Source organism: Mugil cephalus, chromosome 14 (genome assembly GCF_022458985.1).
Source record: "Mugil cephalus isolate CIBA_MC_2020 chromosome 14, CIBA_Mcephalus_1.1, whole genome shotgun sequence".
Classification (NCBI taxonomy): domain Eukaryota; kingdom Metazoa; phylum Chordata; class Actinopteri; order Mugiliformes; family Mugilidae; genus Mugil; species Mugil cephalus.
The window spans coordinates 3196466-3268554 of NC_061783.1; the positions used below are offsets into that span (position 1 = coordinate 3196466).

Genomic DNA, 72089 nt, shown 5'->3' on the forward strand with positions numbered 1-72089 from the left:
AAGTAGCGCGAACATTACGTACAAGATTAAAAAATGTAGTCTTATCCGTCTGGTTGTTGAAATGATTGAACTCTTGTTTATTATATCACGTAATAGGTCAACCGGAAATCAGGCCGTATTAACGTGGTATTATCCCGCTGAAAAGACACGTATCGTCACCTAGTGTGACAGAGGAGAACAGTTATTCGATTTTCTTGCGCTGCATGTAAACTTGGACAAGGACTGTAGTGAGAAAGTCGAAGTTTGAGCATAGCTCGATTAAGCTCTGCATGTAAACACACTGACTGAAGATTTGATTCAAATGTCTGACATGAAGTGTTAAAATAAAACATTCTACAAAAATTTCATGTCCCATAATGTTGTGCTGTTTTGTCATCAAATTGTATTATTACACTCTTTCATAGCTTGTAAACTGTTCAGTTAAAATAGTTTTAATTTGATGTTGTTGCATTAAACTGCAGTTTCACATTAACTCATAATGAATTATAAGAACTTAAAAAAAATTACAAAGTGCTTTGATTGACAAAGTACAGGCAATAAATGATAAATATAGAGCATAATCAACAAAACAGCTACACATCAGACAAGTTAAAAGAAGAAGACCATAGAATTGTGAAAAAGAACAATAAGACAGAACAGAAATGAAGACTAGATATGAATGAATATATATATTTTTTTCTTCTTGTGATGCCAGCTCCAGTGTGATTTTTGAAATGTGTTGTGTTAAAAGAGATTCTAAAAAGCACACAAGTCTGGTAACCCGGTGATTTAGATACTGCCCTTTTGCCACAAGTTAATTCCCACTCTCACCCCCATCTCCACTGTGACTATTAGAAATGAACAGTAAATAAAATTGAATTAGAAAAACATTGTTTTGTATTACAGACAGAGGGTACTGATGGCTTGAAACAAGGTGATTAAATGAATCGCTGAGAATCCTGCTCATTAAATTAAACTCTAAGAACTGCCAACTGAGTCCAATAAAAGAAAAGAATGAGGTTAAATAAACCAACAGTGGCTTAGAGTAGAAGAGTAGATAACGTTTGATGGTGTCTGTGAAAAAACTCTCCTAGCCATAAATAAAATTCTTTCTTTCTTAACCCAAGACACATCTTTTTTATATTGAAATTTATATTGTGGCTACCTACTGAGTGTCTCGATCCAAAGTACGTGGACCACATGCTGAAGTGTCTTTGAGCAAGACGCGACTCAACCAGTATAAAGACCATTTATTATGTGCTGAATGTAGAATATTCTGAGTGGTCGAAATACTTTTAAGAGGCACCGTTACATATTATGTCCCACAGCATCAGTCAAAATAGATTTTTCTTTCACTTGATTTGATGCTGTGGAGCATCAAATCCACTGGAAATCCAACAAAAGAATAAGTTTTTCCCAACTTCATTCAATAGAAAAAGGTTGACAATTTCACTTCATTCATCTTTTATTGCCCACATGGGGCAAATATGCACAGAAAGAATTCCAGCCAAAGAGAAACAATTGTTATTATTTATTCAATGGATGTTTAGCAGGCTACACTGCTCCATTCAAAGGCCTTCCAATAGGTCTGGTCTGACTGAGGTGGTTACATGGAGACTTCTTGATCTAATGTGTGACTACTAACGTCCAAGTAAACGCAGCAAATATCTCTCTGTACCTTGCGTCAGCCTCTCCTTTCTGTCTCTGCATGAGTGGATACAGGTGTGGTGGAGTCAGAGCAGTTGAAACTAGTACCTTAATCAAGGCTTCTATAAATACTCATCCCTGATGCTTCTCTGACATATCGTAGGCTCCTGACCCTCGTCTGGTTGGCCTTTCCTTGCCGCCCTGGAATCCTGCGCTGTACGGGCTTAGGGAAGCTCTGGATGATAGGCGGCCGTGGTTCTATCTCCAACACATTTTTGACATGTCTAAGTGTCCTTGAACAAAGAACTGGCACTGCTGTCTGCAATTGTGTGAAGGAGTGGATAAATGTGACTGTAAATCACTTTGCTTACCAGTAGGTAGAAAAGAAGTGCAAGGTTACTATGAACGTTACTGGCAGAAGAAGGTGATGCTGCCTTCATTTGGGACTATATTCACCTGTGGGTGAATACACATTCAGGAGACTACAATTACTACCATTGCCTACAATTAATCAATTGTTTGTATATTAAATCACATCAGATTTCTCATTTGTAACAGAATCTCTTGTGAATCCATTCCTTCAATGGAGTGTATGTTTTGAAACTGGTTATTTGACTTAACTCCATTACCTTCACTCTATAAAACCTGATTGGCAGCCGCTCATTTTACATTAACTTTTCCCAGCTGCTGATCATCCGAGCAATTGCAGAGTGTCTGAAATGCAGCCGGCGGGTTAATGAACACTCTGTTACGGAGGCCAAAGACAGGCGCACATCTTCAAGCAGCCGACTATTGATTTAACTGAGGGTAATTTTTTCCACTGGCATTTTAGCAAGTTTAATAAGAACTGAGTTAGGTATGGTACACCTACTGCCTTCAAAAGCTGTCATGTTCACCACATGTCAGCTTTTGAAGGCAGCAGTTTATGAGTAAAGTCCATATGAACAGTGCCCTCTTATTCACAACCAAGTAACTGGACAAAAGGACAGACGTCAATAGTACATTAATATTCATTATTACACAGATAAGGTGTGAGGCAAAATGCATTCCAGTCCAATTGAAAAAAGAAAAAATGACCAGCAGGCTAGTACTCAGTTACTAGCAACCAACAAGAAGACACTAGCTAACTGGCCTAGCTAACAGCAGTAGGCCCACGGAATCCCACCCACCCTGACAGTGGTGTACCAAGATTTACAAGTCCAGATTAGTTTAGCCTTGCCACTCAGCTAGCCTTACCTTTAGCATGCTTCCCAGCTAGCGTGTTTCGTTGTTAGCCACAGCTACTCATATTCTTGCTCTGCTGCCAGGGACATGTTGTTTACTGCGACCCATATTCTAGTTTAGTCATACAGCATTTGTTTTTCTTCATTATTTTGTAATATGTGTAGTAGCTTGCTAAATGTAGCAGCAGTGTACAATCATGATGAATCTGGCCTAGTAAGTGGATAGTGCATCCTTAGTATTGGTCCCTTGGTGTCGTCAGAAGTGTTTTCGCTTGTCATCTGCAACTCCAAACTAAAATTAGATGATTTCTTGATGCCACATCAGTGCTATGTATAAACTTAACACAGAGCGATACGCTCTTAGCTGACAGGTTTTGTTTGCTTAGGTAAACCAAAGGTTTCCAAGTCAAACAAGCAAAACAAACACTAATATTATGAATCACAAGAATGATCTGTCCCTGTTATCACCTTTTTCCTTTCTCTTCTTTTAAGGGGTTGCCATAGCCAATCATCTGCTTCCAACTCACCCTGTCCTCTGTATACTCTTCTCTCACACCAACTACTTTCATGTCCTGCTTCAGTACATCATTCATAAATCTCCACCTATTTGGTATTCCTTGCAGCTCTAGCCTCAGCATCCCTCGACGAATATATCCACAATCCCTCATCTGAACATCTCCAAACCATCTCGACCAGGCCTCTCTAACTTTATCTCAGCTTTCCCTCTAATGTACTCCATTTGGGTTCATCTGACAACCCAAAGCTGCCATCAGCATGGAAATTAGATATGGGAGTTGTGGATGGCGTTTCATTGAGGTAAATGTTTAAGAAACTCTGTGTTTGGGTCATCTGCCAATACACTGTATCTATTTGAGTTCAAGATTCATCATCTTCACGTGCCTGACAGATGAACATTCTCCAAGGATAATCCTCTTCTTTTGTTCTTGTGTCTGAATCCTGAGCTGTTGCAGCCAGAATGGTGTGTAACACCCAACACCCAACACTTTCTAAATCCAGACACACTCGGAATAAACTGATAGAAAAATAACGCTGGCCACTACTGTACAAAAACAATCTCATCTCCTTATTAAACATAAAAACAGTGCAGCACTAAACTGAAAAGTGTTTATTTGAAGAACTCAAAAAAAAAAAAAGGAACAGATTGACACTTCCCTGACTGGTCTCCCACTGCATGGGTCTCTCTGAGTCTGACCAGCATCCCTGCCAAGACAGAGTGAGTCACCCATCTTTTCCCTCCATGGGTGCCACGCTGCTTTGTAGCCAAGCAGAAGGAAAACAACACTATTCATAATCTGTGTCTTTGAGGCAAGTGCTGCTTTCCTCTCCATCTGCCTCTCTCTCTCTCTCTCTCTCTCTCTCTCTCTCTCTCTCTCTCTCACTGTCATAATTTACAGTCTTGTGTTGTGCGGGCCTCATAGATGCTGACTGCAACCCCCACCCCCTACTCAGTCTTCCACCGTAGGTCACATCTGGCTGTAAGACAGCTTATATTGGAGCTTGTATTGGGGCTGTCATGTCCCAAATCCAGTCAATGGAACACAAAACAACTGCTGTTTTCACTCTGTTTCCTTCTTTTTCTCACGCCTTGCATTATTGTCCTCCCATCACGAGGAGAAGCCCTCCAGTCTCTGCACTGCTGAGCACCTGAAATGAAAGAAAATATCCCAACGGTTTCTCATCACTCTTGACTTGAACACCTTCTGGCAGTTATCTAGCAACTGGGGTATCTATACGAGGCAGAATGGCAGGTTGTTATGGTCACTTCACCCTCAGGAACCACCTCAATCAGAGCGCAGAGCCACCCTCTTTCACTCTGCTCCATTCACGCTGATGCTTATTGTCTGTTTATGGATACAGCTGGCAGCCTGCACATGTGTGTCATTATCAGCTATGCAAAGGCTTCCCCAACTGGCCACATTTTATCTATCTGCTCTCCGCAGTTTGCTGCCAACAACATCCTCCCTCTGCTGTATTAGAGCTCATAAAATCCACACCAACGTCAATCTATCAGCGTTTACCAGCATGGCCCGTCCCTGTGGTGTCATTAGCAATGTGGCGCCAGGTAGACCAGCGCTGGATGTGGCTGCTTTCTGGCTTTCATCACCCAGGCTCTTTGGGGAGGAAGATCCAATTCAACTGAGAATGAGAAGACTGGGAATATTAACACATTTATCATGGATATGTGTACGGGGAAGGGAAAGTTTGGGCAGTAATGTGGTCTTGTCAGAGTTGAGATCAATAAAAGAAAAAAATTAATGAATGAGTTTAGATAGGAAGATAAAAACTGACCTTTTTATGAGTTTGAGGAGCTGTTAAATCAATGTCAAGTGATTATTTCCTTCCATTTTCTCTAAATTTATTTTCCTGTGAGTGAAGACCAGGCTCTGTAGGATGCCATTTATCATTCCAATACTGCCACTCAATGGTGAACAAAAGGAGTGCACACAAGAGACTCAGTCCATGAGTTTATGTTCTCATTTTTAATGATTCATCATACAAGTCATTCCATACGTCACTATTTTGCTTAATAAATAAAGAAAGCGATGTGTATTTGCTGTTCAGTGTTCGTCATGAGAGTCCAACATTGCTTACATTGCTTCCACCGATGGACGCCACCCTAAACTGATTAACTCTGTCTTTTTATTATTAAATATATAGCTCAGACATCAAATTAATGTGCCAAAAGCCACGTCAGTTTAATTATGTGTTTTGGCTGTGACGGTAAACCACTGGATTGCTTGTCACTTCCCTGAACCCCGTAGTCCTAACAGGGCTGAGGTTTAATTAAGCATCGCTAAATATTTGGAAGCTGTGACGGACCAATGCTAAGTACACTGACATTTAAAGGCCACTGTGGCCATTTTGTCACATATTTTGGTAAAGTAATTACAGAAATTAGAATTTTATTCATACGTTATAAATTATAAGAATAATAAACTGGTTATTCTGGTTATTAGCTGGGTAATCTATTGTCTTTAACATCGAGTCAAGATAACAGCTTCGATAATATGATACTACAGTTGGCATTTATACAGGGGCTTTAACCTCTTCAGCGACCAGATGGGCTGTTAATCTGGTTAATCTGGAAATTTTAGACCACAGCAGTTTTGGGCAGACATATCCCCAGAAACCTCCTGACGTTTGGAGGAGAACTCTATTCAGGATCAGATTATCCGGTACTGTGACGTGTAACACACTTGAAATTCCGGAACTACTTGCAGACTCCAGGAAGGAACTAACCTGAGTAAAATCAAAAATGTTACTGTGATATTTAGTAGAAAATCTTTCACAGTAGCCAAAGAGAGAAGTTAGTCTACAAGGACATGGAGCAGCTGATGGTGGTGTCAAGCCAACAGTAGACAGTTTAGCTCTTGAGGTGAATGTTAACTTGAAAGTAGTATGCCCTTAGTAAGAGCGTGAAATAATTTTCTAACTAGTTTAATTTGAAAAGCATGCATTTAACCAAAGTTTTAGAGGGTGTGCTAAAATGTAAATGTTCAAGCAACTCTTGAATCATTCACAGTAATCATTCCTTTGCATTTATCATGCCAGTGCATTTATTGAAACACAAAGCCACCCACGGCATCTATGGCTACTATGTTTTGGACAAAAAGCTAAAATAATATGGTTTCTTCTGTACAAGAAAGTTTGAATGGTCATTGTTGGGAATTTTGAATATTTTCTGTGATCTGTTTGGTTTTCCCTTTGTCTCCTGTTTCTGTTCTGTAAAGTTCTCCCTTGGTGTGTCTTGTTGTGTTGCTTCCTGTGTTTTTCCCACTTTGATTGTTGGATTGGCTGTGTGCTCCACCCCTCTACCCATATGTATATATAGCCCTGCCTTTCACTTTCTTCTCTGTCAAGTCATCTGTGATGTTGCCCGTTTGTTGAGCTGTTCATTTTCTCATGTTCTCGTCTTGTCTTTTCATCCTCACCTGTTTTTGTAGTTGTATTTTTGGACACCCTATCTTTCCTGCATTCCCTTTGATTCCTTAGTTTGTTAGTTTTTATTAAAGTAAATTTGCTTCCAACTCCTGCTTTCGCTTAGTGTCTTGCATTTGGTTCCAATTTGATACAGATACTTGATACTTGATACACCTGATACTTGACACGAGGAAATACATTTAACGCATTTTCTGTGGCTGAAATGTCGCCAGATACAACTGATGGTTTCCAGCCAAAAGGCTTTTAAGACAAACATAAAAACACCAAAAATGTTAGATTGAAATTTTAGTTAGAATTGTACTTTAACTACCAAAATTCCTTAGTTGAAGCTTTGAAATCATCAATCAAAAAAAGCAGCAGTCAACCAGCAGAACTACTCACATCCAGGTACTTGTTTGCCCTTTGATGGAGATGGAACTCTGCTACTCCCTAGATGCACTGTTTTGGAAAGAGTAAATGCACACTGGTTTTGTTTTTGCTTTATCAAGCAACACTGGTTGAGGAAATGCGTAACACATACTGTACACCTGTACAACTCATGGCGGGACAGGAAACATCTTGCCACCGGTAGACGTGTTCAGTTATGAATTAGAACTTAAAATGCAGTGCAGTTCCGACATATGAAGTGTCACAAAAAGCCACGGCTAGTATGAAAGTTTGCAATCAAATTTTATGATGGAACTATACTTTTCTATACAAGGAAGCATCTGGAGGGAGGCTGCTATACAGTAGGTAGCCAAGGCTCAACAATGAACTGATTGGTTGATTTAGCTCTTGTCAGGACGAAAGCTAAAGAACGAGGGAGGTGAAAACAAACAGAAACATTGTACATAGAGGTATAAAAGAAACCGCCTGCACGCTCTCGCCTACATTCACCCCAGAGGTGCGTAGTTCTACTCTTAAGGCACCAACTGAAACTTATGGCTTCCTATATGCAATTTGGAGTACAGCAAAGAGCAGGAATATACAACACATTTCGTACACTTGCAAACAACCGATTTAACACTGTTGTGAAGTCAACCTTTAAAAACGATTGACACAGGAACTTTAAATAATAACTCTTGTGCTTCAGTACATCACTATAACCTTTATATGTATAACATCTCTGCATTGTGCTTATGGCTCATTTATTGACAACATACAGTAGTTTACTCCTAAGTAAACCGCTACACACAGGAGTCAGTGAAACTATCTGTTCAGTGCCCTCCAGTGTTGCAGCACTGAAGTAGTGTCTTCTTCACGAAGACAAGTATTGGTGAGAAAAAGTTCACCGTGGCAATCAAGCACCTTATGAAAGTCCCATACGTAGCAAGATTTGATAAAATACACCAGTATTCAGTGGATGGAGGCTTTGAAATGTATAGGTGAGGGAGACATTAGCATTCAGGTCATCTCAGGTTCCAGACCGCTACTTGACCTTTTCCCCCACCCCTATCTAGTCCTAACCCGATAGCATTAAACTGAGACAGTGGACACTGTGATCAAAGAAACTAGCATTTAAGTCGCTGGAGTTTGGAAATGATGCATTTCCAAACGTTCACCTTTCTCCTCCCATACAAGCCTCTTCTCCATCCGATCCCATCCCTCCCCTGCGCCATTATCTGCCGTCTACTTCCCCACGCTGGCTTTGTGTTTGGGGTTGTGTTTCTGCGCAATGCCGTAGGGAACGTGCGCAGCGACGGTTCCCATCTCTGCTGCCCCCTCCACATGAAACATCTGATCATCAAAGTAGATGTGCGGCCTGATCTTCTCCAGCATGGGGCCCTTCGGTGCACCCGCAAGGAACAAGGCCTCGTCGATCTCTAGCCCCCAGGCCCTGAGCGTCTTCAGCGCCCGGATCCCGGAGCTTGCCGCGCTGCGAGCTGTGACCAAGTAGGTGCGGATGGGACAGTCCAGGCGCTGGCCTTTAGCGTAAAACTTCTTCTGGAGCTTCCCCAATGCTTCCAGGAAGCCCTTCAGAGGACCCTGTCAGAGAAGAAGTGCTAGTGAGATTGTGTTTCATCTTGCGTATGCCCATCAGCTAAACAGCAGTTGTGGTCTCATGCCACAATGTTACAAACAGACATTTTATTTTAATGTAGAACAATGTGATGCCTTTCCAGCATAGAGCTTGTTTATTAAATTGCTATCAGTCCAACAGAATGACAATACCAATTGTCAAGTGTCTGGCTTTTGATGCCTATTGAGACCATTTATCACTGATTTTATTATGCATGTATTGATGGAATAATCATTACAGAATCATATGGTAAACATCAATAGTCATTTAAAGGTGACTTGGTTGATGGAAAGGGCAATGTGAGGCCACAAGCAAATTAGTTTTCAAAACATCACTACATTCTGAGTTGGTAAATACCAAGAAAAAGCAGATTGAAAAAATAAAATAATAATAAAGAAAACACGTACATGATCCAGTAGCGTGTCCTCATTCTCCCTCTCGTGTTCGAAGAATTTGTCCAGCCCGTGGGCCTTGAAGATGCGCTCGGACTCATCGGAGAAGAGGACCGCGTCGCCGTCAAACGCCACTCTCAGCTGAGACTCTGACACCTCAGTCAGCTTCTCCGTCATGAACATGGTAGCTGCTGCGATGCCTGAAATAAAATGTAAAAAAATAACGGGTTTTGCTGTCAGTCAGCTTTCCTTTGAAACCCCCACACTTGGTTTTACTTTAATGTACTTAAAATCACTGAATAGCGTTAAACATCACGGCACTCAAATTTGATGCGCTTATTTACTTCCCTGTACTTTACCTGCTTCACCTACGTACACAACTCTCTGACTTCACTTCACTTCATGTCATTGTCATTTCATTTTAAATTAAACTAAACTTAGAATAACTCACTATCTTCATCTTTAAATGAAACTTCTAGATCATTCAACAGGGGGTTCACGAAGGTACTGCAGGGGGGGTCACAAAATCTTTGGTTGATTAGATATTTTATATATATATTTTGTTTAATTTCCCCCCACAATTTCAAATCACGTTAAATACACATTAACATGAAAATAAACATATTAATGTAAAGGGATAAATGGGGGTAGCACAGCATGTTTGAAATAAAGAAAATAATAATATTTGAACCTGGGTATTATTTGAATAGCTTAATATTGAAGGCAAAATTATAATAATAATGTGTGTTTGTAAATTTCAATAGGCCGAGTTTAATATAGAACGCGTATAGTAGGTAGGGGGTTCCTACTTAATCTCTCCAGTTTGGGGGTCCCAGGCCTGAAAAACGTTGAAGACCCCTGCTCTAGATACCTTGAAAGCTGCAGATAATTGCATATATGTTGATCTCCTTAATTGTCTTTGTTGTAAAGGATCCATTAGATACTTAACCTTATCATGGAACTTGATGGATTATAATGAAATAAGAAGAAACACTTCATTGTTTTACATCTAACTTAATTTCCTCTTAAATCAAACAAAGTAGTAACTGCAGACAATCGTGTACCAACAAGATCTAAGAGTTCCCAAACAGATTTTACAGTCCATTTCACCAAAAAACACGCCAAGGCCTGGAGACACTCTCCTGTGGAGTTGCTTCTGAACCTAATGAACGGAAACACTCCTTGCTTGAGTCAAATGAAACCAGCTTCACGTCCCTGTTTTAGCCTCAGAATGGCTTTTATGAAGTCCTCAGTACATGGAGTATTACCGCGCGGCTTTGCAGCTAATGGAGACCTTTCAAGTAAAATGTCAAGGACGCTTCCTTTGCTTGTCTTTGTATGCGAGTGTGTGTGAGGCGGTGGTTCCCACAGAGTCGCTGCTTTATTGACATAAAGCTTCACAAGTCACATGATCAATGTCCCTGAAGTCATTTGGAGAGGTATGCGGTCATGCTGTGATCAATCAGCGCTCCAGTTAATTTCCTCTCTGCACTATATCCTCAAAGACACAGTGTGTGAGGCAGCAAACGCAGTGTGTTGGTTTCTGGTTCTTAAAAATAAATTTTCTCTACGTGGTCTGCTCTATTTCGATATAAGCCCTTTCATAGGCAATAATAATGCCGCCTGTAATGTGCTGTGCTGAATAGATTTAAACCTTCAGAAGCAGTTGTCACCTCAGCTCCCTCAAATTGCGCATCAGTACGTTCTGTTTCTAGCATATTGACAACGTGGGAGCGGACCACAGCCGGAGCAAATGACATGTGGGTATTCCCTATAGTGTACCTCTGGTTTGTCAGGACACACAGGAATCCATCAAGTAAAATGCAAAGGGAGGAATGATCTATATGCTGATTTATGGTAATGTCATGGCAGCGGTGGGGAGGATGTCAGTCACTGCTGCTTATTATGCAAACTGGATCTCCCAGCAAACTGACTGCTGTCTGTGTACAAATGTGACTGTAAGTAGTTTTACACATTTGCAATGAAAGCAAAGTAAATTTGGTGTTTTTTTCTTTTTTTATGCTGGAACGTAAACATTTTTACTTTCTAAGGTTTTATTTGATCAATGACACTTATTTAGAAAATACTTAAACTATAAACAGGTTTATACAGTGTCACAGTCTGTAGAAAAGAGAATAGAGTGACATCACATGGCACCAAGGTGTATCAATGTAAAAAATATATATATACATTACATCGATACATGTATACATATTCTTATTACCTACATTGTTCTTTGTTCTCAACACTGGTACACTTTGAGTAGGATCAGCTGTAACAAAAAGTAATTTTGTTACAGCAGTAATCAGTGATTCTGATTCTGAAAGGTAGATTCCAGCAACATTTCTAATGTTCATTATTAGGCTGACGTGTTTTGGGGTCTTCATCAGGGTCACCACAGTGTCCTGGTCTGACAGAATTAAACTTCTTTCAGGGTACAGGGTGGATTCGTTGCCAGTGTTTGAAACTAGATGCCCATTTGACTCAGCTTGCACCTTGAAAACCATATTTATTTGTCCAGATATTTCTGACCAAAACAACGAGTGAGTGAGGAGTTGCAAATGTTTGAATTTAATTTTACAATGACAACCATTTGTGGAACTGCTACCATATACAGTAGGTATGCCAATGGAATAGAAATTCTGTTATAGTAGTTATAGTAGTTATTTATTTATTCTCTACCTTGTTTTTTCACTGACAAATGTTGATTGTTTTCAAGAATGTCAAGTACCACTCCAGGAAATCTGCTTGTTTCTTTCTGCTGTTTAAATAATGCATGACATGTTAATTAATGAGCTTTACAGGTGCTCGAAGGCACATTGGTTGTAGGACTATCCAATTTTATATTTTTCTCTATATCAGTTGAAACACGCCGCATAATGAAATCCAAATATATCCTGATAACTGAGTCTATTTAGAGTTTATTGTGACGTTAACATCTTTTTTTGCAGCCATATTCTTAGATATTTGAAGTACTGTGTGTCACATCTGTGCGCGTTAGTGTCCTCACCTTCAGACAGTGCCTCCCTGACCTTATCAGCGTCAGCAGACAGGTAGAGGTTGGTTTGCCAGGCCTTCAGGTAACCGATAGGACTGCTTCCCCCCGTCATACAAAACCTCTCAATGAACAAGTCTGAGGGCGAGAGGAAAAAAATAGCAACGAGGTTTTTAGTTTCAGTGCATCATCATGTTGTTCAGTTAAAACATTCAGTACATTAGCGTCATTAGAGATCCGTTTCAATATTGCTACGTGTTTGTCTATTAATGACGTTTTATCAACATCATGATCTATATTTGTTCGAGACGCTGGGCCTCTGAGTCACAGAGATCATGGTAAGTCACTGCTGGGGTAATGGAAGGTGATGTGGGTAAGAGACGTAAGAGGATAAACTTGCAAGTACTTAGTAAAAGGTGGAGTGTGGCCAAAGAGGGAGTTACTAGAAGGGGTTGAGAAGGGGTAAGGTGATTTGAGTTGCAGATGAGAGGAGGGATGAATTAAGACCTGTGGGAAAGTGCATGTTTGCATTTTGGCCAGGGAAGCCTCTTAATCCACTGCTGTGGACTGATTGAAAGGTATGTGGAAAAATGAGACTCAAGCAGTTTTCTACATATGAGCTGGGTTCTGCTCAGGGTTTATGTTAGCTCTCATGTTAGCGGATGGAATTTGCACCAAAACTGTAACACTAAAATACTTTTTTTAGAACAGTTTCTGATTTTAAGTAGTTAACATAATGTTGATCCAAGTTCAAGTGTCAAAGTGTTTAGATAAGCTTTGTTTTACTTGGCGCTACAGAAACAGGATGTGATATAATGACGACTACCAGTTGCCGTGCCAACTGCTCCATAAAGCGGTCCCGTGGGACTGTGAGAGTTGTAAAAAAAAAAAAGTTAAAAAATAAGCACAGTGTATAATTGCATTGCACATTCCTTTTTTACTGGTGGAGGAAGAGCAGAGCGTAGTATTAATCGAACGAAACGTGAGTGAGTCTGGAGGAAGTGTGGTCTGGTCATTGGGTTCCACTCTAGGTCCGTATACTAATCAGAGTCTGACTCCAAAATGCCCATATCCCTGGGAAAATAATGTCAGTTTGGCCAATGCAAGGATGTGGGAATATGTACAGATTTATATACAGTCTATGATGTGTACACACATAACATAGGCTGATATTTATTTGAGAAATAAATGAAACAGATGAAGAGAGACAATTGGAAAAGAATAAAATTAATGCTGGGATTGAGACAGATATAGAGTGAGTTTGAGTACAGTACAATTGAAAATTATAATACACGGAAGTGTAGTAATGAAGAAGTTTTAGTGATGGTGAAGGATTTATAAAAAGTTAGTATTAGGCTTCCACGTGTCAAAATTACATAGAAGACGTTTTTCACCGAAAGTAACTCATATTCCTAATTGTTCCACCGTTCTAAGAGTAGCAGACAGCACACAGCACTCAAACAGCAGACAGCAATGTGGTGAAATAGCACTTGCTTTTTTAAAAATTTCAGGTTGTTGATCAAATGTTTTGTAAAAGGATAGTTCATTAAACCTAAACATTTCCATAATATACTTATGCTTCTTTGCACTAAAACAAAGGAAAACATTTAGAGATGTCATTATTTAGGGATTATTACTACTTGCTGCTTCTATATATTTTTTTATACAGTTTTATATGTTTATTTACTGTATCTTACAATATGTTATATATCTCACTATATACTATATATACCTTCATATCCATGTTATTGCATTATATGTATACTGTATATTGTTTTATTTGTACTTTTATTTTATATTTATAGTTTGTATATTGCGTTTGTATATTTTGTAGATACTTTATATATTGTCAAATGTCTTTTTATAAAATTTGCACACACTTTGTATATTGTTTATATATATACCTAGAATAAAATAGAACAGAATAGAATATAAATGTATTGTCACTGATCTAAAAACCATTGGAAAACAGTTTGGCAACTCCAGTATGTCATACATTCATTCACAAATACAAATATCAATAAAAAGATAATAAAAGTACAACTCATGCACACATTTCAGGTTCAGTGCAATTCAGCTGAGCATTGGATATCAGGGGAGATGACGGTAACAGCTTGTGGGTAGAAGCTGTTTCTCAGGCTATTTGTTTTGTTTGTTTTTTTATTAACCAGTATCTTCTCCCAGAGGGCAGAGGAGAAAACAGAGAATGTCCAGAGTGAAAGATCTTTGGAAATACCACTGGCTCTCTTTTCCAGTCGCCCAGTGTAAATGTCTGTGAGTGGAGGCAATGGTGATCCAATAACATGCTCAGCTGCCCCTATCACATACTGGAGATCCTTCTTGTGCTCTTCTGTGCAGCCTATGCTGCTCTCTATGGCTGACCGGTACGAGTTGGTGAGCATGTGATGAGGGAGGGGAGCGTTTTTTAACTTCCTGGGGAAGCGCAGTCTTTGTTGGGCTTTTCTCACCTGGTGTGAGATGTGCCTGGTCCAGGTGAGGTCGGCTGAGATGTGAAGCTCTCCACCGTCTCGACCTCCTCCCCGTGAATGGAAAGGGATCTTCTGAAGTCCACTATGATTTCCTTGCTTTTAGTGATGCTTAAGTCCAAAAAGTGCTGAACCTCTTCTCTGTAGGCTAACTCGTTGTTGTTTGATATCAAGCCTACTATGGTGGTATCACCAGCAAATTTGCCGAAGGTGTTAGTGGGGTGTATAGGAGAACAGTCATGTGTGAATATGGAGTAGACGACAGGGCTGAGGACACACCCCTGGAGCGTGCCTGTGTAGAGGATGAGGGGAGATGATGTGTATTTCCCTATCCGTACATTTTGTGTTCTGTTGCTGGAAGTCCTGAATGTATGTGCACAGTGAACTGTCCAGGCCGAGGTTGCAGTCTATCATGCTGTTATGTTACCGGTCCAGCCCAGTTGAGATCAAATTGAGCTATGTGGCTGCTGAACTAAAATGAATTGGACACCCCAACCTGACCCTCCCAACCTGGTGAATATCAAACTTCTCACCACCAATGACATCGTGGTTATTTTCTCAGACCTTACAAGGATCCCTGCAGACCTACATTATATTCCTGTTTGGATGGGCTGGCCTGTATTCACCATAACTAAAGGAGTGTGTAGTTGTTTGGAATGACTCCATTTTTATTTTCAGTGTTTTTTCTTGTCCCTCAAAGCCACATACGACCATCATCAGCCTCAATTGGTGGTCTTCTTTTGAATGTGTGGTTCTATTTGTACAGACAGCATATCAACCTGGAAGGCTGCCATTCTAAATATACCTGAAAATGATCAGGTCATCAGCAGGTAAAACTCTCTTGACGTCTTCTCAGGATAAGGACGACCAGAAGAGTCACCCTCACACACTAGTTAATACTCACTTTTGTCTATTCTATTTGTCTATTGTCTAAACCAGTGCGGGGATTTCTGTACATAATGATTTTCTGCGGTTGGCAGATAAAGATAAAAACAAATGTTGAAGTAACGGACCTTTCAGGTAAAACTGGTGGAGTGCACCTTGAGTGCCAGCTCAAACTGAAAAAGCATTTTTAATTCAGAATTATTACCTTCCTTTCTTGCCCCTCTGGAGCTCGATGGCAGATGTCCAGCTTATTGTGAACCGGTGACACTGATAAGCAATTTACTGAAATGAGTTTAGACTGTTTGGCCATCCTGTCTTGGAACATTCATCCAAGTTTATGCAATATATTGGATAAGGCACTCAACCACAAAGAGGTGTTTAGGGCGAAATCCTGAGGAGAAAAAAATAGTCTGAATTTTTCTTTATCTTGGAACCAAAGTTCAAATTGTGTGGCGTAGTTTTAAACACATAAGGGAGAAACAAAGACAGAGATAGAATGTGTTTCATAAACAGGCAGGAGGCAAAAGGAGAAGGAAACTAATAAAAACTCGCTTGCTTTAAAGCCTCAGAGTGATTTCTCCATCACTCAGAGAAACAATTGTGCTCTAAAGACTTCCTAAACGGTTTATTCAGCTTTGTAGTGGACACACACAAACACCTCATCACTTCCGACCTCGGAGCGTGGGAGTCACTCGAGGGAAAATGTCCTTTTCATTGATCTCTTTGTGTTTTTTTTTCTTGCCTGAAAAAATGTTTTCATATCATCTATGTTTGTATGATTTATTTGCGCGTCCAAAAGATCTGAAACATGGTAATGGCGAAGCAGGAAGTCGAGAGGGGTGGGGTGGTGGTGGTGGTGGGGGTTGCTATGAATGGACAGCTGTGGTGTAACGTTTGATTTTTGCCTTCACAGAGGCTAAGTGTGTGTCCGTGCACAATGGAATACTATGCATATTGATGCACGGGAAAGTTTGCATTTACATAGAGAGTGATATTGTAAGTTATTGCACGACCTCTCGCTTTCCTGCACACATTTGCAGAGCCTGCCAGTCATCCTGGGCCCTGGGTTCTACAATGTACAGAAGTTAACTAGATGCATTAAACTGCTGTAGGGAACCTACTATATCCTGTCACTCAGAGCCCAGTGCAAATTATAGGGTCACCAGCCACCTGAGTGCAAGGAGAGGTAACATTCTCCAGGAGATACATTCTCCTGCTTTGGTTAGAAATATGATGGATATAAGATGACAGATAATATTTATGTAAATAGGACTAAAGACTAAAAAGACTAAAAAGCTAAAAGATCAAGTAAATGTTTCACGGCCACTCGGGGTGATTCGCAGCAGGAATTATGCTCACCAAACTCTTATGGCTGTTATCAGAGAAGCAGTGTTTTCCTTTATTTCTGCAGGAAAAGTCGGAGGTCAGGGGACTGTTCGGACGGATTGGGCCCCGCATGCAGAGAGCCACCGGAGAGATCTAACATGGAAGCATCTGGGAGGCCGTGCGTTGCTTTGGTGGCTGCGCTCAGATCTGTTTTTCTTTCAGGCCTCTTGGATTATTCTTGCACCCAGAGGGACGCGGTCTTGAACTCACCGCGGTCTCGAGCTCAGAGGATCTGAAAACATTCGCGGAGCTCGACAGGAAGTGGTCTGAGAGGAAGATGTCATCACAGGGTCTAAGATTTTCCCTGGGAAGAATCCTATCAGTCAGCTGTTCATACACTCCGGTGTTTGTCTCTCAGCTGAGCTTGCGTCAGTTTCGGTGTTGTGAACGATTGGATTATCTCATGACATCAAAGCCTGTGTCTGAACGCACATGGGAGACTAGTTTGCACCACTCTAGATGTAAATGTGCATTTCTTTTGACCAACGTGACTTTATTAGCTTATTAGTAGTATTGTTTTATTAGTTAGACTATATGGGTGTTACTGAAAAGCAGCAGCTTATGAAACCTGTCTGAACATTAGGAGAACACACATGCAGCTCATTCTGATCTCCATCTGGTATCTCCACATCTGTGGAGGGCCACAGGAAATAGTATAATTAGCATTTCATTGCTAAACAACTAATTGTACAGTTAGACACTACCACATTCGCTGACATCCCATGACTAGTTTGCTTTGCAAACTGGGAAATGGGAATGAAAATGTGAAAATTAAACGCTCCTTTTAATGCCTGATTACAAATTGTATTCCTAATTCAGTTTGTGAATCCGGTCATTCTTTTTTTCTAACTTATTTAATTCATACATTATTATATTTGAGATATTTACTGTAAATTATGCGCAAAGATTCACATTTCAAATGGTGAATTACTTTCTGATTTATTCCCACGGATAAATAAACTTTTAAACTACTTTAGTGGTGCCTGTTTGTAATGATTGAGACCATGACATGGTCCTCTATATATGTATCAGCCTCTTTACATTTTTAGAAGAGATGCTTCTAAATGGGCTCCAGCTCAAACACATTTAGTTTTGGGACTTGGTAAAGGTTAGAGAAGAGACGGTTAACATAGAAAAGGTTTGTGAGACAAAATATTTTCATTTAACCCAAGCAATGATCTATTTGTGACCTAAATCTGGACACAGGTGGAACTCTGTGTCAGATTTTGACATCACCATTCCCTCTCCCTATAAGCTACGCACGCTGCTTTTTAAACTCTCCACTATTACTACTTCCATTAAACCATTTCATGTGCATGAATCGAGAATATTCAGAGACGGCACAAAAGTAGGCCTCAGAACATGAAATCATTTTCTCCCTTGATTGAGAAAGGAACAAGGTCTTTTAATAGATTCAGAATAAGCAGCTTCAGGGGGATGTGTTCCATCAGGCTACGTGTAATGAGTTTGTCAAACTCATATATGTCCGTGTGGGTGCTTGAAATCCAATATCATATGAAGCGCTATTAATGTGCTAGTAGCCACTGACAGGAAGCTATTTTTATCTGGCATCCTGTCGGCTGCCTTGTGTCTAATTCTGCTTTTGCAGTTCAATTTTTGTAGACTTACTGTGATGGTTGATGGTGTTGATGAGGCGGATTCCTACGTGTGCGTGGTTGTACGTCACTAACACGATGTCGAACAGCTCCTCACTCTGTGGGTACAGCTCTCTCAGCCGAGAGTTGACCGTCTCCAGAGCCTGCCGGGGCACAGCAACAGTCAGCTAAAACGATAAATTCAAATAATAATCTGTGTAGGTTTGTGTGGATTTGAACCTTGACGAAGGGGAAAGCAGGTCCAGGGGTGAAGGGTTCGTTCTCGTGTTCGATCTGATACCTCAGATACTCCTCCACACCCTGCTGCTCAAACACTTTCTGCTCGCGCTCGGTGCGAAACAAGACCCGAGAAGAGACAGCAACAGTCACCGCGTTCTCCGGCTTCGGCTGCAGAAGGAGAAAGACAAGGCAGAGAATGGAATGATGAAGAGGAACAGAATATCAAGAGGATAAGCAAACCAAGAGTGGAAAACACCCAGACAGGAGAAGTTAGGGGTGTCGGAGGAATGGATGACTGTAGTCTTTACCTAAAAAAAAAAATTATCCTGATACTTGAGCTATGATATTATAAAGTTCATGCCTCTACTGCTTTTATACAAGAGACCTCAGGGACGTCATCAGGACTTCATCTCCATGCATTTAAGAACTCGTCATGTCTCAGTACATGCTGGGCTGAATGTTTTGTGTCAAATGTTATCCGGTTGTAATGCTGTTACGTTATCTTGCACTTTTGAGTTGTGATGTATTAGTAGAATGTTGTCATACAATTACGGGATAAAAAGACAATGTATGCTTAGACACATCACCATGCTCCATACTCAGGATTCATTCACAGCGGCGGGCAAAATGCATCTCACTGCAACTGAGTACATTTGTGAAAATGATTGAGATGGGGAGGGGAGGCTGGAACTCAGAATCAATTTTCTCTTTCTAATCCTCTAACAAAAACTACTGCTACTACTTGTTCTGTCAGAAAGACCAGCCAGAAAGAACACCAAACTGAAGATGGATATGATTGGTGGCTTAATAAGCTGATGGATCTGATGTAATTCCTCTTCACTCTGTGCTCTTCAATTATTTATACGGACACTTGAGGAAAAGGAAAAAAAGCATAACAGCTTTCCATCGTTTTTCTTTTGAAATGGAAAAGTAGTGAATCAAACTCATTGAAGATTGAACAAATCTGATGGTTGAAGAGTATTTGAATATGCCTATTATTTACGCACAAAATGTGACCAAGGAAAACATTTGGTCATGCAGCTACAAATTCAATACAATACAACCCCCCCACACATTCTGCCAACAAGTCGCACCATGATCCCTCCCAATCATTTTTGATATAACAACATTTAACAACGTCCTGGGAAGTGCACGTTACTGAGGAGCTGTATAAGACCCACGTAGCTTCCTTCTTAAGGTTTGTGCAGTTCACTGTATAAACAGAATGGGATTAACCCTTAGGATTTTATAGGTACAGCACATTGTGTATGTGCTAGAGTTTTTAAATTGTACGGAATACTAGATAATGGCCACTTTTGAGCTCTGTTTGATTTTTATCCAAGATTATTGCTCCATGTGGAAACAGATGAACTATACTAGATGCCATGGTGGCATCATATTGCTCACATGTTGCCTAATGTGTGTTTATGCTCAGCCATTGGTTGCCGTTGGAGGGGGAGGGCAGCATTCCTATGGGGGCACCGGGCAAATATTACCCACAGTGGGCAGCTGGGCTCAGTTGATGCCTGGGTGGTGAAAAGACCAGGGTGAGGGGACAGACGGGCCTAACCAATTCAAAGTAGAATAATATGCTTGTGAACGTGTGCGTTCTTATATAACTTTGCCTAAATGTGCGTGAAATTCGTAGTAGTACCAAAACTTTACCTGACTACAATGTGTAAATTGTCATTGTGTGTGACTGAGTCGGGGTGGGAATATGTGTACTGAGACATTTACACGTTTGGGTCCAAATCATGCTGGGTGTGTGTAAATAGGCCACACGACCTGACAGGCACTCTGAGCCATTGTTCCTGTATTTAGCCCTGTTCCATCACAGCACGGCTTCCTGCTGACAGGTCACCCACTTACCTGTTAACACACACACATCACTTTGTCAGGATTAACCCTGACCCACTTCAGACTGGAAGTTGAAGTCGCTCAAATATGATCCCGTTTTCCCCTTTCTTTTTTCCTGTCAGCAAACGACAGAAAATGTCTTACTACGCCTGACTAGGGTGGAAAATGTGACATTAAATGTTGTACTAGAGTACGTGTAAATGTACCAGAGAGAGAAAATAGCCGTGTGTAAAGGTGTAAAGTTTGCTTTGTGTCACGATGAAACCAAATAACACAGAGAACATTCAAAAATTCTAAAGTAAAACGAAAATAAACACACTAGACAAAATGTGGATCTTTCCCTTCTTTCCCTCACTTAAAAATAGAATGATACTCGGTGACGTTTTTTTCCAACTTAAAAAGGCTTTAAACTTAAAAAGTCTAGCGTGCTGACTACTCTGTATCTACCAATGGCTGAGTTCAAACTGATGCTAAAATTAAATATATACTGTATAAATACTCAATTAATTGGAATATCCAAAAAAAAACACAAGCTGAGACAAGGTCAACTGGATTTATAGGTTTCCTGAAGACGTTTTGTCACACATCCAAGAAGCTTCTTCAGTTCCTCGTGTGTGTAATGGGAATCGGTGCTAATGTAAACTTCAAATCTAAACTGGGTCTTCCTAATGTAGACTTCACGAACGGGTCCTCCTCCAGAAGTCTTAAAGCAGAACATAACTGGTGCTACAGTATGAGGGGCTTCTGTCTTTGAAACACCAAAACCAGAACAACATGCCATAGCGAGCCTTCCACTTTACTCATGAACCCTTCTGGTACATGATGCTAATGCTGTGTTCACAACATATCAGAGTGACCGCTCAGTATTATCTAACAGTACATGAGTCATTTCACGTGCTAACGGTATGCGTGTTTGCGGTGTTTCATTTCACAATCTCGATAGAGGACCACCTACCTCCGTCATAAGCCCTAACTCCAAACATGTCAGCAGTCATTCAGGGCTGCAACACAGCTCAAGAAAGGACAACAACGCATTGCCATTACACGCAGAATGTGCGTGAAGTTTACCTTACACACACACACACACACACACACACACACATATATATATATAGTTGCATGATACAGCGTGGTGGAATTTCTGTCACTTAGTTTGAGTGGAAAGTCCGTATGTACCGGCAAAAACAAACAAACATGGAAGTTTCATGTTATAAATGGACAGTAGTAGACTAGGGCTGTTGCGGTACACCAGTATTGTCGATAATCGCTGTATTAAAAAAGGAAATATTATTATAGTGTTAAAAATGTGAATATGATAATAATGTGTAAATCTTCGATGCCCAATTTAGGGATTTAGTTCACAACCTGTAATATTTGGCCAGTCTTCAGGTGAAGAAGACCAGACAGGATGCAGATGGAGCGGCAGTGACACAGACAAACGGAAATTCAAAGTAGATTGGGTTGGGATTGGGATTATCTTTTCACTGAGGTCGATAGCATTGTCCGTATGATTAGTTTGGGGCGTGTTTATTGCACTAGTAGGCTACGTACAGTACTGATTTGTCCCATGTTACTTTGCACTGAATGTCTTTGTATTTGAACATACAGGATAGGCCCAAGTATTGATCCATGTCTGTCTTCAAATATGAAGAGTGCTACAATTATTTTCCTTATTTAAAGAAGCCAGAGAGATGTTCAGTCATTTTTTGAACCTAAATTTGAATCACAATAACCAGTATCATTCATGTTTCAAAATTAATCTGTGATAATGTTTATTTTGCACATGCATGCTATATATATATATATATATATATATATATATACATATATGACCCTCGCCTCCGATTTAATTCTGTCCCTCCAATTTGGCCATCCCTTGTTTAAATGATCTACGCTACTTGAACACAGTGTGTGTTTAACATCTGCCCATTTTCTCCCATCCTACTGTTATTTTGAATATCATGACATGAATGAAGTTAAAGATGCGTTTCCTGAATTTTGCCGTTATTATTTACATTTTGTTGATATCGTGACAGTATTGTTATCGTGCCATTTTTTTGTCCACAATAATCGTGAAGTGAAAATCTGATATTGTCACAGCTCTGTAGTTGACTAGAAGAATGTTACACTGGACAAGCAGTGACACTTGACAGTCAAACTTCCAAACAAATGTTTGACAATGGTTGTGTATTTCTGTTTTGTCGGTCAGGAACATTATTAGGAAGATAGAGTAATAGCATGATACGCTCATCAAACAGCTACCATCCTCATCTAGACATAGGAAGGGATCCCACAACATGCGGTAAATTCAGAGCTTGTAAAAGATCCCCTCTTCAATACGTTAAAATTGCAGAATCACAGTGATAAGGACACACATTAAAAGGCCACAGCGTCTGTTGGTCAAAACACAGCATGTTGGTTCAGTTGGTTCATCACAACGTGAATCAACATGACAGCACACATAATGATGCTTCAGGCCAGGATGCTGGTTAGTAGAGTGGGTGGGTTCGTGATCATGCAGGCACGGCCGTCACAGAGGAGGTTAAAGGAAGGTGAAAGGGCAGCGGTGGTGATCGTTCAGCAGCCATGGACACAACGTTTGACCTTACATAATGATGCGACATACTTACGAAGAACACGCCTCCCTCCACCTTCCGGACTCGTCTCCCTGCCACCTTAGCAGAATGACAGTTTGTTTTTATTCATCAGAAAGACTTTTTCACATCTGTAGAGTTCCCTTTAGAGCCCTTTTTTTTTCTTATTGTTGCAATGTCTGATAGAGAAATCAGATTTGTACACACTCTCTGAAAACTATGAAGACACGTCTAAAAACAGATGAATGTTCGTTTTTAGGGCTCTGGTTGCATTGGAGGACTCAGCGTTCAGAGACAGCTTTGCAGATGTATGAGACCTTTAGTGCAGCTTATCCGTTAGAGTCAGTTTACTCTATGAATAACATGTCACACAGTCTGGGAGAAATCCTGGAGCAAGAGTCCAGTTCTATCCTGCGATTTGATACCGGCAGTGTTAACTGCCTGCCCCCTCCCACTGGGCCTCCTACCCCCTGGGAATCCATCCATCACAAGGCTCCTCTGCACAAGAATTTGAGTTTGAATCATTTAAATGAAGGCTACAGCATCTCATGATTTAAATAGTTGGGAATAAAAAATAAAAAAAAACACTCATGCATGTTTATATGAAGTAGCACCCAGCATTCACTCTATATAATAAACCTGTCAGAGCTTTGCCAGATCAGCAGGGTTGGTATCTGGTGCATAACCCAGATCCATGACTCATCTGTTATTTACATGTCAGAGGCTTGGAGACATCCCCTCTATCGGCGGAGAGAAGTGGAAGGGATTTCCAGACAGCAGGCGGAGACAGACCACAGGGGGGGAAAGCAGTGGGAAAAAGAAAGTGGTGAGAGTGTGAGCAGAGGGTGGCGAAGGTGGGGAGCAGTGGGTACGCTGATATTTATAGATAAGGTAAAGGCCAGTGATGATGCAGTCCGTTTCTAGCCCTGGCAGATAGGGTGACACTAGAGTGTGAGTGAACACTGCCTGTGTCTGCAGTGCTCATGTGGTGGTTGTTCTGACGTCATCCCGACGTTCTTCTTTAATTTAAAAAAACATCCATGTGAACCAGGAAGTCACAGAAATCCCAGATATTATATGTGTAGTTAGTGTTAGACTCTATTGCAGTTTTACAATAAAGATTTGTGACGTTGTTTTAGACATACTAAAGGTTCAGACATTTCAGCTGTTCATTGGACACTATAGCAACAAACACACACAGCCAGAGTTGTTGAGGACTGTCCTGCAGTAAGTGGTTTGACCAACAGAGACCTGACCTGGACACACGATGTGTGATTACAGGAAGAGAAAAGCGGATATGTCTCCAGGATGTTCTCTTTTTTCTTTTGTATGGAGTTCATTGATAAATTATAAACTTCACATTGCATGGCTTTTTGCTGTACTGTAGCTACAGCAAATGACATTTAAAAAATTGACATCCAGTAAGCACTATATTTTCTGCCTTCTTTGCCTTTGTGATTTATTTTTTTCATTTACCCGGTAAAAACGCGACAACTGCATTCATTACTGTGAGTGTTTAATGCCTAAAATCCAGGCAGTAGTAAAGCTAAATGATCGACTGCAGCTAACTTAAGCTAATTAAGCTAATGCTGTATACTGCCATCAAATATAGTCACCAGCCTTGTTCATGACCAAAGTCCAAGCGAACACCCTCCTCTTATGTTATTCACAAGTTATGTAATAATTGGTAATAATTGTCATTTAGTCACATATAAGTGTCTTTGCCATTTTAGAAAAGGTAAGAAGACTAAAGAAAATACTTTATTCAGCACAGTGGGAAAATTTGCCGTGTTTTAGCAGTAGACAGTACACACAGGAGATAAAAAAAGTACTCCAAATAGAAATGAAATACATTAGAAGTTGTAGGAAAAGGGGGTTTGGGTTAGCCTTGGCCTTTCAATGCATCTTTGCATTTCCTACATCAAGTTTTCTAAACTGTCTTCTAAACACTGGCAGTCTCCTTGCAGCAGTTCACAACTAATGTCAGTTATCAATTCAGCGCTAAACATTTTGTCTACACAACTTTCCCGACCATGAGGCAGTATTCAGACTAAACTCTAAGAGATATTAGTCTCAAATAGCATCAACAGTGGTAAAATAAAAAAAATATGATTAAAAAAAATGAAAACATTAAGTTTTGAAATGATCATCTCACCTTCAGCAAGTGTCGTCAGATAGAGATAATAGTTTCCTTTCGTTTAGTAACCACCCTCATTTCTTACAGTAGTGTCGCTCACCATAAAAAACAGTGCAGTCTAATTAGGGATCGCTACAGATTTGTTTCCAATTCACAGGGTCTGCTCAGTTTGACTTAATGTTATTATTGGTTCCAGAGATTTGTGGTGTTTCCACAATATTTTACCTCTACTTGGAACATACTGCATATGACTTTGCTTTTGTGCAGCTTTTCTCTGTCATACTTTCAGGCCTGACCGTGCTGTTGTTAGAGTTGGAGCTTCTGTTGTGTTTTAGATCTCCCTCACACACGCAGGATGCAGGAAATGACTTGTCTTAAAAAATTAAAAAATAAACACAAGAGTAAAATCACTTTGATTTTGTTTCAAATCAGTTTTCAAAAGTTATTACAAAATCCATGTACATGAACCAAAACCACATTATAGACATTATAAGATTCAGAGCTGTCTGATTGGGCGTTAAACCGCCCTTTGAGCTCATCATTCTTGATCCAATACGCTGCAGATGGGAGCTTCAATTTAATATGAATTCTCCATAATCTGACATGGGCTTTCAGTGTTAATTAAAACAATGACAGATGTAAGGGTTTCTACTTCATTAATGAAGCCTCTGTTGTTGTGTAAAAAGTATAAAAACAAGTCCGGTTAAAAAGCTGTAATACCTTAGATTATTATCCCTTATTTATGTTTGATACTCATTCTATGTTAGAGTAGCCTGTTACATAAGTAATGGAAAAAGTCTCATTACAGAAACCACACTATAGAAATCTTTGGTCAAGAGTCTCTTGGGTGGAATAAAACTAGTCTACTGAGCCTGCAGGATGTTAACATGTAGGGCTCTCCAGCAACAGGCCCCAAGCAATTCAGAATACCTATCACCCTATATATTATACATGTCTTTGGTTTGTTCAGTTCTAATCTAGTTTTACAGGCATCCATTTGATTTAAAAGCCCCGTAATCTGAGTGCTCTATTACCCATGATGAATTATCGCATGCTGTTTATGCTAATGCTTGTATCTACGTGCCGCTTCAGGTGAGGGGATACAGCTGCATGCGCATTGGACAGTAATATGATGCCGCAATATTTGGACTGATAGCTAAGCACTATCACTGGTACATGGATGTTTACAGTCTCAAAATAAACCACTGTGACCACGCTAATCCTCAAGCAGCCCGAGATTACTCAGCTACTTTTAGCTCTGGTTCCTTGACTTTAGACCTCGTCCCCTGATTCGTTTTTAATTCCAGCTCGCGAAAGATGTGCTAAACTGCAACAATTCCCTCGTGGAGTCGCTCGGATTGCCCCTGGGGCCTGTTCCTGGATCCCCTAATGCTACAGCTTGTCCTCTTCAGCGTGCTGATGTCCGGCGGTGCTATAAGCGACGCTAAACCTTTGCCAGTGAGTGTGACTAGTGCTCCTCTAATTGTCGGGTCAAATCAATGCTGAGTTTTGTTTCCATGAGGGTAAATAGGGACAGACTGATTCAGTACAACTCTACTTCAGAATTTTTTTTTTTAAAGTAAGACAGTATATATATATGTGTATATATATATATATAAATAATATATATATATATATATATATATATATATATATATATATATATTATATAATAAAATGAAAGTCTCTTATACACTTTCTGTAATTCAGTTGAGTTTAGACAGTGAAAGCAATGAGTGATCCATCACTAAAACAGTAGGCTTAGCTCTAGTTAGGTTAGCGTGTTAGACTTATAGACTTAGTCTTAGATAGACTTCAGTCATTGCAAGAGAAATTCCTTAGTCACAGTAGCTTAGTTTTACATAAAAGAAACACAACTTAAAAAAGTAAAAAGAAAGGTAAGGTAATAGTAAAACATAGAACTGTAGACTACAGAAAATAGTGCAATCAAAATAGTGGGCAAAACACTGTTAGCTTAGCATCTAACTCCTGAATGGCAGTACATACAAACAGGAAAAATGTTTTTAGGTATTGTGTGTGCAATCTGATCGCAATATTTGTTGAATCGGAATTGCTCCTTAGACACACTCTATCTGACCTTGCCCGACCTCCCGTCCCCCGATGTATGAGCTACGCTTTAAAACTCACATGGGCGAAGTAAACATCTGACTCAAAAGAATACGCTGGGTGGGAGCAGGAACAGGGCAGAGACAAAGAGACGGGGGGGGAGGACAGGGGGATGTTTGATGGAAATCAGCTAAGCGATGATTTGCATCCTTGCTGAATCATCTGAGAAGCTGAAATAAAAGACGCACACAGACGTGTTTGCAGCTGTGAACAGGCAAACTTGACTTACTGTTTTTGGCTTGGTGGTGAGGCCCAGGTGGTCTTTGTCAAACTCTTCTTTCTCTTCCCATGATCCTCTGCTCTCCCCGTTGGACGAGGGGGCAACTTTGAGCTCCTTGACCTGTCCGCTCATCACCTGCACAGGGTCCAGGCTCATCTTCACCATAGAGAGTCCCTCTGTCTGCGCTCCAGAAGCTCACCACACTACTCTACCTTGGGGTAAAGACGCCGCCGTGCTCTTCTTCTTAGGCAAGAGAAAGTGGTGCTGTCAAATAAACAAAGCGGCCATCTGCAGCGTTTATCAAGACTCTCCTAACCGCTCATGCACATTGCTAGATGTCTCACTACGGTGGTTTGCTGGGCTTGCACCTAGAAAGCCGTTCTATCCTCCTGTTCACTTGTCTGTATCCTTTTTCCCCCCCCTCTCAAGAGGATTATTGCTCTCTGCATCCAGTTCCAGAGGACATGAAAGGCGCTCACCCGTTCACAAGCATTATCCCGCACACAGTTCCCCCTCTGTTACAGTATGCATGCGTACAAACACAGGCACACACACACACAGCCTGTCCTTTGCAAGTGTGTTGCAGGCTGTGCAGCGGTCCATCTGCTGCTACCTCTCTTTCTCTCTCTTTCCCCTGTCAGTGTCCCCCCTCCGCCCCCGTCTCCCTCCCCCCTCTCCCCCTGTGTCCCATTCGATCACTCTCTTCTCAGCCCCCCAGTTTCATTCGTTCCCCTCCCAGCCGACCTATCACAGACTTTCTTCCTTATTCAGCATGGCCCCGCCTCCCCTCCCCACACTGTCCTCAGTGTTTGCCCAAGAGGCTCATGGGACATTCAGGCACACTCCAAGCACAAAAAAAAAAGCCATTCATGATGAGCCGTGTAATCTAGAAGGAAATCCACGTTGTTTATTGTTGTTAGTTACTTACTTACTAACGAATGCTGCAGCAGAGATGTTGTTTGTGGGGACAACGAATCAGGCGAAAACCCGGATAAATCATCAGAGCCTCACCTCATACCTAATTTTACATGTTGCTGTCATTCTGATCTGAAACATGTAGGTTTAAGCAAAGCATCACTACTTTGGTAAACTAAAACTTAAAAAGCTAAAGCTAAAACGGCCAGGCTCCTGAGTGTGGCGTGAGACTCAGTGAGGGAGGGGTTGATGAGGAGCTTGGGGTACATTAGCCTAAAGGTAGCAGATAATGGATGTAACCTTCATTAAAAACCAAGGTTGACAGAGAGTTAAACACGAGGCCATTAGCATCCCTACTCACGTGTGTTGAATAGTGTTGGAGTGTTTACAGCAGCCGGACATTTCCCTGGTCTGTTGTAATGTTTTATACAAAGATGAATTAATTCATCAAAAGGGAAAAAGCTTTGTGTTTTCAGCTTTGAGGCTGATGTCACTACTCGAAGGAGTATATCTGCTATAGGTGGTGCAACACATTTCGCTTTCTCTAGTAGCAGTACATTCATTTTTAAGTAATGCTCACTACAGAGCTTTTTTTAATATGATCTGCATAATAATACACATATAATATCATTTGGTGCACCAGTCACCTCATCACATACAGAAATCAACGTTGCAGGTGTAAATACTGTCTGGTTGACACAGTTTAACATGTAGATGTGTCTGGACGAACAGGTCAGTTTATCAAGATTTTCCTGGGACAAAAGCATTTTCATTCATTCTATAACATATGTCAGTGTATGTGTTTCCTAATATTTTAGTGAATGGACATGGGTCTTCTAAGGGTGTCCTGTGGTGTCTGGTAACAGAATGTTGTCAGTGGGAGCCTTTGGGTCCTATGTGATGAGGGGAGGGGCCTCTGTGGATCATCCCACAGATACTTGATCAATTTGGGATCTAGTGAATTTGGAGGCCAGGTCAATACTTTGTGCTGTTCTTCATTGTTTTGCTATGGGGTGGGGGTGTCTGGCCTGGTCTAGGTGGGTGTTACATGTCTAAATAACATCCAGACAAATCCCAGGACCAAAAGTTTCCCAGCAGAACATTGTATTGTCACAAGATGTTTTAAATGTTATTTACTTCTCTTGTCAGTGGTTATAATGTTGTGGCTGATCAGTGTAGCATTACCATTATTAGCTGTGGTTATGCTTGTAATTTGTGTTTTTATTCAGCACTAGTATTGTTTGTTATGGTTCTACTTTGGAAATAGAAATGTTTGTTTAATTCCTTCCTGCTGCACAGTGGCAGAAATAGAAATTAGAAAATATATTTCTAAAATATAATATTTACGCTACGCTGTCCCATACCACTATTTGCGATTGACCACATTGGATCCGTGTGTTCAGACAGCACCAAATATGTGCTTGTGTTGCTGGGGTCATGACACATTGAACGGAGGCGTCAGTAACTATAAAGCTGTCTTTTTTTCTGGTGGATTCCTTCCAGCATTGCCCGCACAGAAGCCTTCTCCTACAGTGCGGAAAATATAGACTGGCTAGATTGACTTATCCTTCACAGTGTTCTCCCAGAAGCAGCAAAGATTCTTCTCAGATCGCTGCAGTTCTGGAGTTTACATCGTCTTAGTGTTTCACACTGTGGTCGTCCAGAGTATCCGGGCAGATGACAATGGAAAAACACATGACTTGGAATTGTTATATTAGATCATATAGTATTGGTCAACCTCCAGAAAGAGTGGATCCTACATTTCCCACACTGCAATGCAGGAACATCTTTTATCAGGTTTATCCTGCCTTACATACATGAAACTATATCACAAAACCTGAAATACCGGCAACAAAGTTGAACTTTCTAACCCATTAAGATTCTCAAAATTGGTGGGACATGAGAACTGTATCAGGGTCACTCTTCTAAATATTAACAAGCTGTGAAGGTTTTGTTATATATAATAATTACATAATACTCCCAAGTGTTAAGTCCTAAAATAAAAGTATGAGTAGTTCTAGTATTTGTGTCAAGAGTAGCTTTGATATTAGTCGTGATAGTAACAGGAAGTGGTCCTTTGGTTTCCTCATTCATTCCTCTCTACTAGTGGTCATTTCCAGTGACTGTGATTCTTATTCAGGTTTACTTGTCATGTGCAGGATTAACTACTCTGGAGGGTAGTGGGGGGAGGACTCTCCCAGCTGTCGCTGGGCGGACAGGTCTCCAGTCTATCACAGGGCTAACAGAGAGACAGTCAACCATTCCCAGTCACACCGACGGCCAATCGAAACTCACCAGTCAACCTAACGAGCATGTTTTCGGGCGGTGGGAGGAAGCCAGAGTACCTGGAGCAGCTCAGCCATGAGTAGCACAAAATGAAAATGTGACAGGTAGTTGGTAAAAAGTGGTATGTGGTAGACCTATTGCATATTGTATTGCTTTGGCAGACAGGGTGTGTTTTCAGTGTCCAGTGAATAGTTTAAGTTGAGGATCCTAATGGCCTGCTGGTAGAAGCCATCTATCAGTCTACTGGTTGGTGCAGGCTGGCTCCAGGACCGTCTGCTGATTCTGCTGCCTTCCGCGAGCTCCGTTTCTGGTAAATGTCCTGAATGGATGGGGTACTGTTTCCAGCAAAAATGCTGAGCCCTTTCCACCACTCTGTGGCTGGACCAGTTCCCGTTCCCTGCTGTGACGCAACCCGTCATCAGGATCTCCATGGTGCACCTGTTGAAGTTTGCGAGGATGTTAGAGTTCACACCAAACTTCCTCAGTCTAATCTGGAAATAAAGCCTTTCCCGACCGCAGTGTCAGTGTGTAGTGACCAGGACAAGCCCTCTTGGTTGCTTAGCAGCCCTGCTCCCCTGACCGCCCGTGGGTCGGTGTGTGTCATTTAGTAATTGAATGTCCACCAAGTAAAAGGTGAAGATTTCTTGCCTTATGCCCGTGCCTTTCTTTCTCTGTTGTTACATTTTTCTCTCATGTGGACCATTGAATGTCACAAGTGCAATAAAAGGTGACCTTTTACATAGCCTGCACAGTTAAAATGTCACTGTCACTGCTGTCTGGAAGGCAGGGGTGTAGTGTGACCGAGCGTACAGCCCCACCCTGTGGCCACTCGGCGAATGGTACCCATTCACTGTGACCTCTATTGCTGCAGTGTGATTGACTCTTTCTCTGCTGCTTCCGCGCCTGCATTTGTGGTGTTTTGGCTTTCCACTGAGCCCGAACCTTTATGGAGCCAGGCTCGGAATAGATCCGTATTGATCCGTGATGGGCGGTTAGTAAATGGGTGATGGAACAAAAAAAAAAAAAAAGGGAAGTGGCAGGGGATTAGCCAACACTGTGTAAACAGAGGAGTGAATTTAAAGCAGGAAGCTGAGAGCTGAAATGGATCAAATCACTAAAATACTTTGTGATTCATGACCACAAATACTGAGCCCAGAGAAAAAGAAACATTAGCTCGGAGGTTGTGTTTGTGTCTCCCACGAGAGAACGATGTCTAAAGTGATTGTCTGTATTGATTCATTCATGAAAACCTCAGCCCTCACTAGTCATTGTGTTTAAGTATTTCTCCATTGCGTCCTGCTGAGTAAATGACAGTGTGCATATGCACAGACAAAATTCATTTCCTCAACAATTAGTAATAATGCAGTCACCAGAGCGTGTTCTGTGTGTGTTTGCATACACGTCTTCCTGCCTTGTGGCTTCTGCACCGTTACCATGAGAACAGCATCGGTGCTGACATCACTGCACCAGTGTGACATCATTACTAGACGATGACTCATATTCTTGGCTCACTGGTGTGTGTGTGTGTATGTGTGAGAGAGAGAGAGGGAGAGTTTAAACATGTGAGGATGCAACCCAAAGAAACACATGGGCCAAAACAAGACACAAGCAAGCTTCGACATCCACGTGTTTTATTCTATGTAACAAAAATAATTACATCGTCTTTGTTCTAGGAGTCTAACAATAGTGAAAACAACAGAAAAACAAAAAGCCAAAATCATCCAACAGGACAAACAGACAGTTACACGAACATCATAGAGAAATGTTGAAGGATAGAATTATATTGCACAACTGAGCACAAATGGTCCCCTGTCAAAAAGAGAAAAGTTTAATATCCACATCTACACAGACGTCACCCAGCTCAGTGGGTCCGCTCAGAGCTTTCCAGAGACTTGACAGCTGATGAAGTGCATCACACGTGATCAATACAACGTCACTTCGTGTTTAACTGCCGGCTATAACGACCACGGCCGTCATGTATGTCAACACAATCCCATCTTTGGCACATAAAATCTGCGGAGAGACCCTCTGCGGAGTTCATTTGGAACTGGATACTGAATCACGAGAAAAAAAATAAATAAAAAACTACACACGAAAACATCAAGAAAGCAATCAAAACAGAAACCAAAGGCAAGGGCCGGGCCTCTCAGCCGGTCCAATCAGCGCGGACAGTCTAATCAGCGGAGGAGAGTGGTGATCAACACTTGGTGACGCTCTCTGTGTGCTAATCTGTGCTAATCACACATTCCACTTAATAGAAAACAGAATGATTAAGCAGAGTCATAGCTGTAATTCTAGTGAGTCAACAGTGAACAGTGAGCAACAACAGCAACAAGCAGTTAGGCCCAGTTAGTGGAATCTAGGGGCCCTTTAACATCAGACATGTTGACCTGTTATATTAGAGGGAGCAGCTCTACTAATCATTCATTAGGAGAAGTCCTACTGGTGCACTGCCACAACACCTCGGCCCTGAGAGTTCCCACTCCCCTCTCAGACTTCTGCACTTCAGAGAAAAACACAACGATTAGAGTGAAAAGGACCGGAGAAAGTTGTCTGAATTGTATAACGACGTTAACATTGATCTCCAGGCATGTTCATTACATAATAAGGAAAGGGGAACTGTACAGTAGGTGAGTTGTGAGTTTAAACTTCCATCCACTGGGTGACACTGTGGATTTGTCTTTGTCTTACTGTCACTGACTGTCCTGTCCTCACACCTCAGGCTTCCCTCACTTCCCCCGCTGCCCACTGACCTGTCCACTGTGCCATCAGGTGAAAACTAAACCCCGTGTATGAGCGTGACTTGACTTATAGAACCACAACAGCAGGCTAACAAAACACCGCGTGTCTGGGCGGAGACTGTACGCGCCGTATACCAGCGGAACCACGAAAGCAAATGTAGTTGGGGTGGGGGGGTAATACTTAGTGCTTCAGTGTGAGGATTTACACTCTTTTTACAAATATGAACCAGACTGAGGCGTCTCTCGTTACACAAATGATACAAATACAAAACGTGTCAGCACTCGCACACTAAGCTTTCACAGGCACTCACAGTTACTCGGGCTCACGCTGTCGCTCACACACGCACACACACACACACACACACACACACACAAGCACGCACGCTCACACACACAGTAGCTGTGTCATCATATGAAATCAAATCTACACTAGTGGTACATTTACATTTACATATTTGTTTATATTCATAAATACGATTATAGTCGTATTGTAATGTACATGTAAGTTTATCATTGCATTATCGCACGAAGGAGGCTCTGTCTTTCTCTTCAGGGAGGGAGCGTGTTCATTGGCTGGGTGAGAAGGAGGAGAGAACCTGATTTACCGGCCTAAGACATGTCTACAACATCTGAAGTGCCACATGATGGTGTGTCATGATTGCAGGTATATATATATATTAAAAAGTATTAATTCAAAAAATAATCTACAAAACATTATAATGATTTCATGCTAAGCTAAGCTAAAAGGTTTTCTGGCTTTAATTTCATATTGAGTGTACAGATATGAGAGAAACACAAATGCCATGAAATCAAATTAGAGCTCCTTTATTCTAGAATAAAAACCAAATTGAGGTTTTATGTGGCATTTCGAGCTGATACATAGGGGTTTTATTTGAGGACGTCGGACGCTTTACAATTTAATGCTGAGGTGTAATTACCTTCTTCTAGTCTTTTACTCACACTCACAAGCGTACACACAACCTGAGCCACCTCTTCAACCTTTTGCTCTTTTTTTCCACATCGATTTTAGATCTGAGCTGAGTTCAGCAAAGTTCCTCTCCCTCCACCAATTATCAAAGCGCTTCCTCTCTGACATTTAGGGAGGAAGAAGACAAAACGGGGGGAGAGCGGGACAGTGGGAGAGGGAGAGGAGCGGCCGCTATTTCAGCTTTTCATGTGAAACAACAGTGAGTCATGAAGGCAGGTTTGGCCTTTCTGAGAAATACCGTCAATCTGTCATAAGCCCTGTAATTACCGTCCTGATCATCCTCACTCCACGGTGTTGGAGAGGCTCTTCCTGTTGCTCAAATTGCTCGTCTTAGGGATGTAATGTTTTATATTAGCATGTATCTCTTCAATATCTCTGCTTCTGAAATCCCAAACGTGTCGGACTGTCGACAAGATTTAGTTCAGGTTGGAAAAAAGTCTCCTTAAAATGACACCTAATCGATTTCAGTGGTCTCTACTGAAATAGATGAGTTATTTAACCAGTCAGAATGTACCACTTCAGTCTTAAGTCTGAACACGGTTCTGGCTCTATTTGCTTTTGTCCTGACCAAACAGGTTAGATTCACTCTTAATTTTGTGGTTGTGTAAACATGACTGATGGTTGCCATGTCATCTCCACGAAGGGAGCGCGTTGATCCGCTAAACAATGCTCGAGACTTTAATCAAACCTGATGACATGTCGTTTTACCCAAACGTGGCGTTTCATTTTGATAGGATATTGATTTTCTTATCAAATGTGGCAGAGGGTTCGGCGCAGCCAGAAGCCACTGAGCATCACATCAGTATGCCTCACCACGCTGCTGGAGGCAGCCGTCTGAGAAATTCATCACCTGCCCGCCTCGCACTGAGAGGAACAGCAAGGTATGTGGACACTGCTCTGTAATCTGTCAGAAAGGCTCCCTCGGAGCGTTGCGTGACTGGCGGTGGGTCTGCCTGCGGAGGAACCAATGAATGAAACCGCACATTCACGCACAAACAAACACAGGCGCCCAGGACGCTTTGATCTGGCTCCACGGGGCAAAGTCATGAGCTGACCTCTTCACGCATATACACAACTCATAAAAGGCAAACGCACACGCAGCTAATGGAATTGTTCATTTACATAACTCCCCCCCTCGGACCAAACAACCTGCTGCTTTAATGCCATTCCTCTCTTCAAATCCCACCGTGCGGAGATGTATCCTGACACTGGCTGCTTAGAAAGGAGCATTCTCAACTGCACTGTCATCCTTAAGATTAGCATTAGCTTAGCATCAACACCAAAAGCAGGAGAAACTGCTGGGCTGCTTTGTCTAAAGGAGAGAGGGTGTGATTTTACCAAGATGTGTGTGTGTGGTAGATTATAGGTATTTGTAAAAAGAAATCCTTAGTTTTACCCATGTTACCTGTACACCTTTATGGTGTTTATGCTCAGCTAACTGTCTAATTGATTACACATAAACCCAGTGTGTGTGTTATGTGTTAGTTTGCATCAGCTGGATATAAAACCTGCTTGGTAATTACATATTGTAAGATCAAGACGTTGGAATGGGTGAACAAACCCTCCGCTGCGACTGTGTTGAAGTGAAATGTCGTGACCTGAACATACATTTTCATGCCAGGTGCTTGACTCAGAGCCTGACAGTGTGAAAGGAGGTCTAACATCGCCTCACATTTCCCCTGTAAACCTGCACTTTGTTTCACTGGTGTGTGCCAAGCTGCGCTTGAGGGATAAACACTTTTCAGATCAGACTGAATTTAGAAAGACTGAAGTAGTAGTGGTGCAGGAGGGCGCAGCGCAGCACAGCAGGGGTGGGGGCAGAAGAAAAGAATGGCATCAATCAGTGGTCCACTGTGTTCGAAACACGGCTCATTTCAAGTCTGGAAAAAAAAAAAAACCTGCCTGTGGAAAAAAAAGGAAAAAGTAAAGCCTCCTTCCTTCTCTCCTCCTTGTCCCTCTAGTCGATTACCTCCCTTTCTTCTACTGCCTCGCTGTTCTCTCAGCCTCTGTTCTTCTCTACGTTCAGTTCAACTCATACCCACTTTCCCTCCCTCCCTCCTCCCCCCTCCTCTGCGTCTGCACTCATCCCCCTTTACTTCTGCATGTCACACTGCAGCAGTAGGACGATGGACGGGTCAGACTTGGCGGCCTCTTTGAACTCTTCCAAGGTGATCTCATCGTTGTGGTCCTTGTCCATCTTGGAGAAGATCTTGTCCACGCGCTGCTGAGGTGTCAGCCCGTCCTCATTCATGCGCATCATGATCACTGTGCCGACCATCTTGTAGATGGCCTGCAGGAGGGGGACGGGACAAATGTTTGGATTTAGCGTCAAATGGTTAACGTATAGTCAACAGATCTCCTTTCTCACTCATCTCAAACACACACCTCAATAATCTCCAGCATCTCCATACGCGTGATCTTTCCATCTCCATCCAGATCGTACATGTTGAAGGCCCAGTTAAGTTTCTGCTCGAAGCTGCCCCTGGAGGTGATGGACAGGGCACAGATGAACTCCCTGAAGTCAATGGTCCCGTCGCCGTTTTTGTCGAATGTCCGAAATGCGTGCTGAGCGAACTTGGAGGCATCACCATACGGGAAAAACTGGAGAATGAAAAATTAAAAGACAGGACAAGACATAAATGATTTAAATGAGATTTGGATCTATACTATTTGGAGAGAATTTTAAAAAAAATCTTTTCTAAATATGACAGATTAAACTATATGCTCTACTGAGCTAATGCATGTTTCACATGTTCCACTGGTGGCCTATGTCCAGGGAAGACACTTATAGCAGGTTGTACATTTACCTTGTTGTAGGATAATGCTTTACTTTGTTGTCTTGAACAAATTTCAAGCTTTAATTTCATGAAACTAGAGCTATTTTTAGAGAACATATACCAAAGGGCACTATGCACCTGTAAAAACTTTTCCTTTATTGTTCTGGTACCAAATTGTCAAAACAGAAAGTCACAATTAAGATTCTGTCAAACATATTTCTATTTTAATTTTTAACAGGTGTCATGTGACATGTCCCTCTGCACCCCCACAGGCCTTGTAGTGGGAGTGCAAGTGTCTCTGGCTAATCAGCCGCACCTGAGAAGGTCCGAATAAGACATGACTAGAAAGGACAGAGGAGACACCACTTTTCAGCTGTGGAAGATCTTGGGTTCAAACCCTGGACGAGCCTCCATTTATGCTACGACCCGGTTCACGGGCCGCAACGTAACAAGTTACAAACATTAAAGGTTTATTTCATTGAAAAGGGTGAAAGAAGGTGACAAGTGAGACACCGGGAGGTGGGGGCCTCTGCAGCTGAAGAGGGGCGTCTCCTCTGGCTTTTTTACAGCCACGTCTTTTACTCAAATCTTACAAGATATGGTTGGCTAGACTAATAAATCCCTCGCACAAGGCCGGTGGGGGCAGAGGAGTGTAACACCTGCTATAAAACCAAAATGGAAAAATGACAAACTAAAGACCTTTGACTCTCGCTTGAAATGTCGTCAGTTTGGTTCCAGAACATTGGGAGACGTAACTCAGGTGATTTAATACAGACTCAATATAAAGGTGTAGGACCTAACTATCACTTTTCACTGCATGACAATATTAGCTTACTCCAACTGTGCCTTGTTGTATAGAGAATTGAAACGTTTTGTAAATGTTTGAAAAGTGAATGGGAGCATAAAACACGACTATTTCGCTGGGTTTCCTAATGCTGATGCAGCAAAGTTACACCCTACAAGGTTAGCAAGGTGTTTTTAACTACTAATTCTGTTTTACATAACCGAGTTGCGTCGGAAAGCCTGGCGAAATACCTCTGCACTGATGGATTAATCCCAACAAGACTGTCTTGCCCTTTAGCGGCGTTTTGACACACTTGAACCGTTCCTAAAATAACCACAAAATATATATCTAAAGGACACTTTTAAAAGATGAAATGCTCACTGCAAAATGCAAGTAGAACATTTAAGGTTACAATTATTTCCTATGCCCTTTAAAACTCAATGGGAGTAAATGAGCCTGAGAGGTTATGCAAAGCTGATTTAAAAATATCTTTGCCCTGTGTAACCAATAAAAATATCAGTAGGCCTTTTTGCGGCACTGTGGTATTTCAGAAGCTCCCACACATTTAGTTGCAAGCATTATTATAGGCTTCAACTCCTCGCTATGCCCCAAACTTTGATTAGTCATCATCAGCAATATAAGCTTCCGCGCGGCTACAAAACAATGTTATGAGTCACTCAAGAGGCAACCTGTGCAATTACACAACAAAGGAAAAATAATGAGCACAGTTTTAACTGTAGGCCATATAGGAAATAGCTTTAAGAACATTATGAGCCATTTATAAAACAACCCAACTCTGTTTATTAGTACGTAAAAGTCGGCCATGATTTCCCCTCATCTCTCCGGCTCCCCACCTCACTCTCACCTTAACATAGAGCTGCTGAAACTCCTCCAGGTTGAGGATGCCGGAGGGACAGTCTTTGAGGAAGCCTTTGTACCACTGCTTGAGCTCTGCCTCATTGAATTCGGTGTTTTTGGTCAGGTCATCAAGAACCTCTGGAGCCAGCTTGCTGTTGTGTTTCCCCATGATGTTTCACCTCTCTGGGAGGTTAGAGAGACAGAGAGACAGAGGGTGAGCACAGGTGGGGCGGCGCTAGACAAACAACAGCAACGGGAGTGATTCTCCTGAGGTGTCAGCTAGGAATCACTTGCATGCACACGCAGGGAGAGGACGTTTGCATTCATGTGTCAAACTGAACAGCCATTCAGGCAATTTACTCATGTATTTGATTTTTAAAATTGTATTATGAAATGGATGGAACAACTCTCAAACAAAAACATTTAGATTTAATCCTTTTGCAATATAGTAGTAATAAGTATTTGTACTTATATATAAAAACATTAAGAATGTTAAAATTGTATGTACGTTCTAAATGCATATTTATTACAACAATAAAAATCACAAATACAATGAAAAATTGAATCGCCTGTTCCGATTAGATAAGCTTAACAATTTATATAAAACAAATAATGGAAGTCTTGGAGGGGAGTTCGCCTATAAAAATATTATAAAGCCAGTCTTTTCTTTTATCGGTGTCATTCAGTATTTAATAGTCTCGACATGAATGATATACTGTGTATTCTGAGTACGTTCAGATCATATAACTTAGTACAAGTGTAAAATAAATGATCACATTACGCGTGGTTAATACCTGGAGAGCAGTTTAAGGAACGAATAAATGTACTGACTTAATGTGTATGTACTGGTTTAATGGGCAGTCGGAACACATGCATTACAGACAAAATGCTATAAAGACGTCCTCCATAATCGCCTTGCGTGAGTAAGCCCTTGATATTTAAACCATAAAACGGCCCATTTCCCCATCATCACACACATATCCACATGGATGAAGACAACTGCACTGCCTCCATGACGCCATCCCTGACTCATAACCCCGTCTGACAGCTCTTCACACTCGGACCACAGTCGATGCTGCCAAGCCAAGCAGACACCAATCCTAATAGTGTGGGGACAGTTTAGGGGCTGAAATATCACCCTTTCATACTTCGTGGCAAATGAGTCATGTAGAAAACGGCGACTGACCCCAAATCACTGCACAAAACTTTGCGTTCATGTGACACGTGGAAGGTGATCCAGGAGAGCCAGGAGCTTAGAAGAAAAGCAATAAAGGATATTAATATGAGAAAGGTTTTTCTAAGGTTAACTTGTTTTGAAAAAGGTTGCTAGTAATCATATTCAATGAAAAAGCAAAAATGGATGTTTTTCTCTTCTCAGAGAAACCACTTACAGCTGGATGACAGAATAGAAAGACTGCTATTCAGGAAGGAAATGCATCATGTGAAAAGGATGATATACATGTATAAAAACAGGTGGAATCGAAGAGCATTAACACTAAACTGGACATCTGGATGTTTATCTGTTCTCTGGAGTCCTCAACAGCTTCCACTGTCAGGCCCTTTTAGAGTTGTATAATAGAACTGAACGTGTGTCAGTGGTAAAAGGAGTAACTGCGAGTGCTCCATTTCCATAAAACGGCTGTATTTAAATTGTGCAGTGACACAGATGAATCCATTCAGAGGTGACTGGACTTCTGTGGAGACAAGTCCTTTCTGTGTAAAAGTTCACCTAATGCATTATTTAACCGAACACTCGTCTTAAATATATGCTTCGATACATCCACACATCTCTACAAAATCTACAGTAAGGGCAGAAATGTGAATTTGTGTTGAGTAACAGAATGAACATTTGACTGTATTCAGTAGCCGTCAGTGTTTCACAGCTGTAAATAACTTGTTTGTTTTGGCCTTTAAATCATGTATTTATTTTAAGGTGCGTATGTACACAATGTGGTTTGAAGTCTGATCTATATGTATTCAGTTCATACATTTACACTCTCACTATTAAACTTGCTCGACTCTCTGTCTGGGGCAGTAAACATTTGGGATGAGAGTTCACCAATCTCTAAATTATTGACAGTGTCCACTCAGACAGCTCTGTGGATCACTGACTGCATTGCCAAAGACACGCTGACCACGAGCACACAAACTTATGCCACAAGTGATGAGTTTATTTTGGCTTGTGTCCTCCTAGATTCGCAAAGATTTGTAACGTATGACTACAGAGTAGCCAGATGAGCAAACACAATGGGAACCATCACATCTGAAAGAATGAAAATAAATATTCTTCATGCCAGCAAAACAGGCAAGCCGTAGGTTGATTGTAATCATTCACAGGTCAGGCCCTCTGGGCTCTGCTAGCTCATCTTACTGAGGCAGAAAATCTATTGTGACTGTATGGTTTGGGAGATTATGAGGAGATAACACTGAATGTTTCTTCTTCTTGGCTTAGTCAGTAGAGCAAATAAGTCACATCTCTGCAGAATTGAGGGGAACCATCGAGAATACAGATCTGGCTTCTATACCATTTTCTAATCCATCCTCTCACTTATCTGAGTGCGTACAGTATGCGTTCACATGTGCTATACGTTGGGTGTTCCAATAAAAATGTGCATGTGAGTAACAGAGAGTAGAAAAGCAGAACGAGGAATGTAATGCATTCCTCGTTCTGCTATGGACTACTCAGCCCTGGGTCCTGACCTCTGTGTCACTGCCCACATTCACAATTGATTCAGTGGTTAAAAGGGTCTGGTGTTGAGCTCAACTGCACCACCAACTGCAAAACAACAATCCTGTACAAGATCTATGCCTGAACCAGACAGATAGCCGTGAGCAGCAGTGGAAGAAACGGACAAATTGAACAAACTAAAATCAATCACATCAATCACTTTACACCTTAAACACATGGCCACATATTAATAAACCCATGTACGAGTGTTATCTCGGTTAATTTCACTAGTTTTTTCAAGTTGTATGCCTATTATTCTTGAAACTGAAAGAAAGAAATTCAGTCTGATAATTGTGTGGAACGCAGGAATGGATCCTCATATTTACTATAGAACACCAGTATAACATAATCAAAGTCACTAGAGCTCTATTCACTAAATGCTGCAAATATGAAGCAGTGAATGCAGACTTTGCACCTCTCACCAAAGGGATCAATTGGCCTGGCAACATGCTGCCGCTGCGCACGATGACGTCTTTAGGCATCGTGCACATGCACAATGAACACGACAGTTTCAAACAGGGACTAGCGGGACACACTGGTTCTACCACACGCCGACAATCTCTAACACAGACACGTGTCCACTGACAACCAAACCGTACAGGAGGAGAAAGGGCACAGCAGGAAAAGATGAAGAGGCTGTGTGTCGAGAAAAAAAAAAAAAGAAAGGCTCAGTCTGGATTCACACCTCTGACGGAGAAGACATGCAGACAGACGAGAAGACAGACATGGAGTGAAAGGGCGATAAAGATGGAAGGACAGAAAAAGATGTGACTGGGAAGGCTGATACGCAGAGCTCGTAGAAATTTGGCCCAACAGGCGCTCAATAGAGACTGACATGTATCTTACTGAGTCTGAAATGGGCCTTAATGCATGTTCATTCCAGCTGTCAGACTGATAGTAAACACTCAGTCTAATCTGAGTTGGAAATGCGTGGGAGATTCTATGTGTCACTGATGAGTGTGTGTTTATCAGCCTAACATGACGGCGACCTGGCTGATTTGATAAGCTCATTTAACATGTTTGAGTCCATAGAAATGAAGCTCACATTTCGGGTGTTCTAGTTATGCTGCTGTATATATCACAAGGGCACTAGAGAAGCGGCCCAAAGCTATATTTGTATATTTATTGCTTAAGTACATGTGAAATTAAATATGCTAACAACAAGAAACAATAAATCTCTTCTTCATGGATGCAGAGCAGCTCGCAGATTTCACAGTCTTGCCATTGCACTGCCATGATCGATAAAAAAATGGTGCCATAGCGCTATACAGGTATATATAAACACAGCCGCGTATGACATAATGAGATTTCCTGAACATGAAATAGGGCTAATTCACCTATGCGCTTCCATTAACGATCATGTAGCAACACATTTGATTTGTTTGATTGAAAAAATGGACAACAATCTCTGCCCTCTAGATATCAGTCTCTTATGGGTGTAGTCGAAATAAGTTATTAAACAAACAAGTGTAATAACTGCACTCGTCGTAGGGGGCACCACTCACAGATTTTGAAATCATTGTGAGAATTAATCAATTAATATTGGATCAATCTTATTAATTAGTAAATAATCAATCTCATCATATCTGAGGCGTCAGCTCTCAGTTCAGGGATCATCTGTTTCCAGCTCACAAGGATCTTCTGACAATGACTTAAGTGAAATATGTGGTTAATTTACAGAATTAAGGTTAATTTGAGGTTAATTTAAAGATGAATAGTGAATAATAAACAATGTGATCAATAATATAACGGAGTAATGGAAAATGATAATAATACCGAAATGAATGAGTTTAACGAAAGTGAGAAGTATGAGCGAAAATAAAGGATGCAAACGGAACCTAAATTTCTTAAATTGATGATTTAGATTTGTTTAAGGTTTCTACAGTTATAACACAATCATCAACTCTGCTGGTGATGGTCTAGTTATGGAAACTCCTCGGATGCCGCTCCGAACAACTGGATCAGGTGACCAAACACTGTCCTGGTGAGCTTGATCTTCCACAGCAGTATCGTTGGGAAAAACCCAGTGGTAACGAAGTGTTGAGAGCAGACTGGACAATGATGCTGATCTGGACCTCAGAGTCGGTTACAGCTGGAATTGTCCTCAGCGTTATGTGGACAAAAATGGACAACTGTAAAGTTGTCGTGGAGCAGAGTCTGATGGTGTGTGTTAAAATTTGTTTGTCAATGATGGAATTGAAAAATACTTCTGATGGCCGAAAATATCTTGAAAAATATTATTAATGCATGACTGTCTTGACAGTTACAATAAAAATCAGCTTGTACTTTGAAAAAGTCATGCGTTGAATGTGGCGAGAATATTCCAAAAATAAAACTTAAACACGCCAACTGGCGGGCAATAAAAACTTTGAGTTAAAGTAAAAAGTATCACGAAGACAACAACGAACTAAGAGAACGGAACTCTAAAAAGAAGTGAACAAGAACTGAGAACTGGATACGAACAAGAACTAAAATAGGACAAAAACTAAAACTGAAACTAAAACTAGTTATCAACCCTCCACAGGGTGTGTCTCTTTGTTATGACACTGGTCTTTGTGCCTTTCGATGATTTACATGTCAGTGCTTTGATAAGAGAGTATCAACTAACCGTTGTACTTTACACAATGTTAAACTCAGAAGTAGGATAAGAGAGACATGAAATCAAACACTTTCAATGAATGAAACATCATGTCGGCATGAAAACACGTTATAAGAAACATTCATTAATTTCTACCATGATCCTCAGTATCCTAATCCATATAACTGAATAATAATAGTAAGCAACGCTAACTAATATCAACAAGAAGGAAAGGTAGATCATATTCAGGCTAGGCTAACCAGTCTTGCTTTGTATGATATAGACTATTAAAAGGCCATAACAGTAATACTTGTTAAAATTACATTCCAAAGACATTTCTTTAACTACCCTCTGGGGGGCAGTATGGCTCCATGGTAGAGGCTTATGATTAAAAATACTTTCATCTAACTGACAAATTTTGAGTTTTAAACACCAACAAAACTGTAAATTGACACAAATCACGAGTTGAGTATAGATTAAACATTGTAATTTTGGTAGTTTGTGGTTCTAGTCAGAGAAAGATCTTGCAGTTCTTAATTTATTTAGAACTAGAATTTATTATTTAATTTATCTTTATCTCCAGGTGGTCCAGGCGCTGAGAAGTCTGATCTTATCTCTGGTGCCTGTTGGTGGAAAGTATTAAATCCTTGTTCGTTGGCACGGGAATGTGCTTAAAAGCTGGTTTTATGGCTTTGTTTTATAGTCTCCGAAATCTGCAAAGGAAACAACAACAGTCCTGTCCATCATGCACTGTCTGACGAAGTGACCCCTCCTGGTGGGTCAGGGGAGAAAAAAAATGTTCTACTACATGAGAGTAAACCAAAACTTTGTGCTGTAACTTACAACTTGTAACTTACACAACTCTGAGCTGCTCGCAGCCCTGGAGCTTCTACAATGGCACAGTCTGACAGGTATGTAAAAGGGGCTATAGAGAGGAGTCCAAGGTGAAGGTAGAAGCTACAAGATAGGAACTGTGCCCTCTTGGAGTCTAGAGATGCGGTGTTGCAGACAGGCTCATGGAGACAACAAAGGGAGCAATGCAATTCATTTAAGGAACTGTTCATTGAAACAATTCACTGGACAAGAGTAGTCGTTTAGACACTGCAAGTGAAGCAGCAGAAATCGCACATCCTAAACTTTTATTTAGAGTGGGTGAATGTTGACAATTGAGTCTTTTTTGATCTGTGGGTTGGCAAAATGTGTTTCTGTTCTTTAGCTAACCTTCATAGAAAGCAGCTGAAAACGCGATTGGAACTATGAATTGCAAAGACAGCAACATCAGATGACCTAAACTAAAATCAAGCCACAATAGCCCACGGGGGAAAAATGTGTTGGTGTCCCTGTGACTGAAAATGATTAGCTGGCAAAAGATGTAATTGAGTTGGAAAGAGAGCAAAAATAGGAAGCTGGGTCTCCTGTGCAGTTCCAGTGTGAGTACGTGGATGTGTGTGTTGTGTGTTTGCAATGGCAATAACCTTTGTGAGAGTGGAAAAAGTACAATGGACTGAGCAGCAATAGGGGAACAATCAATAAGATACCAGTCCAATACCAGCCCTGCTATGAGCTGGATTGTGGAGTGTGCATGTGTGTGTGTGTGTGTGTGTGTGTGTGTGTGTGTGTGTGTGTGTGTGTGTGTGTGTGTGTGTGTGTGTGTGTGTGTGTGTGTGTTATTGAGAGTGAGGAAACAGAGAATAGGAAAATGGTGAGGTGATTAGCACTGATGGGAGGTAGCTGGCCAGCTTACTGGGAATGATAAACCACAACTGTAACCAAACCAAACCATTGAGAATGAAGAATAGCAATATGTTGCCTTGACAACAGTGGCCCCACTCCCTGCCAAAAGTGGAGAATGAGGCTTTTGGCCAATCGAAACAGATTGGACCTGACTAACTGGCTGAATGATATATGGGCTTCATGCAGGGGCTCATAGACGAGGTTCGCTGCAAAGATGTAACTAGTGAGTAGAATGAAGCGCCCTTAATAGCATATCCATCAAAGCCAGTCTCCAAAGCAGAAGGGACCAACCACCACCACCCCCCACAAAAACTGTAGGCATCTGGTAATTTCTCATCATTATTGAAGGTTAATTTGTGGATATAATTGATGTGGTCCAAGCTATTTTGGCTTCTCATGTAATCTGAGCCATCCATTTCCTTACGTTAAGTTCAGCGGGTCGCTGGGAAACACTACAGTAACTTCACCACTACACTCCTAGAGTGGTCAAATGAGGAGACAAAACTAAATGTTGAATGGTTTAATCTTCTAAGATTAAAAAAAAAAAAAAAAATACATTATCAGTTGTCTAAGTTATGTAAAATGTCACTGCCTTGACTGAGTACTTGACACTTGACAGTTCTGATCTAGTGGTAGTAGCCAATCAGTAGTTGTAATTATTGTTGGTAATAAACACTTTCTGTCAGTGTTTATCACAGGCCGTTAATATAAAGGGTAAGAGTGAATATAGACAGTCCTGTGAGTGTTTACAGAGCTGTGAAAGGGCGTGTTGGTGCTGAGGTGTTGCTTCCTATCAGTATTTTCACCCTATTATTTTAATCTGCATATATCTCACTGGTGACTGGAGCGGGAATGATGAATCGCTATAGAAACGCAGCTCACCTCAGTTCAAATGCTAATTTAAGACCAGCCAGTGCGTCCCGCCTGGGGAGAAACACGGGGGACAAAACGTATGAGTCAGTCTCTCAGCTAACCTTTATCACCCGCATCTCAAAAACATCATTTAATTCCCTTTTTTTTTGTTTCGTTTTGTTTTGTTTTTTTGTTTTTTATCGCCACAATTGGTATACGCTCACTGAAGTCTTGAGTGACTCATGTCAAGTGCTGTGCTCATTGTCGTCTATTGTTTCGGTCTGTGCAGTGGCAAACCTACACAGCTTTGTGAAGTGTGGCTAAGAATAATCCGGCCGAAGAAGGAAGATGCTACAGACACACTAACGTGAACCAACACACTAAAACGCACTCTCCTTTATTACATAAAACTTGATAGAAAGTTGTCTGGTTGCGAGGCTCAGATATACCTGCGTCCCATAAGTGTGCACACACATGCACATGGACACAAATCCAAGCACAAACACAGTGGTGTATTTATTTATTGGGTTGAAACTAGTGAACAGCAAACAGGTGAAACGGAGCGTGGGCCTGCAGCGCTGACCCGTGCTCCAGTACTGACAGCAATCCTCTCATCACCAACAACAATACGCTCTGAAGCAGCCTGATAAAATATGAAAAGATCAGACCTTACAACCTACACAACAATATCACAAGCTTGTGTTCTGCGCTCCTGCGTGACATTTTGAGTTAAATTAATAAACTTTTTTGGTTTCTCTGCACAAATCCCATACAAATGTTTGCATTTGGTATTTAGAGTCTAAATCCTTGAGTTGGCAGCGTCCCTGGATGATCCAGCAAATAACATCTATAAAGACAGTTTTTTACTTCTCTATACCTCCATTTAAAACTAATGCACATGAGTATCACTTAGTATAACCTATGATTTATGGATCCGTTATCTTATCTTACAGAAGAGTACTGTACGGTTTTGATGGGTTATGACACATTACACAGAATTATTATCATGACGACAACCTTAAAATAAAGCACTGATATCCAGACATGTCTGATGGGTGTTGTGTGCCAATACACAACTGGAACAGTGTCTGTGGCGTTCTTTGTTATAATGTAGCTTACACAAAAATTACACAGGAAAATCACGATTTTCAGTGACATTCCAACACTTGTCTGCTGTTGCTAAAAATGTGTGTTAAACAGTAAGAACATTTTCAGTTGTGCTATGCCATTAGCAGTTCTAATAAAAGGCCCCAGGTAAAAGGCATGTAGTATGTTGACATTTAAAACACAGCCCTCTCTACTTGGCCCCCGAACCTCATCCTTTGTAGAAAATTGTCAGTTGTACAACCTCTTGAGCTGCTACGTCCGGATTTCTGTCAGCTATTAATTAAAAGTCGAACAGTATACAGTACCCCTGACCTCGGAGCAATGTTCGGCACTGCCCCGCCCTGAGAGTTTAATCTCTGGTATAGCCTCAAAAGGTTATTGTTCCCTCGAGTGGAAGCGCGTTTTACCATAAGCTAAAAGAAAAAAAGAAAGAAAGAAAGCTGTTCAAGTAACAGAAATGTAGCAAAAGATACCATTTGTCAGTGGCTTCAAAAGCTGTGATACTTCTATTGGCGGAGGTCTATACCGAACAGCCACAACATTAAAACCACTGCCAGGAAATAACACTGACCGTCTCCACCCCATGGCAATGACACTCCTTGATGGCAGCAGCCTCCCCAGATGTCACAACTGTTTTGGAGGCACAAGGGAGACCTACACAGTATTAGTCAGGTGGTCACAACGTTATGCCTTCAAGGATTTAGCAATCTTTGGACTGACATGGGTTCTAATTCCTATCATCTAAATTGATATAAAAAGATCGGCCAGAGCACATCTACCTGTGCTTTCTATATATTCATTGTTCTGGTCGGGGTTATAAGAGGTTAGAGTGTCTTTCCGCAGTAGACGTTGGGCCGGAGGCGGGGTATACCCCGACAGGCTGTCAGTCTGTCACAAGGCTGACACACACAGCGGAGACAAACCGTGTTCACGCTCGCATTTACACCTACAGACAGTTTCAGTGTCAAGGCTCACCTGAACTCATGTGTCTGAGGAATCCCACTCAGTGGCACCGCATAGTGTAAAATGAGTCACACAGTCCATGTAGATATGTTTCCTGTTCCGGCGCCAGACTCCTATTCTCAACATTCCTTTATTGTTGCTCAACCACCGGCAGCCACGCCATGAGCTGGTGGAGCGTCACACATACATCCATCTTTATATTCCAACATCTGTCTCCCTGGGTAATAAAGCGTGCGACAGGAATAGATGGATCAATCAGTCAAGAGACACACATGCGGCAGCTCATGAAGGCCGCCCTCCCACGAACACAAACACAGGCCCACAAAGCACACGCGCACAATGGGCCAGTGATGCATGAGACGGATAGCGTAGTACACCTGGCCACAGGCTTCCAACAAAATGGAAGAAAGACGGAGAAAAAGAAAGGAGACACAAATGTGAGACCGGGTGAGAAGGAGTGTCACAGCATCCTTCATCTCCAGAAAAACACACGCATCTACCGACACATACAGGAAATTGTGGATTAACATGTCGCTCCAAGCAGATATTGCACAGAATGTGGATCAATAGGTCTTTCCAGTGTAGGGGATGCAGCTATAATATGCACTTCCTGTCCAGCGATCTGGGTGGAGCTGTGTGACAGTCGGTGGAAAGCCACTGTAAATAACAGAGGAGCTATATATATATACGTATATCATCACTGCAAAAATAAAGTGATCCACGCTGTAGGAAACAGTCAGCATCTCTAACTACCAGTTTTTGTTACAGTACAGTATAATAACAATATAATACGTTTCGGAACTCATGCCATGATGGATAAAATGCAAAGCTGTGTTACAATAAAAGTAGAGGTCAATAAGATATTGTTCAACAGAGTGGACTTTCAGCCTGCAGCACTGCAGCTTACAATCAGGCATCGCTTTGCAGGCAGAGCTCTTAACGCAATTTGTCATCCGAATAATGACCAAAAATCCACCACCGAAATACAGAATTCTGCCTATAGCATCAGGTGGACAGGTCTCGCAGTCAATTTGCTGAAGGATGGCACTGACAAGGCATTTTTAAAGATATTAAAAATAAAATGAACGTGTCAAACCGCCGTGGTTCCAGGAATACTTTGGAGGAGAGTGTTGTAAATGTGGCACTGTAATAGCTCCCTCATGGGATACTCAGGGCCACTTGAGACAGCCTGACTCTTGAAAACTATACTCAGTCTGCTGAGAGGGTAAAAGTGGGTTGCGGGAGAAGCAAAGCAACAGCCAACCCAACTATTTATTTGTTACTCAATCATAAGGCAAATCTTCATCAGTCCCAGGATCACTGTCATACATCTACATTGTTTGACCGTGTTGCTTAAAATCAAGCTTTGAGTTCACAAACAATGTGAATGTGTACCCCTCGGCTCTGGGACCCATGATGCACTAAAGACCTGCCCCTGCTCTGTTAAAACGGCTACAGAGCCGAACTGAGCCGTCACTGCCACCACCTGTCTGTCATAGATGTGTCATGTGTGCGCAACTGTGCAATTGTTTCCCATATTAATGGTACTGCTCTGTTGCATCTTGGTGCACACTGTCACTACAAATCCATCAAACCAGCATGAAGGAAAACGGCCACGTTAATAAGCACACTCACTGTGGAAACTGGACCTAGCGATCGTTCAGGTCTTGGTTTCGTTCCAGCGACTGGGTTATGCAGACAGACCTAAATCCCTGGTTCAGATTGGGCTCTTCCTCCGCGCGTCTGTCTCTCTCTGCCCTCACAGAGGAGTAAATGACTTTGAAGATGGAAAGACCACAGCTTCAGATTGGTATTGCAAACATGCACACGTACATGCACATTTCCAGCCACTCAGGGGGCATTCAGAGCCTCCCGGTACACTTCAGCCACAGGAGGATACGCACACATAACCACATTATCCAGTTCCATTTACATGCTTATATCATGTTAGCGGTGCTCTGCGTGCAACACACAGGTAACCCTATTTCGTTCATCCGTTAATTGCCCCCAAAGCATGAAGGACATTCCGGCTCTGACTTCCCAAGCTGCATTTTCATATCTGGACAGACGACAAGAGCGTATTCTGAAAACATGACTCACCAAATGTGACAAGTACCAGCGTGAAAGTGTTTTGCTGTCACCATGGCAGACGTGGACATCAAACTGACGTTTTTCTTTCTAACAGGGTAACATGGTCTCAGTACGACTGTCTCTACTGCCCTAAGTGTCCTTGGGCAAGACACTGAACCCCCTACCTACGCTCTCAGCAGGACAGTCCATTAAACGGAAACACACTGACTTGAATCTTTTGTAGTTCTAAATAAGTGGAACACACTAACACTGACGGGGGTAAGAGTTCAGTTACTCCTTCTTGGATAATAGTCCAGCAAAATAACTTCCTTTCTCATAACTCATTGTTTTTGCTAGTTAAAAAGTAACGGCACATCTGACGCTTTTTCACTTGTACACATTAACATGATCATAAAAAATACATTTTAAAACGTAAGACAATAAATACGTCCTCCACCTACCCTGTAATGTTTGGAAGAAGAACAAGATCCTTTTAGCTCGAAAACAAAAGCCTCTTGTTTTGCTTCCCAGCTATTCTCACGACAGTATTGTGCTCCAAAACAGTTGCTCCCTCATGTGAAATAACCTTCGCGTTAACTCACCTCTCTCTGGAAGAAGATGAATGAACCGCTGCGTCTCCCTTGCCAACACATTTGCATAAGTCCCGCCTCCCCGGCCCTCCCAATGGCCGGGTGGTCGTTGAGAGGAGGACGCCTCGCTTCTGATTGGATGGAGAGGCTTGTCAATAAAACGCGAGTTCACGCCGTGCACGCGCGCCTGTGCCCTGGCGTCCTCTCTTTGAAGCGCGCGAGGCAGAGAGAGTGAGAGGGAAGGTGGTAGTGACGAGGTAGGAAGGAAAATCCGTCCGCTGTCAAAACAAGAAAATACACACACTGGGAAATAAAGCCCAGAATACAAACAGACTCGTTCATCTCGCTGCAAGTTATAGGCTACTTCATATATTCAAATAATATATATATGTATTTTTTAACTTGAATAAAGTGTTTGGTTCATGTATTTGTATGTGTGTAAATTTGCATGACAGAGCTGTCTGGGAAACCAGACCATAGACCTCAGCTCAGCATTCAACACCATTATTCCTCATCATCTGAATGAAAAGCTCCGGTTGAATAATTCATTTTTATTTACATAGCCTCAGTAACACATCAAAAAAGGATTTCCAAAACCTCCAGAGTGAGCATGAAGGTGACAATGGCAGGGCAAAACTGAGCAGAACCCAGATCATATGAAGGGACCCATCTGCCTAAGGCTGGCCGGGCAAGCAGGCTGCTGGGTGTGAACACCATCCTCCGCAAATGGATCTCTCAGTCAGTCCGGTCAACACTGGGGCCCCTCAGGGCAGTGTATTCGCCCCTCTGGTGTTCACCCTGCTGACACACGATTGTGCAGCAATGCATAGCTTGAGCCACATAAAGGAGACGTTCCGATCCTCTGCAGAGATTATCAAGGGCACCACATTCCTCTGTGTTCACATGGAGGAGAACCTCAAGTGGTCACTCAACACTAACTCCATCACCAAGAAAGCCCAGCAGTATCTCAACTTTCTGTGGACACACGCAATCTAGTGAGGGACCATAGAGAGCATCCTAAGCAGCTGCACCACTGTCTGGTTCAAGAACGACACCATCTCGGAGCGAAACACCTCACAGCGGACAGTGAGGACAGCTGAGAAAATAATCAAGGTCTCTCTTACCTCCATCATGAACATGTACACCACATGCTGCATCAGAAAAGCCAGCAGCATTGCGGATGACCCCACACACCCATTACACATACTCTTCACCCTCCGTCCATCTGGGAAAAAGTACTAGAGCATTTGGGCCCACACAACCAGACTGTTAACTTCCCTCAAGCCAACAAACTCTTTGAACTCCCTGGAACTGGATTCAACTTATACACACATGCAGACAATACTAAATACACATCTCACTCACAATCCCAATAAGCTTACACATAAAAAACACACTCACAATCAAATCATAACCAAAACATGTATCATTTTGCACTGTTTGTATTATTCGCATAAGATTGCACCCACGCACTTTATGCTCAGTCCCCTGTATTGCACTTAGTCCTATGTCTCCATATAGCACCATGATCCTGGAGGAAGGCCATACTGTACCTGCCATATATGGTTGAAGTGACAATAAAAACTTGACCTTTCAGTCTTTTCTCAGGTAGTCATTTTGCTATTTTTCAGTTCAGTTTATAGCATTAATAAGAATCAAACATCTGAAGTATCCAAATATTGAAATCTTTATCCACTAGCAGCGAAAGAGCAACAAGCTATATATATCAAAGCGCTTTCACAGTCAGAGACACATTCACCCATTCGCTCACACAAGCACACACACATCAGTGCCAGTTGCACTGGGAGAAAACGAGGGTTCAGTGTCTTGCTCAAGGACACTTCGGCCTATGGCACACTCGGGGTTCGAACCGCTAACCCTTCAGTTCATGGACAACACGCAGAATTGTAGCTTTTGTTGTTCGTAGTGTGAATGCACCAAATGTGTTTATGTTGTTCCCTTTGTATTTTTCTGTTGTTGTGGAAACATTCCAGTCCAACTCTAATGTGCAGGTGAATTTGGGTGTGACATTTTGACAACAGCTGCGTTAGTTAGCTAATTTATTCTGTACATAGAGCAGCTGCACATTCATTACATCCTGTGAATTAGGTTGTTAGTGGCTAGATTGAAGGAACAGCTGGGGTGAAATTGTGGGTTGACTGTCAGAATCAGAATCAGCTTTATTGGCCAGGTATGTGTGCACGTACAAGGAATTTGACTCCAGTGACTTTGCTTAGTGGTACAAGAAAAAAAAAAACACTTGAATAAGCATAAAAATAAAAATGCACGCAAAAATAGGAAAAACTGTACAACACAAATAAGACTTCAGAATAGAAATAGTATATACATCTGTATATAGTATATACAGTGCAGTTCTTCCCTGAAAAATTTAATATCAGAGTGGATACCAAGAGCAACACTAAAAAGTAAAAAAGCAACAAGTACCAGAGAGCACAGTACTGAGGCGATCCTCTGCGGCACCATCTGGATTTCATAGAGTAGACAGATTCCTAATAACATCTGAGGGCCAGTCCAATTACAGGTGTTTCAAAGGAGAAAACGATATTAATAGAGGAGGAGTGTGCACAGACTGGCCTTTGGGAGTATGAGGACATTTCTCTGTGATCTTTGGCCTGCTTGACCAACTCTATGTTACCTGTCCATTGTGTTCCCCATCCCACCTCTTGCCCAGTGGAACTGGGTCAAGCTCCAGGGTCCACGTAATCCCACAAGGATAGTGGGTGGATTCTTTCCATGCTTGATCTTTGAATATGTAGACAGTCATTTGAGAATCTGATCTTAAACCGTATCTCATTCTCTTTTTAAAAAGTGTCAGCTATTTGTTTTGTGTCTTTTACCTGGTGCATTCCTAGTGAGTACCTGAAGGATAACCCAGAGTGATAGCATATTTTAATCTGGTAAACCTTCTGAAGTGGCCAACTACTCCGGCACTATTTACTAGGACAAACATTGGCTCAAGAACTGAGCAATTTATATCGGAGCTGAAGTTCACAAATTGTGAACAACAGATCCTTCCACTGAAAGCACTGCAACACAGAAAAGAGACAAGATATCTGAGTGGATGATGTACAGTTGTGGCACGTCGTTACATTCATGTGGAGGTGCGCGTCAGGTTATGTCGTAGGCCACGGCGTAGGGTCGACCTGGAATTGAATTAAATTCATGGCCTTGCCTATAGTTTCAGTTTGTTTTTGCTAGTGGATGCTAGGAGATGCCTTGAAAAATGTGGAAAGAGGAGAAAAATGACAGTGTTGACAGGTATTCTAGTGACTGACGGCAGTAATTGACAGCTAAGACTGACCGGCTGCTCTTGTCGTCTTCTGGACGAGCCCTCTCACAGGCTTTCTCAGAAGTTTCTGTTTAAATAATATGCTATGACATCTTATATGCAGTCCTTGCGGTTAGGGAGTTATATGGTAACACGCTTCCATGCAATATTTAACCGTCTTTAATGTTCTTTAATATTATATCTGCCCTATTCACATAGCAGACATAAATTATGGATAAATGTGTGGACAGATTGATGTTTCCAGTAAGCTAGGTAGATTTAATTTTGGACTTAGGTGACAGAGTATGTTCAGACTATGGAAAGGCACCCTATTTAGTAGGTGCTGGTTTCAAATTAAAAAGAAGATTTTTACCTTCTACCTTTCTGATAATAGCATTACAGGAATGGAACAAGGAAGAGATGTATCAAAAAAAAAAAAAAAAAAAACCTGACTAATGTATAGTTGGAATTAGGCTTCATCTGGTTAATTTCCTCCAAGGGATTAATAAAGACAATTACTAAAGTATGTCTGGCTCTGATTCTGATTTGGCCTAGTGTTAGAGCTAGGTTTATAGGTTGATTAGCAGCTACTAAACATTCTGTCACTTTTATGTGGATTATGGTGTTGTATATAAATTATAAAAGACTTATCCCATGAACAAGGCTACATTTTTGTATTAGTGCAACATGCTGACTATTTTGCCATCAAGGTAGCTCACAAAAAAATGGTTTACAAAACAACATTTACTGTCCCATTATTATGTGAGTAATAAATTGTGGCCATAACCCCAAAACCGTGTTGCTTCACTTAACGTTGTCTTATGAAGAATACATGGTTGTCACGTACATTTCAACATTAAATCTATTAAATAAGAGTGAAGGTCTTCATGTTATTGGAAGCAACAGAGTTTGGCCTCTTCTTTGTCGGTAAATTGCTTAAGTGCTTTGGGAACCACTCTGTGCGTTGAAAAGCGCTATATAAATTCAATCCATTATTATTATTATTATTAAATTAATGAAGTAATGTCATTTTAAGAGAAGAGCCGTAGCTGCGAAGTAATTATTTGGTACTTCTGTCTTAGAGCCTCCAGCCATGTCCTACATTGTTATATCATTGTTTCAGCTGTAGTGGGTGTATTGATTTCTATTGAGTCAAATTGGTTTTACACTGGTGTTACTGGAAGAATCCATAGACAGTAGCAGCAGCATCATTTTTTGTTTCAGTGAATGCATGCAATAAACCATTTTTGATTTGGAATCAGCTAAAATCAGCACTGTTGACTTGACACTCAGTACATGGAGATTCATTGAGTGAGAAAGGAGGAAAAAAGTGTTGCAGTGTGTTTGGCCAAGGTCAGTAGAGTCTCTCAAAGGGAATGACCTTCAGCACAAGGTTAACATCTGTCACTCTGCAACACACACAGAATATTCTATGACGTGTGTGTCCTTCAGCCCAAGGAAAGCATTATTCACCCTGAAAGACGCTCGGATGAGCTGATTGAAAAAGGTCTCAGCCCCAAGAATCACACTGCAGTATTGGAGGAGGGTGGAGCATATGGTGAAACATTTTAAAAAGGGTGTAGATTAATGCTAAGCTAGCTTGTGTTACCAAAATTTAACACAAAGACTAGAACGAAGGGGGGAAACAACCAGCAAACTGGCTCCATTCAAAGATAAGAAAAATTAAGAAATAGGTTTTGTTTAACAGTGAGACTTGGTCAAATGACGAGCTAAATTTTCAATGATCAGCTGAATGTAACCAGAGTTGTTATGTGGGTTAAGGCCATGTCTCATCAAGTGTGTATAATATGTATAATATCTCTACTAGTGTGCTAGCGACACCTGAAAGAACAACTAACTGAAATTATTAGGCATATTTTTTATACATCCACAGGAAATTCCTTGCACATCACCAGCACCTAGAAATAGCCCAGGAAGTTTTTTTTTTGACATAAACACCACTGGTGAGAGTTACTCATTGTGTCTTGGATGTGGTCACTCCATCCTCAGCTCCATTATTTCTGTTTAAACTACATTGCCTTGCTGTATCTGCTAAGCACCGGCCACATTTAAAAGCAATGATTTATAAAGGATTAATGATAAACTAACTCCCATTTGTTTGCAGCTTTGAGCTCAAATGTGTAAACTTTGTTATCTTTGGATGGACACGGTCCAAGAGTTCCCCCGTAGTCAGCCTTTATGCTACGCTAAGTGAACTGACGTGCAGCTCAACGTGACAGTGTTCATGTTTCAACTATCCGCATAGAAGCAAGTAAACTAATTTCTCAATATGTTAGTACTGTGCAAAATGTACCTGAACTATGCGCCTTAATGTGCACCATCTTTGGGGGGGCAAGTAAGTATCTCTTCTTCACTAAGTACAAAATCCACTCCTGCTTTCTCCAATTTGTCTTCCATCCTCCCATTCCCTTCTCCTCCCTGTAATTCAAGCATGTATTATTGAAACTGCATTAATTGATATAAAATGAATCTCTCGCCCTCTAATTGAAATATTCTTTATTGAAAATGCCATGAATATAGTATGAACCTCCCTTTTACTCCTATGAATATTCATGATGTGTGTGTGTGTGCGTGTGTGCGTCCATCAGCAACAGAAGGTTGCCATGGGAGACAACCCGCCATGCCTGTCCTCATCCTCTCATCCCTCTCTTCTCTCTTTCATCTCTCCTGTCCTCTGTCACCATCACTGCCACTGATCTCCTCACTCTGGCACTGTTCAGCGTTCGCTCAGGTCCTCTTTTCCGTACTTATTTAAATGACACTCCAGCAAAAAATGCAATTTTTAATTGGGAAAAAGTCAAAGGATCTCTTGAGAGACACGTTTTTTTATTATTTTTTTTGTATCGTGAGTATATAACTTGGATAAACTTTTTTTTTTTTTACACTGCACTGTCATAATAATGACAGACCTGGAAGACATGGTAATTGTGAATGACACCGCGTGGCTGTGATGTAGGCTGATTCCCCCAGCGAGAGCTGATACAGTCTGATTCTTGCTAATTGATGAGCAAGTGGGCAGCCTGATAATGAAATTCAAACCGCCATTCATGTCTCATTGCGCGTCTGAGGTTGTGTGCATGTGCTGTGTAATTCAGTGCGACGGCGGCCTGTAAACTGTCTAATTGACCTTTCCACACTCCACAAAGGACGGCTCCTCCATCCTCCTCCTTCCGCCTGCTATTCCCTCCCATCTCGCTTTCCATTCTCCCCTGGTACTTCCGCTCTTTTTGTCCTCTATAGCTTCTCCTCACCAGTTTTACACACATTTGTCATTCATTCATTTTTTTGTACAACTTTCACTGACGGTTTTGTATTATACTGCATGCTGTAAAGTGTGTGCACATTCGTTTTAAAGTTTTAGACTTTTCATGGTGTACAAAAGTTACTGAATTTTATTTCCATACAAACATTTCCATTTCCAATTCAGGTTCAACTTAACACAGACACTTATTCAAGGCTATTGTTCCACTGGTCAAGTGTTCTCTAATGACAGTCCATGGGGCAGCTTGCTTATTTTCATGGTCAATAAGGATTGAGCTTGCCTTTTCCATTGACAGTAGGTCTAAAAAGTCCTTCAGCCAATTATGTTTATTATAGGAGTCTGGCTTGCGTATCTTCCAATTCATAAGTGTCGTCCTCTTCACGGACATTCACTGAATAATTATGACATGTATATTTTCCACTGTACTCCAGTAAACATACAACAGGACAATGTGAAAATTCAATATAACTTTTAAAAGATCAGTTATCTCAGTGATAATTAAGGGTCGGAGTCTGTCCCAGCTGTCATCGGGGAAACACACGAGGCATGACAAGCTTGACCTTTTGAACTTGGATTACCAAAATGTTGTCAGTTCACTCTTGAGTCCAACTATAAATCCGTGACAAATGTACAGAAATTCACTCAAGGTGTTTTTGATATTTCCATTACAATCACAAGAATTGCCATTTGGGTGTCAGCATCAGTTTATCACTGAATCCAAAAAAAATAAATAAATGTTTGCACAATATCAGAGGACATTGTGTCTAGACAACCCTGATAATCACATTTGCGAGAATGGTACAAAGAGATGTACTTTCAGAATGTGTAGTACGTAAGTTCAACCAAAAAGTAATGCCTCTGACCAGACCTGTTGTCTGAACATGGCCATAAAAACAAGTAATAATTGTACAGTGCTAATGTGACACTGTGGCTACACTACCACTAGGGGAAATTATATAAATTGCACCAAAAGTGTGGTAGAACTGTGTGTTTAATGGTGTAGTATACAGGGCATTTGGTATGCTTTTTACTATCCAAGTGCAGTGTAATCCCGATGCGTCTGGATCTTCCTGTGTTTTATCCAATCCTCCTGTTCAGAAGGTGGCAGTAAAGCACTTGATAATTGCCAAAACTGCCAGAAGAAGAGTAACTTCAGTTAGCAGTTTAGTTTAAAGTCAACATTTAGCAATAAAAGCTAGCGAGTGGCTAGGGCTACTATATAGAGAGCTCTAACTTACGCAGCCATTCTTCATCCAAACTGATCATCCATATTACCTCGCATATTAAAATCAGCTGCTCCTCTCTCCATCTCAAGACTTGGAGACAATGACAGCAAATCTTAATGTCCTTTAACATGCATGGGTACAGGTAACAGACTCTGCATAGGTAAATTCTAAATGCTGGTTCACTTGATAAATGCATTTAAACCTTTTCAGACTTTATACATATTGCACCTGGTTGGGAGATAACAGACAACCTTCACGGACATCTCAACTGGAGCTTTAGATCTCAGTCTTAAATTCCTCTGAATATATTAACTCTGATGTCCTAAAACACTTTGATCTACACAAAACACAAGTCACTAAGTGTATATGACACTTAAATGTGAAATGTAAGTGTGGTCCAAGTAGTTTTAGCAAAGCCTAAAACTAGGAGCTAGGAGACAAGAAAACATCCTTGAGGATGATTATAGGAACCAGTAATAATTTTTCCCTTTTTGGCCCATTTTGCCTGTTTTTGATCCAAATCATCCACTTCCCATTGCATTGCTAGCTCATCTCACTTCTCACCAGACATTATGGGTATGATGAGGGTGTAAGCAAGAGGGAAGATGAGTGAGTGTGGAGGCGCCGGGAATCTGCCCTAGCAGATAATTACCAGCACTAATCATTAACTGTGTGAGTGAGTTTCAGTTTTGTTGAGCGATCTGGCTCTGTCAGTCTGCAAAAAAGTCTTGGTGTACCAGAACTTTTGCAGTCACCCAAGATTCAAAATTGTCTGTGTCACAGGGACCTTTCAAGAAACACTAATCAGATTCCTCTCATCTCTCCTTTTAATGGCCCTCACTCCCTTTTCCTCTCCTCTTTTTGCTTCTTCTTCCTCTCTTCTATCTGTGGCAATGTAACGAGACTAGGGAAAATGTCCTGAGATGACCTCTCCATCGTAGGTCAACATCTGACATTTTGTTTGGCTGAGAAGAAAAAAAACTGAAAGTCAGGCTGCCTGAGGCAACATAAATACTGTAGCATCAGTATCATTACACAACATGTATACAGGAATGCTCCAAAGTAGTGTAAAGTTTGAGTTTTGTGGATAACAAAATCTTTGACCTCTTCATTCCAGATAGGCAGGAGAAGTTTTAAATGAACTGACAAGAGGAAAACATAGACTTAAACAACCAGCTCCCATGGGTTCTCTCTCTTCATGCCAGTCTCTGTTGGTCCACACCTCTGCTGAGAAGAAGCACAAGACAGACCTTGCAAATGATCCTACATCACAGCTAACGCCGTTACACCCACAAGATACTTTCTACATCTATGGCTAATATACCATTGAGCAGGACAGCTAACCCCTAAAACTGTGCCTTGTATGAATGCTCACTACTCCGTACAGCTGCATGGGTCAAATGCAGAGAACAAACAAAAAGCTGAACTCGTAGGGTCCTTGCTGCAGGTGTGATCTAGAAGACTGTGACGTGTTGCTCCAAGGGCTTGATGGTGTTGGTGTCATCATGCATTTAAAAGTTAACTGGTGAAACAAGTGTGTCACCTCGTTTACCACACTACGGTTGAAGACAACTCAGCTATATGTAGCACATTATGCGCATCGGCCATCAGTTTCACACTTCATTTTGCCGTCTTCCCCGAATAGGAATTGTAGTTTGTTGCTTTTTTGCAGCTAGTGTCAACACAGTGAAGCTGGTTTCGGTGAAACGTTCACCCAGAGAAGGTGCGTATTGAGCCACTCTGTATGGTACTGCTGAGCAATTCTGAGCAAACAGCAATTGTTGCGCGATGTTGGATAGCTTCAGAATACCATCCTCCCACAACACCTTTTGGACATAGACTGGCCGAACATTGTCCACCATACAAGGCTTACTGGCCTGCTCAGGCTGCTATGGCTGTGGTGGTTCTCTGGGACTGGCACTCATGTGCTCCCCCACTAGGGTGGTGGTTCTCAGGGGCCAGGTGCCCTGACCCCTGACTCTGGGCCCTGGTGATGCTCCCACTCATACTTAGGGAATGCATGTGTGGTGTCACTTGCCAGCTCGTGCTATGTTGTATGCTATGCTCACTATGTAGCCTATCTTTGACTTTGCTCCTCTACTGGGACACCCTTAGTCTCCTGGACTCATCCAGACTCATCTATCCAGAGACCTACACAGAAACCCTCTGGACCCCCTCAATCATCAGTGAGGTGACTTGGAAAGCATAGTATCCTACACTTCACCACTATGTGGACAAATGCAGACAAAACAACAACAAATTAACAAACCAAAACAATAAGTATAGAGTTATTGTGAGAATGATCACGCACTCTGTGACTGCTCAGATTTAATGAGAGCGACAGCCCGGGGGCAAGAAGCTGTTTTTCTACTGGGTGGTTTTGGCGTACAGTGCTCATTAATGCCAGCCAAACGTCATGCTGTCCGATTGTGCCATGGAGATCTATATAGCAAGATTGTTGTGACTTGTGAGAATCACTGTGTCTCTGTTAAATATGTACTATATGTTATATATCTTTAAGTTTATTATATATGTCTTTATTATTATTATTATTATTATTATTATTATTATTATTATCATTATTATTATTATCATTATTATTATTATTATTGTTATTATTATATCTTGCATATGATACAAGCGTGATACGAGCACAAAACTTGTGTTATGTCAACAACCAGCACTGGCCTTCACTGGACTTTAAAATCCCAGGTTACCTCCTTTCACTGATATTAACTTTGTTCTTTTCCTTTCCAGGGACATAACGACTCTCACCTCTCTGGATGGAGCTTGCTGGTGTTAATGACCCTGTCTTTAAGCAGACCAATGGATGTACCACCTTGGGCACTTGGTCGCTAAATCATGAGGGGACAAAAAAGGGAGCAGACAGAGAGAGAGATGAAATGAGGGGAAGCAGGGAGGGGACGCTGGGGTGGGGTGTTAGGCAGCCATGACGATCACCTCGAATCAGACAATGATTCCACTCCAGTGACTTCACGATGAGAAGAAGAGCAAGGGGGGAAGGTGAGGGAAAGAAATGAGGGTACAAGAATGTAGTCTGACAGACCCTTAATTAGCTGGGGTAATGAGTAAGATAGGAAGGGGGAGGAAGAAAGGAGAAAGTGAACTAATGTATATGCAAAGCATCACAAATTCCAAATCTCCCAAGCTCCAGTATAATATAACCAGAGTAGACAGTGTTTCAATTTGTCATCTGCAATGACAGTGTCACTGATCGCTGTAGTGGTCTAGAATTGTATAAATGGTCTTAAAGAAGAACTGCCCTGTTTATTAGTTTATACACATGCACATACAGTATTAATTGGTTGTTCATGTGTGTACTCAAATTATGGATCGTCCAAAAAAATAAATTTTTCCATTGCTGCTATCTGCTGCCATCAGCATGGTGCCTTTGTGGTAGAAACCCAAGTCATGGATGGTGTTTCCTTGTGGTAGCTGTGTTTGTATTACATTTACTGTAAATCAGCTGTATTGGTTTTGTCTCAGTCGTGTTGCCTCAAAGTTGAGATGAGTTCATTATTTGGTACGTGCTCACTTTGTATGGCTTAAGATTTTTTTCTCCTATGATCACTTAGCTTAGCATAGCCAGATTCCAGATATTTTGAGAATGTATGTCTGGTAACGCACCATTTGGATTTCATCCGAGAGTTCAACTCCATGGCCCTCAGATGACACGGATGGCAATGTTGCTGCTACTCATCTGTCCATCATTTAATTTAATTGGCTTTGTAGATCCTTGCTGAAGCACATTCAGCTCCCAATGGAGCCCCTCCAGATCAAATTTCTGAGGTAGAAGTTGTTTCAAGGCTAATCATAGCTAGAGCTCACTGAATTTCATTAAAATCCCATGGTCTCTTGTTGTTGCTGCTAGTCTCTCTGCGTGCATATAGAAAAGAGTAGCAAATTAAGCCACACCCCTATTTGGGTGAAAACAAACCACTGGCTGTAAATATAAATCCCCATGTAATCAGTGTTTATTTTGTGTTGCTAGCATTTGTAGGCCAGAAGGAGGGTGAAATGTCTAACGTTAGTCAGGCAGACACATATATAAAGTTGTTGCCGAGTGACAATGCCAGCAACGTTACATAGAAAAACTTGGAAAAAATAGGGTTATGTCCATCTAGCCTATTGACCAAGAAATGTGTGAACAACCGATCTCAGGGGCCGGAGGTGTCATACCCGACATTTACTCTTACCTCATTGAATTGCGCGGTAATGTGTAACAACTATCATCAATTCATAATCATTCCATAATATTAAATTAATGAATCATGATATACAGCATGAAGCTTAGCCAATGTTAACCCTTTCATTAAAAAAGAGCTTTACAGTAACGTGACTCTGCTCTGTCGTTACCTACTGTCATTTCAGTTCAGCATCAACATTCACTACTTTGGCTTTTTAACATGAATTTTGAACATTATAACAACAACTCTGACGACTGACATTAGCCAATGTTAGCATCATTATGATTAAGTGTTTGCCGAAGCCATACATTTATTCAGGTTTGTCCCTCTCTCTTGAAGGAAGCCGAGAAAATCTTAGAGTTTTATCTTTTAAGTTGTTCTAAGAACAATACACAATACAGTGTTTCCTTTGTTTTCACCCATAAGGGGGCGTGGGCTTACAAGGGACGTAACCCATGCCCGTAACCCCAGGTCCAGCCTCTGATTCAGAGCTCCTTCAGTTAAGAGGTTAATGAACAGAATTTATGTCTCTGCAGCGCATCCTCCTCACCAGCTGATAATTCATTTGGAGACAAACTGCTGGTAAACTTTAGTAGTCAGCTAATACTTTTAACATCACAGGAGAAAAGGCTAGCATTTTTATGAACAGAGATATGAATCTTGTTGTATTCAAAACCTCAGCATGGTCATTTCATTTCTTGTTCAGTTCATTTCTTGTATGCCATTGCTTTTCCTAAATTAGGTCACCTTTGTTAGCTTGCTGCACGTTAATGCTATCAGAAACCATGGACTGGGCATCTTCAAATGTAAAAGGACTGAAATGTAATTCAGAAAAGAGCACCAATGTTAGCCTTAAAACTCAATCACTGTGTGTGCTGGGCATGAACAGTGTAGAGTACAGAGTAGACATACCTGTAACATGTAAATATAACATGTCTGTGTAGGTGCTATGCTAGTTAGCCAACGTGTTAACTAATGCTGCGTACATTAGAGCAGATGAACACACCTTAGGTGCTATTCTGATTCAGGTTAGCAGTGGAATATCACTGTAGCGTGTTATTTTCTTAGTACAACACAGGGCTGTAGCTGTATCAGCTCACTACAAAATTGGATGTTTTATCACTATTTTAAGAGCAATATTTCTCTGATGTCAGTGTAATTGTTATCAAATGATTCATATGTCCTCAGTTTAGCTGAATAATGTGATTTCTACTATGATGGCAGTATCTTTGGTTCATTACATTACAAAACAATGCGTAGCCTGCTTCACACTTAGATTTACATATGAACAAAATGGTGAACACATGTGTGCGCACACTTATTTTTCATCTCCCTGGCCTCACTATTTCCAGGAGCAACCTGCACACACATGCCACTCATTTAGATGCACACAAACACACACACACACACACACACACACACACACACACACACACACACACACACACACACACACACACACCTATTTCAGATTCACTCAACCACATGATCACACAAACACCCGCATGCACACGCGCGCATACCTGTCACAGGAGGGCACACACATTTCACTTCCATGGCTACCGTGAAGCTGACCCAGTTTCCATGGTGACAGAGATGGGGTCGGTTGCCAGCTACCAATCCCCAGGACACACCCATGTCTCACTGACACAGAGAACAAGAGAGGGAAGTGAGACAGGAAGGAGGATGGATGAAAGAAAGAGTTGGTGAGGGCGGGAAAGAAGATGGGAAAACAGTTCAAAGCAGAGTGTGGAAAATATATAGGTTCAGAGGGAGGTTTTAGAGTGGACGTATAACAACAATACGTGACAAGTGGAGGCAAACGTGCTTGTGTCTCTTACATGAAGAGAAACTATATTGTAAAATTATCAGCCAATGAATCATGTTGTGAAAATGTAAATATTTGCGACATCAGAAATCATTTGAAGCAGAATTTCAATAGATTTATGTTTTTATGCACCACTTTGCAACTTTGACATTCATGCACAACATTTTAGAGTCACAAGGGCTATGGGAAAATATTAATATCATTTACCATATGACAGAATAATGACTCACAAGTACACCACAGTAACATCATGACTACTTTCCTATTGTGTAGGTCTCCCTTGTGCCTCTAAAAACTGTCGTGACTCATCAGAGAATGGACATGGGTCTTCTGAGGGTGTCCTGTGGTGTCTGGAAACAGGACGTTGTAAGTGGGGGCCTTTGGGTCCTAGCTGCTGCTGCAGAGGGGAGGGGTCTCTGTGGATCATCCCACAGATACTTGATCAGTTTGGGATCTAGCGAATTTGGAGGCCAGGTCAACATCTTGTACATGTTTCTTCTTTCCTTTTTTTTTGAGTTGTTCCTAAAGTGTGTGTGTGTGTGTGTGTGTGTGTGTGTGTGTGTGTGTGTGTGTGCGTGCGTGTGTGTGTCAGGCTGCATCCTGCTTGGGGTGGGGGTCCCTGGTACATGTGTACACTGATCGGTGTACATAGAGACATGTACGTGGCTACCTTTGGAGTTCATTTACTTTACTTAATTTTTTGCTTCATACAAGCAGGGAAAACAATGACCTTAAATGTAGAACTGAACCAAAGTCAATAGGATTAATCCTAACCGATACTGTGAAAGCTTTATCTATTCTTTTTGAACATTATATGTATCATTTCCCAGCTTGAATCATGTGATCTACTATTGTCTCCTTCTCCAAGTCCCTTCCCCTCTGTCCCACATCCTTATTTCCTGTCTCTTCACGAGATTGGCCTCAAGCAGACGGGGCCCCTACATATGAGCTGGGTCCTGGTCAAGGTTCTGTTGAAGGTTAAAAGGGAGTTGCAGACGCTGCCTTAGTGTTTGCTCTGTAGGTTTCAGGCTCTGGCTTCTATTAAGTCAGTGATCCACTTGTTATAAACAGCATATATTGTCACTGCTGCCTAATTGTGTTGATTACATAAACGGAACGTGCAGCTATTTAACTGAATATTAATTTAACTAGCTTTTAATTTTAGTTTTCTAAAATAAAAACTTTCAAATAGTGAAAATTTCTTCAGCCAATCTGTGAGATAACAGGAGTGAACATTTCTACCCACACTTTTCTCTCTCGTTATCTGAACCCCTCTCTGTTCTTTCTTCACTTTGCGGCAGGACAAAGTTTGAAATCAGCTTCTATTCCTGTAGATATAGATTTATTACCGCGGACAGATGATGATGTATGTTACAAAGAGCCTAAAATAACTACCGAGGTAAATTTAGGCACAGCCTGCCGGCGGCAGGGTGGAGCAGAATGGAGTGCTGTGTATGGGGGAGAGTTTGGCTGCTAGGTGAGCTGCGAGGCTGCATTTTACTGTAGTACCAGGTGGTCATTTGGTAATTGTGTGTGTGTGTGCAGAGGGAGCAAATAAGGCAGAGCGAGAGGCGAAGGTGACAGGGATTTTCACTTCAAAGGCAAGCAAGAGCACAGCGCAGATTAAAGCGCACCAGGAATCAAAGGGCTTCAGGCGGCAGGCAAACACACAGGTGTCCCCCGTATGTAGGTGTGTGTTGGCGTGCGAGAGAGTGTGCATGAGCCGGTTTGTTGTGTTGTAGAAGAGGGAGGCCTACACCTATTTTTACCTCCTTTCTCTTCCAAGACCTCGCTTGGTTTCTCTTTGCAATCCCGGACTGTTGTCTTCAGCAGACGAGAGCCGTTCCCCTACTGGTGCGTAGTCGTCTATTAAACCTGCAGAGTTTGAGCATTCTTCGCATAAAATGCACTGCCTCTACATTCCTAAGTAAAAGAAGCAATACAGCCACATAGAAATAATCAAGCAATAAGTGAACATTTGGAATGGAAAAGTACAAAATTGCCATGTTAGTATATTTAAAGTGGTCATCTGACGTACTCTGGTGAAAATAAATGCATTGTAATATAAACGTTCTGCATTTAAACCTTCAGCTTCACGAACGTTATGGTCTTCAAACTATTATGGTATTCAAATAACCAAGAGAGCTGTTGATTCAACCAAGTATTATTTTGATAACCCCATTAAGTCAATGGGCTTGGATAGACAACAAAAAAACTTTAGTGTTTATTTCAATTACCAGCTTTCTGACTCCGTTTCAACAGAAACAAAACATGAAAACAGTCATGGAGGAGGACTTAGTGCAGGACTGTGAAATCTGAATGCAAATGTTTTCACTAGCGTACAAATGTTTTTGGCAAATAAGTGTATAGCCCACTGATGATGATGGTGTTTTCGTTGAAACCACCTGGGCATCTGTGGCGACATTTGCAAACTCAAAATGCTCCGTCTAATTACTGCCGCTGATAGAATGCCTGTAAACAGAATGAATGCCGGATGCTAAATCACCATCAGACGACAGCAGGCCCACCTCCAATTTCTTCCAGAGTCATAATCAGAGAGGAAGGCCAGTGCGTCTGTGCAAAGCACCACCTTCTATAAGAGTGTATATATATATATATATATATATATATATATATATATAAGCCTGATACTTTAGTCATTATGTCACAAACTGTCTTTTTGCCATGTGTGGGCATGCACTGCTGTGTGTCTGTCTCCTTTCTGTGTCGGGCGTTCTGATTAGAGCTGCTGCTGCTGAGGGGGGCTGAGCTGTGAACTCACCTGCTTCTCATCATCAAATCAAGCCCTGAACACTGCTTGAGGACTTTCAACTCTCTCATCGTCGATTCTTCAGTTTTTCTCTGCAGTTGCAACCTGTGAACCTGTCATTAACTTTTTGTCCCTCTCGAAAGTGCTTTTCCTGATTCGCCTGATTTTTCTTCTTTGCTGCAGGTGCAGCCCAGGCCTCAGCCTTCTACAGACTCCTCGTGTCTTTTGGAGGCCTGTTAACATTTGTTTCATTATACTCCTATTTTGTGCCTAAACCCCAGAGTCCTGTGCTTGTGTCATTTTCAGAATTGAAAAACAGAAGACGTTACATGCAAAATCTGTGGCTGTTACCTAAAAGGGATTAGATTGTGCAGTAGGCCTGACTGGAAAAAATCTCTTCTTTTGTCATCCAAAAATGTTGCAACTATGAAAGCCCTCACCAAACTTTTGCGAGTCACCCCCCAAGTCAATTGGTGCCCAGGAAATGGATTTAACAGGAATGTAAATAAAAGGGTATTAAAACGCAAAGACCATCTTCACACCCAGAGAGATGGATACAGAAAGGAAATGTGACAATTGTGAAAAGACAAAGCTGGGGCAGAGACTGTACACATTTAAAATCTACATTTTCTCTGACAGCAGGCATATCTACTGCTCTAATAAATGTTTCCACACCAAGAAAGGAGAAGCAGTAAAGTATAGATAGATAGGTAGATAGATGGGCCCCTTTTAGACTACTGCCATTTACCTTGTGTTTCACCTTGTAAGTAAAGTGTATAAATGCAGCAGTATGGAAAGGGAGAGACAGACATGACAACTGATACACTGATATACACTATGAAGTGTTTCTCCCTGTCCTGTGCCGAGTACTAACCATGCAGACAGCTATTAGAGTCCCTCCCTCCCTTCCCACCTCCTACCCAGCGTGGGCCACAGGGCTGAACCTCTCAGCCTGCCGGACACAACTCTCCACACACCCACTCACCACTCCACCGGCGAGGAGAAGAGCGAAGAGTGTGAGCTCCATTTACCGCCCCAGCTTCTGAAGTAGCACCATGAGCTGCTAAAAGTGTCTCCCCTCGACTCACACCAAGCAAGAAGGCAGAGAACCCATCAGCTTAGCACCCCCTTCTCTCTCTCTCTCTCTCTCTCTCTCTCTCTCTCTCTCTCTCTCTCTCTCTCCTGTCTTGGCTGTCGTCCGAGTATCCACGGTCACCCGCGTGGGTAAACACGCGTGCACAAATACACTTACACAAGCCGACAAGTGTCGGCTTCAGTGCGGGTTGCCATGGCAACCCGGTCAGCTGCGTTCCAGCTCTCCGGCTTTGCTGTGCATCAGCATGAGGACAGTCGGTATTTGAAGTGCAGTAATGCACAGACATGTACCCACTCAGTTTACATGCATCTATATCCACACACAAGCCCAAGCACACAACATGAGCTATAGTTGAGAATGTCAGTGTGATTCCTTTATGTAATTGTTCTGCTTGCCATGGAGGTGATGTCGTGTCTGTCAAGACACAAAATATAACTGATATGTACTACCATCTACAGCACAAGCACTGCTAATGCATCTTATTACGTCTATAATATCTATATATATAACCAAGGTATGTGGGTAACATAAGCCGACCTGTTATTGCTGGTCCTTTTTTAGAAAGTGAATTCTATTGTTTTTGTTCTGATTTGTTATTATTTATTTATTTATTTAACCAATATGCACTGATCTCCTCTCATCACTGAAGGTTTTACCACCACTGGTGGAAACTAGTGGAAGAATTTATGAGACTGAGCACTGATGTGTGGCAATAACAGTTAACAGCACCTCAGTTCATTCCACAGCAAACACTGAAAACTATTTCTTTGTCGTCTTTGCTTTGCACACACAAGTTAAAAATACATATTTTGAAAATTTAGACAATAATGTGCTTCTAACTTAAAAAATAACTAATACTTAGGTTACTTAAGGAAACATCCTGAAGTAACTTTTGTATTCAGACATGGAAGATTTCAGCACCATGGTTAGCGCCAGGCAGACGCCCTGTAATGAGCAAATGTGGCCACTAGAGGGCGGCGCAGCTTCATTTATAAGGATTCAGGTCGCGACGAGGTCCTTCTGAGCATATTCTGTACCTGTGTAACTGATCATGACCTCTGACCTCAGGTTTAACCTATAGTGACAAATGAAATATGATTGTAAATGTATCTCCCGGCACACAGCGTTATCACATACAGTATATCTAAGGGTTGCAGAAAACCTTGTGAGGCATTCATAAGAGGAGTATCCATTATTGAACCTGCAGTTAGGAGTCTTACAGCAGCAGACAATATAGAACAGTAACATACTGCATCAGTACAAAATTAAGTATGAACAAAATCAAGTATAAAATAAACAAAAGAAGTAAAAAGAGTAATTTCTCTAAAATGTGAGTCATGTGTACGTATTCATCAATATTTACACATGAAGGACGTGATCGAATTGTGGTGTGTCTGTGGTCTGATGGGGTTTAAAGGGGCAGGAGAAAACACCTGCAGAATCTCTCCTTGACTCAGCACGGGCGAAGCAGCCTGTTGCTGAAGGAGCTTTCAAGCCTTGTCCACAGGTTGGGACGTGTTCTTGCTTTGCCATCATCTTCCCCTCCCACCACCTCTACTGAGACGATGGGATACCCCATGAGAGTGGCTGTGCCTGATTAGTTCGAGGCTATTCTTATCTGCAGTCCAGGTGCTGCTGCATGGCATTTATAGTAAACAGAAGGCTGGTGCCAGTCTTCAAGAGTACTCCCTGTCCTCGACAGATAGAGTCTCAGTCCAAAAAGTAACACATTTAATTCAGCAATAGTCAATAAGGGCGCATCAGAGAGATCACATCAGTGTACCTGGTGGAGCTGCTTCATTCAGGAAGCAATTTGTACTTCGATGCCCACCTGCTGGCTGGTTCGAGTATTGCATTTTTTTCTGTATGATCTAATAACCTTGAAATACCAAAAATGAGCATACATAAATATACATACATACATAAATAAATAGCATACATTTCCAGCAATCCACTCACTGAAACTAATCTGTCCCTCCACCAGTGAATTAATAATATATAACAGTGGCAGATAAGATGACAGCAACTGTTAACTGTTTCTCCTTTTTCTTACATGTAGGAACCTTATTTCTACATATTCATTCTCTCTCTCTCTCTCTCTCTCTCTCTCTCTCTCTCTCTCTCTCTCTCTCTCTAGCTTTTAACTTTTTACATTGAATTATTTCATTTTTTGTCACTTGACTATGTCTCCTACTTGTTTTAGTCTGTAACACAACATTTCTCAATTTAAATTCTCTAACACACATTTCTGAAACAGAAAGGATCGTCTTAATGAAGGGATGTGATTAAGCTAAAATAGGGAATCTTCAGTCAGTTTCTTGGCTCAGGCTTGAAGTTAATTACATTTCCCTGAAAGACTGGAGCCAGTGACATTATTAGAATGATTAAAAAGACACTTCTCTTTGTCTTGCTTCCCGCCTCCTTTGCAAGGCTGCTGGGAAGACTGTTGATTTTTTTTTTTAATCTCCTAACACACTGCGGTGACACACAGCATGTGCTCGTTTCTATTTGTGATTCTAATCAACAGCACGCATTGTACGGCCTTGTGTCGTAGCTAAAACCATATCGTTGTTGTAATGCGAGGGAACAGATGCTGGGAGTGTGTGATTGTGCGCTGAGACCGGCTTACAATTAGCAATTAAATGTAGCATGAGACGCCGCTGAAAGTCGTTACCACAAACACCATGATGGCT

At 41.4% G+C, this 72089-nt stretch overlaps 2 protein-coding genes across 5 annotated transcripts; both read right to left on the reverse strand.

Annotated features, from left to right (window-relative positions):
• Window positions 1-7464: 7464 nt before the first annotated feature.
• Window positions 7465-28351, reverse strand: nt5c1aa (5'-nucleotidase, cytosolic IAa). 2 transcript variants are annotated; one of them, XM_047605658.1, is made up of 8 exons: window positions 28205-28342; window positions 27735-27965; window positions 23278-23322; window positions 18791-18958; window positions 18585-18714; window positions 12214-12336; window positions 9219-9403; window positions 7465-8777 (listed from the first exon to the last, which is right to left on the reverse strand). In XM_047605658.1, exons 2-8 carry the CDS (start codon window positions 27888-27890, stop codon window positions 8421-8423), a joined length of 1164 nt encoding a protein of 387 aa, XP_047461614.1. In that variant the 5' UTR covers window positions 27891-27965; window positions 28205-28342; the 3' UTR covers window positions 7465-8420. The 2 variants fall into 2 exon arrangements, with proteins under 2 accessions (XP_047461614.1, XP_047461615.1); XM_047605659.1 differs by lacking the exon at window positions 23278-23322 and having other exon boundaries at window positions 27735-28351.
• A 4189-nt stretch (window positions 28352-32540) lies between these two features.
• On the reverse strand, window positions 32541-51734 carry LOC125020269 (hippocalcin-like protein 4). 3 transcript variants are annotated; one of them, XM_047605612.1, is made up of 4 exons: window positions 51709-51734; window positions 39082-39257; window positions 37041-37256; window positions 32541-36945 (listed from the first exon to the last, which is right to left on the reverse strand). In XM_047605612.1, the coding sequence occupies exons 2-4, from the start codon at window positions 39241-39243 to the stop codon at window positions 36748-36750; spliced, it is 576 nt and encodes a 191-aa protein (XP_047461568.1). In that variant the 5' UTR covers window positions 39244-39257; window positions 51709-51734; the 3' UTR covers window positions 32541-36747. The 3 variants fall into 3 exon arrangements, with proteins under 3 accessions (XP_047461568.1, XP_047461566.1, XP_047461567.1); XM_047605610.1 differs by having other exon boundaries at window positions 51568-51714; XM_047605611.1 differs by lacking the exon at window positions 51709-51734 and adding an exon at window positions 51137-51201.
• Window positions 51735-72089: the final 20355 nt, after the last annotated feature.

What these genes read in the sequence shown, in the direction of transcription:
- nt5c1aa (XM_047605658.1), bottom strand. Translation starts at nt 27,890, where the DNA reads ATGGTGAAGATGAGCCTGGACCCTGTGCAGGTGATGAGCGGACAGGTC. An exon ending in TCACCACCAAGCCAAAAACA is followed by an intron (nt 23,323 to 27,734) that starts GTAAGTCAAGTT and finishes CATTCTGCTAAG; the next exon opens with GTGGCAGGGAGACGAGTCCG. An exon ending in CTGCTTTCCCCTTCGTCAAG is followed by an intron (nt 18,715 to 18,790) that starts GTTCAAATCCAC and finishes GTGCCCCGGCAG; the next exon opens with GCTCTGGAGACGGTCAACTC.
- LOC125020269 (XM_047605612.1), bottom strand. Translation starts at nt 39,243, where the DNA reads ATGGGGAAACACAACAGCAAGCTGGCTCCAGAGGTTCTTGATGACCTG. An exon ending in TTCAGCAGCTCTATGTTAAG is followed by an intron (nt 37,257 to 39,081) that starts GTGAGAGTGAGG and finishes TTCATTCTCCAG; the next exon opens with TTTTTCCCGTATGGTGATGC. An exon ending in AGATGCTGGAGATTATTGAG is followed by an intron (nt 36,946 to 37,040) that starts GTGTGTGTTTGA and finishes CCCCTCCTGCAG; the next exon opens with GCCATCTACAAGATGGTCGG.